This window comes from Glycine soja, chromosome 7, assembly GCF_004193775.1.
Source record: "Glycine soja cultivar W05 chromosome 7, ASM419377v2, whole genome shotgun sequence".
Taxonomy (NCBI): domain Eukaryota; kingdom Viridiplantae; phylum Streptophyta; class Magnoliopsida; order Fabales; family Fabaceae; genus Glycine; species Glycine soja.
The window spans coordinates 36,283,366-36,355,454 of NC_041008.1; the positions used below are offsets into that span (position 1 = coordinate 36,283,366).

Genomic DNA, 72,089 nt, shown 5'->3' on the forward strand with positions numbered 1-72,089 from the left:
ATGTATACGAAGGGTTTTGGATGTGCAGTTGCAGCTACAAAGGAGTCCTTGTGGTTCGGTTGATGGGGATGTTAAGGAATCGGGTCATACTGAACCAATGGAGCTAGCTGCCATTTGTGGAATAATACCAATGACAGTGGTGTTGAAAGACGACGCGGAAATGGTGAAAGAATTGAATGTAGTTAACATGGCTGGAGAGGGTGTACGTCACTCTTGGAGGCAATCTAGGCAGCACTTTGGTTTTATAATATCTTGGAGGGGATCACGTGGTGATTATCTTGGGAGGATACAGGTTTCTTATGGATAGATCCTTATTAGCTTAAGTGCCATTTGTGGGTTTCTTATGCAGGGGGGCATGGGATACACGTTACTGTATAATTGTGAATGGTAATGTGTTATGGGAACGGTTTGGTGCATATATATATGCACCCTTGTTTTTTTGTGTAACGTGCTACTAACCTGTACACTTCTTGTGTAACAGCTAGCTCTTAATAAAATTAATTTTGCCTATAAAAAAAGATTAATTAGAGATATTAATTATCATAGACACTGATTCAATTATTCTGATTAAGTCGATTCTATCGATCCTCTCTTGCGCAAAACAATGTTCATCATGTCCTTTCTCAAGGCACCATTTATCCAAACTGTTGAAATATCTTTATTCAAAACCTTTCCGTGAGGATTAATGAAGTGGTTAACAAAATACACTTGGGTATCTCATCATGATATATAGTCACATTTGTTTAACAGGTCTTGTTAAAAAAAAAAACAAGCTGCAACCTCAACGTGCTTGTTCTCCTTATGAGCTTTCATCAATATATTAGATTAATTGCATTACAACACTAAAAAGTAGTATCATTAAATTGATCAAAATCAATCAATCTGAAACTACAGCTTTATTTGCCAAAATCTTCAGACAAAACATAAGAAAAACAAAAATATAACAAGCTGTAAGAGGGTGGGTGCAATTTTCTCAAGGCCACTGCCAGAAGGGACGAATCATTGGCATCACAGCGAACTTCATGGTGCCGTTGTTGCAATGGAAGCCGTTTCGCTCACCACAGGCAAAGTAGTGAGGCTTCCACCTCTTCAACACAAACTTGAAGCCCTCTCCTGTACCTTGCATGGGATTTGCTAGCATTTTAGCCTTTTCAATGTCACACTTCAAGAAGCTCCCAAAACTTTTGAACATGTACACACTGTGTGGGAAACTGGTGGCATTTGGAGCATCATATTTGAAAACTGCATCACAAATTCAATCAATTCATGCCCCTGTGTTAGCATATATACTTCAAGGGCAACTAATCAACATGACATAGAACTCAATTAGCGTGACATACTTCAATGAAACTAATTATTGTTTTTATACTTAATTACAAAACATATTTACATGTATTTTCTTTTTATGGGGAGGAATTGAAGACAGATAACTTCTAAAAAATTTATAATGACTCATATCCTGTTCAACTAACTGATCTAAATATCTTGATATTTGCATACAATTTAAGTGTTTATGTAAATATAATGGATTCTTCCCAACTTAATTTTACAATACTAATTAACTATATATTATTGATATTGAAGGTATTATACTCATGTTTTACTGGAAAACTCACCTAGAGTATCATTGAGGTAAAATGGGGCACTCTTGAATGCCCAATCGGTGTAGTTGAATCCGTAGTGCCAATGCTCAGAACCACCCACGACAATTTGCTTGGGTTGTTGCTGTGTTTTGTTCTGAGGATGATTTCCGAATCTAGACCACCAATCAGTGTAGTTGAAACCAAAGGACCAATCCTTGTTGGCCATGCTCACTGAAAACATTGAAGCACTTATAATAACTAGTATCATCACGCCATGTCCTAACTTCAGAGCCATAGTAATGGTATATGTTCCTATATACTCTCACAGGTGTGTGGTTAAATAAGAGATGCGCAAATGTAAAGTATGATTTGGTTGTTGTTGTGTCGGTCCAATTGCTGGGGTTAATGGGTGTTTATATCGGGAGAGGGAAGAGGAAAAAAAGTGTCAAAATATTATATATGGATTTGACTACAATGTCATATGGTGGTGCAAAATGGCCAAATCAATTATTTTTATTGTTGGTTGCACTGTGACTTGGTATACAACAAATTGAAAATAGTTGGAATCTGAACAGTTGTATATACATGTGTGTTTTTCCCCAACTCTTTGTTTCGATCGTCAACTGTTCTTCCACACCTAGCCTCTTTCACCTAACCTGTGTTTGACCTGAATAAATAATTAATAGTATAATTTCTTTGATGGATAAAGGAAAATGCGCATTTAGCTAGCTGAGACCACGCAAAATCTAAATTAAATTTTGTTTAGAACATCTCTTGGCTCCTATAATATAATATCGAAATCAGATTCAGTGTATTTATTTTAACATAATCATTTTTCTTTTAACTGAGTAGCTTTTATTAATATAACTTACTCATCCTTTGCTGTTAAAAAAAAATATTCATCATTTATGTTTTTATTTAAAATATTTTTCTTTTAAAAAATAAAAATATATTTATATTCATATTTCTCACATATGACTTGATTTAATGACATAAATCGCACAAATGTAAATTCTCTAGGTTATGATCACTGGTGGATCCATAAAATTTTCTTAATGAAGGTAAAAAAAATTTATAATATGTTTAAAAAAAATATCACGAGCTTTTACAAAATATAATATTGATATAAAAGAAATCCAAAATACTTTAAATGAGGATGTATCATATGAGAATTATCATTTTTATGTGATTATAAGAATGACTAATTTCAACAATTAGATTAAAATGAAAGATCAAAATTAAAATATTTTAAATTTAAATTAAATATTCATTTATCAAACAAATTAAATATCTTAAAAGATTTAATTTATCATATCCTAAAATATCTCAAAACCTATCATTACCATGACCACTATTTTCTTTATAATTATTTCTATCACAACTATCGTGATTGTTATCACAACCATTATCATGATCGTCAACCATCATCACCATCATAATTGTTATTGTCATTACTATCACCATCACCATCACTATGATCTCTGGCATGACAATCATCATTTACGATAGTGGCGACGACAACACCAGTGATTATGTTGATAACGACGGTGATCATGACGAAGATCACGATGATGATGGTAGTGATTATGGTGACGACGTAAATCAAATCTTTTATTTCGTTCCAATTTTAACTCACATTAATTAATTTATAATTAGAATTTTGAAGATAAAAATTTAATGAAGTTAAGAAAATATTAAATATAAAAAGATATAATTTAATATTAAATTCAACCATTTAGTTAATATAACATATAACTAACACTAAAAGACAATGATCTAACTTATAGGCCTTGCAGGTTTAATTAGTGTGAAAATTTTCAAATTATATTAGATAATATGACAATAATTAATTATTATATTAAGTAATTTATTTTCATACCTACATTCATTAAAAAAAACTCTTAAATATTTTTCATGTAAAATTTTCAATTTAAATAATCATAAAAGTTATACGACATACTTAGTTGAATATCATAAAAAATTAAATAGAATAAAAACATAACCAAATGATTTATTTATATTAAAGATATTTATAATTTATTGATATATTTTTTGTTCCTTTCTTCTTTATGAAGAATATATTAAATATTTTATTACGACATACTTAGGTAAAGTGTGATCAACGACATCAAAGTCAGTGTGTAATGATGATGATAATTTTATTACAATTGCAAAATTAACGGAAACTAGTGGAGTAGAAATGTGGAATTAAGTCCACAAATTGGTACTTGGTTTCATACGTACCAAGTGTAAATGAGATACATCGCAGCTTGAGCGATGCCATGATGACAGATTAATGGCGTATCATTACAACATATTATTTCAAAAATTAAAATGAAATTACAATTTTATTTTTATTTTAAGTGTGTATACCTAGTGTTTGATTTATCTAATATCTAATATTATATAATTTAATTTGGAAATTAGTTTTCTTTCGCTAAATTATGATTTCCATCCCCTTTAATTCCTGATCTATGATATTGATCCAACTTTTCTTTTGCAGTTTTAGTGTTTTAAATTTAAAAAAAATTTACATTTTTTTCTAATCGTGAATTTTACATATATATTATTTCCTTTGTTTTGTCGTAAGTGAAGCATAGATCTAATAAATTCATTTAAGGTGCCATCAAGAAATAATTTAACTAATTAAAAATGAAAATAAAGAAATAAACATATGTGAACTTAAAAATTAGTTTTATGATATTAAAATGTACATTAAAAATTAATAAAAATCCCTTATTAAAAATTAGCTTTATGATATATAATATACATAATTAGCCTTAATAATATTACTAGACATTTTAATATATATAATAAAAATCCCTTATTTATATATAATATCTAGTAATAATATTAAGGCTAACCATGTATATTATATATCATTGTTAATAAATAAATAAATAAATAATTTTTTTAAAAATTGTTTAGTTATATATTTATACTCAAGTTTATTATTTTTTTATTTTAAAATATGCTTTATGAATTATAATAATTAAAAATAATCCATTTGATGAATAATAATTAAAAAAAATAATTATATAGTTAAATTTAAATTAATTTTATAATAGTGACCTAAAATACTCATTGAAAATATAAACTAAGAGAAATACATTACGTTAATAAACATTTTATTTTTACATTCAAATAAGTTTTTTAAATTAATTTTTAAGTCTATTAATATATATATATATATATATATATATATATGTATGTATATATGTATATATATATATATATATATTAAATTTTTTAATAACTATTTTTATTTAACAATATAATTTTAGTATTTAATAAACACTTAAAAAAATTAAAAGAGTTACTTAAATTAAATAAAAGGTTATATATGCGATCAACCTTGAGCCACCTTCCGCATGTAAAGAAAATGAACTAATTATATTTATTATTTAAAAATAAGAGTTTATCATATATAATTTTAATTATTGTAGTATTAAATATGATATATTTATTAAAATTCATGAAGAAAGTATATATTTATTAATGTGTGGCTTTTTTATAAATTTACATATATTGAAAACATATTATTAATTAAAAGTAACTATTACTAAATTTAATGCCTATATATAAATTTAATAAATATAGGCATTCAATATTATTAATGATAAATTATTTTTTAATTATTGGAAAAAATGTTAACTTTAACTGAAAACACCAAAGTCTCGGTAAACACCAAAAGACGAACTTCAAGTGCATTTCTACTTTTTAGACCTCCTACTTCCTGTATGTAATAAGGTAAACGGAAAGCAATGTGAGATCTTCCGGCTAATCTCTCTGCAGCACCTCTAGAGCAACTTCCTCAAGCATCAAATACATCTCACAACTTATAGCAGCGCATAATAGAAGCGCATGGCAACAATGTTTATCGATGAATCACATGCAGCAGCTACTTGTCACTCCCAAGTATTTGAGTAAGAATAATGTAGTTCAATGTAGAGTTTGTAGGCCTTGGATCTTCTTCATCAATAGAGTCTTTTACTTCTTGAAGATCAATGGCAGCAAAATGAAGAAGGAGAAAAGGTGATTAGAGATGTCACTTCAAGGAAAAGATGAGTCAAGAACAAGTTCACCACCATAAAAAGTCATGGGTAAGAGCTTAAAGGTAGGAGAAGGTGAGTGGAGGAAGAAGGAGAGAAGGGAATGACATTTTCAGAGAGAGAAGAGGGAGAATGAGATATGAACTTTAAAGTCTAATTTCTCAAATCATCAAAGTTACAAAATGCACACACAAAACCTTTATTTATAGTCTAAGTGTCACACAAAATTGGAGGGAAATTTGAATTTCTATTCAAATTTCACTTGAATTTGAATTTGAATTTGTGGAGCCAAATTTGGAGCCAAAATTTCACTAATTATGATTAGTGAATTTCAGCTATGGTTCAACCCACTAATCCAAGATCAAATCCAAGATTCTCCCCTAAGTGTGCTTAGGTGTCATGAGATATGTAAAGCATGAAGGACATGCACAAAGTGAAACTATATGATGTGACAATGGGATATAACAAGAAAATGCTCACCTCCCCCATAGTCTGGTCCAAAATTTAATTGGATTGGACTTCTCACAATTCAATTAAATTTCTCTCCCCACACATCAAATAGCGCACTTAATGCATGTGAAATTATAAAACTATCCTTAATACAAAAACTAGTTTACGTGTCCTAAATTACAAGGGCTGAAAAATCCTACATTACTATAGTATCCTCCATACACTATAGAGCCCTAAATACAAGGTCTAAAAATAATGAAGCCCTTATTTAATATGTACAAAAATAAGTGGGCTCATACTTAGCCCATAGGCCCAAAATCTATCATAAGGCTCATGAGAACCCTAGGGCCTTCTCTTGCATCTCTAGTCCAATCTTCTTGGAGTCTTCTATCCAACGCCCTTGGGGTGTAGGATTGCATCAAAGAGTTACTGAGTAAGTACCACATATTATTGTTAATAAAGATCTTACCATATAGTAATAATATATAAAAATCATGTTTAAAATAAGGCATAAGTGATAAGTCTATACAAAATAACAATATAAAAATAATAAAAAGATCCTACTGGTGTTAATAATAATTAGAATCATATATAAATTATGTTTATCAGGTCTAGGCATTCATAGTTTAAAACATCAAGTTTAAAAATAACAAGCATAAAAACAATTAAATGGTAACATGATATTCTTTCTTATATGATCTAATAATCAGAATCATCTGGAGAGTTTTGTTGTTGTTGTTGGTCTTGTTTTTGTTATTGTTGTTGATAATCTTGTTGTTGCTCCTAGTGGTCATTTTGTTGCTCCTGGTGGTTGTTTTGTTGCTGGTGTTGTTGAAATATGTTTTATGCATCATGTGGTAGAAATTGTAGGACAACATCAACAAATGATTGAAACTGACGACTCAACCACTCATTGTTCTTTCTCGTTCGTTGAATCACCTCCTCACTAGCAGACAATCATTGTCTTAGCTAGTTAATCTCATCTGAATAAAGTGAGCTACTACTGCATGTTTTCCTTTTATGCATAAGTTTGTTGTCCCCACCTTGATAACCATGAATGAGCTCTCCAACCCCATAAATTCATCCCATGTGCATGCCACAAGCATCCAAAGCAAGGTTAAGAGGGTTGTTCTTTGATTCAGCAACATATGATGCAACCTTAGACCTAACCTGAGAATGTCTAATCTAAAAATCATCCTATTATTCAAACAAAGGCCTTATTTCATTAAATAGTGAACATTAATAAAATGAAAAGAAAAAAAAAACATTCAATAGACTCATGTGCTCTCCTATATCTTTCATTGACAAATTGACCAATATCCTTTCACATATGTCTATTGAAAGACCTCATCAATATATAATGACCGATCAAGCTCCTTTGCATACAAAAAATAGCATTAATTGAAAATAAATAAACATTTAATATAAAATTATTAAGTTTTAAACTAATACCAAAAAAGTATAATGTATACACCATGTACATGGCATGATCATGTGTCCTAATGGAGCCACCTGTGTGTAGGGTCCCACCCTTTTTGGAAGCCCGACTTTTAAAGGCTTATGCACACTTTGAGTGGTAAGAAGGTATTGACATAAATTGTTTCCCTTGAGCCACATCTACACCTTTGCTTGAAGCACCCATACAATTATCTTCAACATGTTCATGTGGCATATTTTTATCGTGATCATTCCAAATCCAATAATTAGGTTTGAACCCAACTTTATAAAGGTGAACCTTCACAATTTCATCCTTCAAATTATTTGTACAATCGCATTTAAGGCATGGACATCTAATTTCCCCATTAGGTATATAATATTTCACCACTAGAAAATTTACTTTTAACATCATTAGAATAATATCGGTTTTATAGAAAATCGATGTCAACGAAAACACGGTGACGTAATCGTAAATAACGTGACTTCGTTAACATTGGTTCTCTAAAAAATTGATGTTAACATGACCTTGTTAACATCGGTTTTTCAGAAACCAATGTTAATGTGAGTTGGTTAACATTGCTTTTTTAGAAAATGGATATTAACAAAGTCACGTTAATATCGGCTTTTGGAAAAAATCGACGTTATATTATCCTATTTAAATTATTTTTTCGTGCTTCTGGCACTTCAACTCTACTCTCACTCTTACTCGTTCGGCCTCGCGATGGTCCTCTCCCTCACAACTCTAACTCATTGCCATCCCCCGAGTTCTGCTGCAACGCCATCACCACCTCAACTCGCATTTTGATGCGATGCCATCGTTGTTTCATCTTCTTAATACCTCGTGACAAAGAAGTCGTATTTGGTTTCGTGGCCTGTTCCCTTGTGACTTCCTCCCCAGGTTAGCTCAATCTGAGCAACGCCTTTGCTTTTTTTCTGAAAATGTGCTCTTTGAACTTCATAATGGTGCAAAATGCTACCAAACCCTCGTGAGGTAAATTTGCGATTCTCTAATGAAGCTTTTGTTTGTAAGCTATGGTAGTGTTTTTGTTTTTTTTTTATTTTTATTTTTGCTTCGCTTATGGTTATGCACATAGAAGTTCAATTATACGTGTTTTTAAGCTATGGTAGTGCATCCTTTTGTATATAGTTGTGGTCTCGTGGGTTATGCATATGGTAGTAGCTTCATGTACACACTACTAGAAAATAAACTTTGGTGGCACAGTTCTATATTTGGTTCTGGTTCTAGTAAAATATCAGAGGAAATATGAGAGGAAATTTTGCATGGTTCTGGTTCCTCCATAACAAGAGCATTTAGCAATTTTTAGTGAAATCATTGTCTATTTTGTTTGTTTTGTAGATTTATTGGTGTTTTGGTTTTTTGCATGATTCTGGTTTTGGTTGTTTTCGACAATGTAGGCCTCGTTATGGTTTGTTTACATGGTTCTAGTTCCTAGATAAGCATGGTTTTGGTTCCTCATTATTGTTTGACAAAGTGTACTTAATGTCATGTTTATATTGTAAATGAAGTTTAGAAACGATGGATGAACATCAATAGAACTGGATGGAAATTACTAACGCAATGATAAAGATTAACAAAAAAGCAGAGGAAATGTTCAACATTGTTCATGTTATGGATCAGGTTAGAAATTTCAACACTATTCTCAAATAAAAATGACATGATATAACACTTTTGCTTATATTACTTTGTTTGTTAAATGTAGTCTTACGGTGAAGTCAGTAGGTCATTTTCTATAAGATAGAATGATGAACTAGAGCCTACTTGGCATCTGCTACACTCTAGTGGCAACATGCACTCTGTCACATATCACCAAGATCTGGTGAGCCTAGCTGTACTTGCTGGATGGACAAAACTTAGAGAATTCTATGGGCTCACTAAAATCATCAGGTGACCTTGACCCACTATGGACAGAGTGTTTTCCTCCTCATCATTTTCAAAAGCACCTTTGAACCAAAAGTTTACCCTAAATGACACTTCTTGTACCACCAAGTTCCTAATTCAAACCCTTTTAAAGTCCTCATGAATGAGTACAAAGTGACTTGCAACAGTTTGGTGAGCAACTAAGCACTCATCTTTATGTCAAATTTTCAAATCATATAGATATCTAATATGAATTTCATGTTAATTTTAGGATGTGTCGAGCACCATGTACTCATTTATGAAAGCTGCAAGATTCACCATCTGAACTTGGAAGGGACTACAGAGAGCAGGATAGTTTATAATCATCATAGAAAGACTACAAAAATTGAAAATGGATGGAGGAATTTTGTACAATCACAGAATTTTCTTTCTGGAACTCAAATATAACTTATAACTTTGTTTTATTTTGGCTTTGTTTGTAATTAAAGCACATTACTACTCTAATATTATCAATTTGTAAATTTTTGTTTATAAGTTATTTTGTGAGAAATATTGAAACATGTTGAACACACTTATGGTATATATATTTTTTTTATAAATGTTTATAACTACTCTTGGTGCATGATATATTGATATACTTTGTTTATAACTTTTGGTGCATGCATGGCTAATTTTATGTGTTTTTTATAACTTTGAATGATAAGATGTGATATGAATCAATTACAGATTGTTAATTAGAAAAACAAATAAGATATCAAAAAAATCATAAAACAACATCGGTTTTATGAAAAAATTGATGTTGTCACTAAACAGCAACCTCGATTTTATGAAAAGTCGATGTTGTCAGTAAATAATGACATCGATTTTTTGAAAACCCAACATTATTTTTTGCTAAAATAATATTTATTTTTAAACAACCGATGTTAACGTTGATACTTTAACGTCAATAGTTTTAATATCAATTAATAACCGATATTAAAAATCCTTAAAAACTGATATGAAAAACTTATTTTCTAATAGTATTAGGTCTGTCACCGATTGAGAATTTAAAATTCACTTGTAATCAGACATAAAAGATGAATTGTTCCTGTCATATATACAATTGAATAGAAATTAAAAAAAAATAGATGAGATGAAGAGTAAATTAAAGATTTTTCTTAAATGTATTTCTGATACTACTTATGTAACTAGTAATTAAAAATAAATCTCTCAACATATATATATATATATATATATATATATATATATATATATATATATATATATATATATATATATGTATATGTATGTATGTAATCTTCTTAATCACTTGTATTTTTTTTCTTTATCTTTAAACAAGAAACGAAATTATCAATAATTAAAAATAAACTTATATTATAATTTAAACTATTCATCACAAATCTAAAATATAATTTATATATTTAAAAAATATTTATTCATTATGAATTAAATATATAAGAATAATCATTTATCATGTGCAATCTAGCGACTAAAATACTAGTGATCATGAAAAAGAGATGCATGTGTGAGATCTATATCATTAATCCAAGTCATGGACTAATTATGAATATTACTATATTTTGAAAAGAAAAATATTTTAAACAGAAAACTTAAGGGATAAATAAGTTAAATTAATACTAAAAAATAAAACGAGTTAAAAGAAAAATGATTAACTATATATCTTAAAACAAATTATACTGAATCTGATTCCCACATTTATTGTATAGAAGCCAAGACATATGTTATAAGCATAATTTAGTTTAGATGTTGATAATTACGTAGTTCCTCTCTTATGATCACCATTCAAAATACATGAAAAACATACACTAACACATCTCCATGCATTTTCCTTATATATTAACAAAAAACAATATTAGTTATTTATTCAGGTGAAATACATGTTCCATAAAAGAGACCAAGGGTGGAAGAAAAGTTGACGGCCAGGGGTCACACACACAACTATTCAGATTCCAACTATTTCCAATAGTACACCAATTGAAAGTGAACTTTCAACCAACAAAATATTAAAAGTTGATTTGGCCATTTTGCACCACCATATCACATTGGAGTCAAACCCATAATAATTCACGTGTCTCTCTTTTTCCCTTCACTCTCCCTATATAAACACCCATTAACCCCAGCAATTGGACCAACAACACCAACCAAATCTTACTTTACATTTTTCACATTAGTTTTCTTATTTTGTTTAGCCACACCTCTGAGACCATGGGTGCGAAGTTTGGACATGGAGTGATGATACTATTTGTTATAAGTGCTTCAATGTTTTCGATGAGCATGGCCAACAAGGACTGGTCCTTTGGTTTCAACTACACTGATTGGTGGTCTAGATTCGGGAATCATGCTCAGAACAAAACACAACAACCACCCAGGCAGATACTTGTGGGTGGTTCTGAGCATTGGCACTACGGTTTCAACTACACCGATTGGGCCTTCAAGAATGCACCATTTTACCTCAATGATACTCTAGGTGAGTTTTCTAGTAAAACATGAGTATACTACCTTCAATATCAATACTATTTAATTAGTATTGCAAAATTAAGTTGGGAAGAATTCATTATATTTACATATACATTTAGAGTGCATGTAAATACTAAGAATCCATTTGATTAGTTAGTCAAGCAAGATGTCTGAGTTGTTATAAATCCAACGATATTTGTTATAGATTCATACAAATAAAAAAAATACAAGTAAATATGCTTTGTCAGCTTAAAAAGAATAATTAGTTGCCATTAAAGTATGTCACGTTAATTAGTTGAGTTATATATGCCATGGTGATTAGTTGCCATTGAAGTATATATGCTAGCACATGGACATGAATTGATTGAATTTGTGATGTAGTTTTCAAATATGATGCTCCAAATGCCACCAGTTTCCCACACAGTGTGTACATGATCAAAAGTTTTGGGAGCTTCATGAAGTGTGACATTGAAAAGGCTAAAATGTTAGCAAATCCCACGCAAGGTACAGGAGAGAGCTTCAAGTTTGTGTTGAAGAGGTGGCAGCCTCACTACTTTGCCTGTGGTGAGCGAAACGGCTTCCATTGCAACAACGGCACCATGAAGTTCGCTGTGATGCCAATGCTTCGTCCCTTCTGGCGGTGGCCATGATAAAAAAAAATGCACCACCGCAATTAGTTATTATGTTTTTTTCCTTATATATTATGTATTCAGATTTTGGCAAATAAAAGTATAAAACTGTAGTTCTATACTGATTTTATTTTTTTTATCAATTTAATGATATTAGTTTTCAGTGTTGTATTGCAATTAATTCAATATATTATCAACAACGGTTGACACAAGTGATTGTTGCTTATGTTCGTTATCCAAATGGTTTAGGATTTGAATCCTCACCTTAGGTATGGAATTGGATTTGAATCCTGACGAATGTTAGTTAGTGCACTTTCGACCGGAGCTATTTCATACCAATTAGGATGGTTAGAAAAAAAATCCACTAAATTGATGAAAACTCAAGAGGAGAACAAGCAAGAAGGAGTTGCTTGTTTTTGCTTAGACCTTTTAAACAAATTAGATTAACATGAAATAGTTTTTATTGAAGCGACAGATATTCCCGTCGGTAACATATCCGTAGGTAAGCATGCACGTTAATCTGTATATAAGTTAACTTTTAATGTTAGACACAAAATAGTTGGCAACCACAAAGACTAAAATTCGTAGGTTTTCAATTCATACCTCTGTCGTCATTCGCTATTTTTCAGGTTCATATCTTCTTTTCTTCTGCCATCTCCACTTTCTTGTTCGACTCTTTTCTTCATTATATTATATCGTTGTTAATTAGGGTTTCCTTTTTTCTTTTTGGTTGTTGGTGTGAGTGAGCTTCATTTATGAGTTGGGGTGTTGTGTTGCGGCTTCGAGCGAGTCATTGTGCTGCTGTTAGTGTTTTTTTTCGTTTGCGAATAACAAAGCCCCATACACACTATTAGAAAATATGCTTTCTACATCGGTTATTTATGACTTTAAACATCGGTTTTTGAACCGATGTTAAAAGTACCGACGTTGATAGTATTATCGTTAACATCGGTATTTTAAAAACCGATGTTAACGTAAAATTACCAACATCGGTTATATAAATAACCGATGCTGCTAATATGAATTACACCCAAAAAAATGTATATTAATGTTGAAAGTTAACATCGATTTTTACAAAAAACCGATGTTAACGAATGTGTTACTATTGACAGTTAACATCGATTTTTTAAAAAACCGATGTTAACGAATTTGTTAATGTTGACAGTTAACATCGGTTGTTTGTAAAAAACCGATGTTAACGAATGTGTTATTATTGACATTTAACATCGGTTTTTTAAAAAACCGATGTTAACGAATTTGTTAATGTTGACAGTTAACATCGGTTGTTTGTAAAAAACCGATGTTAACGAATGTGTTACTATTGACAGTTAACATCGGTTTTTTGAAAAAACCGATGTTAAGAAATGTGCTACTATTGACAGTTAACATCGGTTTTTTGTTAACGAATGTGCTACTATTGACAATTAACATCGGTTTTTTTAAAAAACCGATGTTAACAGTTAACATCGATTTTCTGTAAAAAAAAAACCAATGTTAACGAATGTGTTATTATTGACAGTTAACATCGGTTTTCTATAAAAAAAACCGATGTTGTTTTCAGGAATTTTTTTTAAAATAATGTCTCTGTTTTTACAAAAAAACCAAAATTTAACCTGTAAATTGAAAATCAGACCACACAGCACACAACATATATCATTTGCATTCTATTTTCAAATAGGTTTTAGCAAAAAACTAGCTATCAACAAAGGTTATTCAATGTTAAGATGAAACAACAATTATAGAAAATGTAATGCAAAGTATGTAAACTAATTAAGTAACCTAAAGTTACATAGTTGTCTAACATCCTATGTTTGATTTCTAACTTTTAGATAATATTGTGCCCACTAGATGCGAAACGCCTTGAATCTCTCTGCTTCCAATGGTCTAACTTCATTAAAATACTGCATAATCAAATAAAAAAATACATTAATAATGTAATAACAATTATAAGAAAACCAACTTTGTTTGAAATAAACAATTACCGTCTCACAATTATTCCTGAAAGATCCTAAGATTATCGTGGACATCCAGTGCATCACGTAGTAGCCACATTCAGGGATTCCTTTTTGTCTATTACAGTAAATACATAATGAAATTTGGATATTAATTAAACGTTAACTACAATTAGTGTACACACACATAAAATATATATAAGTAGAACTTTTATTTAAATCACTTACCTTAACAACAATCCACCTAGCAGCAGCCTTGGATTTCGGTTGTGGAGTATCATCAAGTCCTTTCAAAGCACTAGTGTTGAATATGAGAAACATTAAAATATTGATGTTGTTGAGTTATGCCAATGAAAATGTATTGAAAACAATACTGACCTGTTAATTATTCCCTTAAGGTAGTTGTCTGGCCTGTTATGTAAAGAACAAAATTAGACAACTAGGTTTTCCTTAGGGAGAATGACAACCATTTGCTAGTGTCCATTGCAGTAGAGACGAATATGGGTTATTGTAGTAGTATAGATTATTTAAATTCAATTATTGTGTTTGACTTACCCATTCAGGTAATCTCCAAGGTAAACATCTCGTTTTGAACTCTGTATCCAACTCTTGATGTAACTTTCGGATTCAAATTATGATTGCCCAGATCTCTGAATGGACTGTGGCTCGAGGAATCCATACACATCAGAATTCCCCGCTCGCACACTTGTCTCAGTCAGATGATTGTGTTGTTAAGTGAAAGTTAATTCTGTATGAATTTAAAACAATTACTTTGGTAATTAATAGTAATCTAAAATGACTTACAAAATCCACAACTGTATAACAGATATGCTGACACATTGACCACCGTGTGCAATTTCAGAGAGATCTTCATGCTTTATATAAAACGGGAAGTTTTGATTAAACACCCCGAATATGGTAGCATCCCACATAACCTGGAGAGGCTTCAAAAACAGTTGTGGGATGGTGAATGTCATCAGGTACAAGGGATTATCGACCTCTTCATCCGGGCTTTCTGGAGGTTTTGTTGGAGACACAGCTGTCTGTTGATAAAACATAGTTAATTAGCAAGTTTTGATTACAGTGAACAAATTAATTGAAATAAATAAACATATAATCAGAGCAAAATACATGTTCTGATAAATGCTTCACAAGATGTGTTGGCCAAGCAAGGAAGGTGTTAAGTGTCTGCCCCACTAAGGTAACCTCGTCAGTGGGTACAGGAACGAGAGCCTCTGCATCTTTAACCTCCTCAACACCAACCTTGACTTGGCCATGCAACAAAGGGATGTTGTGAACTGTTGTGGATCCCTCATAAAGTCTTCCTAGGGCAACTAGGCGGGAAGGATTTTCTTCAATGTATAGCCCGCATTTGTCTGAGTCACCCGTTCCTGGATCGTTCCCTAAGGGAGCAACACAACTCTCCTTTGTGCTGGCACGAGGACCTGAGGGACCAACCTCTGGCTATGGAGGTAGTGCAAGCCCCTGTGATTGCATCTGAGACTGAAACTGAGACTGCATCTGGCTGAAGGATGCCATCATCTTTCGAGTCACTTTTTCTGTGATTGACTCCTCCAGTTGGTTAGCTGTTCTAGGTCTTCAGGAGGCATGGAGAAAGAACTGCGAGACGTTCGTGAAGCCGATCCAAAGTATTGTTTTATGGTGACACCGGCTCCAATAGCACGAACACGGCCAGGGTGCTCTGGTCGCCCAATGGCAGCAGTCAGGATATCCTGACGTCCATGGGGGACGAACGATCCCTATGACGCCTGCTCGTCCAAAGAATCCTGTACCGAACACATATTTGTCCAAGGAATTCACAGAATACACAAAGATAATTACAATTATTAATTAAAAATGACTTACAATCCTGTCATCTATTTCCTTTGTTGCCTCGGACGTCATCTATCCAGTTTTCTTCGTGCGAGCCATCTTCCATTTCACGTGGCGTCTGATGCGAGATGGAGGGTCAATGATGCCCTCAGTGCTTCCAGACTGGGCAGCTTCTTCTAGTCTTTTCTTTGTCTTCTCAGCCATGAGCCTTTCTTCTAAATATTCATAACCCCCACGAGACAATACATGGGGGGCAGTGTTTTGCTTCTGGGAGGCCTGTGCCTTTTTTCGCACATCCTGCAAAAGTTTAACATTAATGAAAATGATTATTACAATAAATTATAAGAAGTGATTTTGTTGTGGAAAACAACTAAAATGACAAAGTACATACCTCCCATGAGGGGTTTCTACGGGTCTGACAAAACTGGGTCTATTTCTCCTTGCTAATGCCATATTTTTCACAGACAATGTCGTCCACACCGTCCTTGTCAACTACAAGTGCCCATTTCCTAGTCAAGTCAGATTTAAACTACCTCTAGCGCTCGCCGACAATCTAAAGAATTTTCTTCTTTGTCCAACTGTCAGAAGCTTCAGGAATTTCAAATTCCGCCTAACAAACAATAAATTAGGTTTTATTGTAATTAAATAACAAATTTAGACTATTAAAGAAAATCAACGAAGAAAACTCAATTACCTGAATATCCTCCTATATCAAATCCTTCTGAGCAGTAAGGACTTCCTTCCAGGTGTCATATGTCACGTCGACCTTATCACGAGCGACAATCCCCAAATATGTTCTTAATTTCTTCTTGTGGGGACAGTCGGCCTTGCCGGTAGTAGGATCGACGTTGACCACAGGTCTTTCTGCCCCAGGTGGTCTAGTGGCCAATGATCATAGCCGTGTCGCCTTGCGTGTCCGCTTCAACGTAGATGGAGACGCTGATGCGTCTGCAGGAGGAGGAGGAAGAGGAGGAGGAGGCGAGGCCGGTGGAGTAGCCATGGTCCTTTAAAGAGAAAAAGTTGAGTTAGTTAATATCATCAAAAAACACTGTATGAGTTATGCAAATGAATGTACCGAAATGAAATACTATATTAGAAAATTACGTTAGACGATGTTATTTAATTCTCCTTCATCATGATCATTACGATTAGCATGAACGTCGTCAGCTTCTTCTTCTCCGACGCTGTTAGAAGTCATTTGTGTAGACAAAGGACTAACATAAGTGTCCATGTATGAATCATCATCTTCTACATTAACACCAATTGTTTTCCCGTGTAGAACCACAGACCACCTTTCTTCACAAGGGTCTTGCACATAAAATACTTGCTTAGCTTGTTCTGCCATGATGAAAGGGTCATTCTGGAAAGCTAGTTTCTTTAGGTCTACCAACATAAATCCTACATCATCAGGCCGCACACCGATGTTGTTGTCAACCCACTTACATTTGAAAACAGAAACAGTAAATTTGACATGGTTAAGCTCTTATATTTCATCAATGAATCCAAAGTAAGGGATTGAAGCTACACAGGGATTGTCATCATGTACAGTTGCAAAGTGTTGAGATTCAACCCTTAGGGTGACCCCGCTGTTTTGCATTGTACTTTTGTCGTCTTGTGCTTTTGTGTAAAAGGAATACTTGTTTATGTCGTATCCTTGCCAAGTTATAACATTTCTTTTAGGCCCATGAGCTAGCTTTCTTAATGTTTCAAAAGCATTTTCGTCAGCAAAGATTGTATCTTTAAACCAATCAGAGAAAGTCTTGTTATGATTTTTCAAGACCCAGTTCTTTGACATTTTTGGATTACTTTGTTTGACTAAACGTTCATGCTGAACTATGTATGGCAAAACTTCATTACTGTTGTTCAACACATACAAGTGAGCTTGTAATAAATCTTCTACACTTTGAGTGATAACATGCAGTCCTCTTGAACCCTTACCGCCTACTCTGTCGTCATGGAGAGACTCAGGAAGGCTAACAGGTTTAGCCTTTTCAATGTACTCTGAACAAAATTCAACGTCTTCTTCTGCGATGTACCTTTCAACAATAGATGCTTCTGGGCGATGTAGATTCTTGGTATACCCTTTTAAGATCTTCATGTAGCACTCAACCGGGTACATCCAGCACAGATAAACAGAACCATAACATTTGATTTCTCTGACCAGATGAACAATTAAGTGGACCATGATGTCAAAGAAAGCAGGAGAAAAATACATCTCCAACTGGCACAGTATAATTGCAGCCTCGTTTTCTAGGTCATTAAACTTGACCGGATCAAGGACTTTGCTGCATATGGCATTGAAAAAAAAGCATAGGCGAGTTATGGATAACCTGACTTTGTTAGGAAAAATGTCTCGTATGGCCACGGCTAACAATTGTTGCATCAACACATGACAATCATGAGACTTTAATCCCACCAGCTTAAGCTCCTTGAACTGCACAAGGCTTTTAATATTTGAATAGTATCCTTGTGGGACTTTAACCCGGCACAGACACTGGCACAAACTGATCTTCTCCTTTCTGGATAAAGTATGACAAGCTGGAGGCAAGTATATTTTTTTACCATCAGACCTTGGATGCAACTGTGATCGTATGCCCATGTCAGCTAGATCTTGACGGGTATTTAGACCATCTTTCGTCTTGCCCTGAATGTTAAGGAGTGTCCCAATCACACTGTCACATACATTTTTCTCTACATGCATAACATCAATACAATGTCTAACATCTAGATCAGACCAGTACGGAAGATCAAAGAAAATTGACCTCTTCTTCCATATGCAACTCTTACTTTTATCCTTCTTTTGGGTCTTTCCAAATACAGTATGTCATACCCTAATTTCGTCCGGGGACCTGTGCTTGGTGGCATGCAACTTGTGTTTGGTCATTTTGAGGTGCTTGGCACCCATCATTAGGCAATTTGTGAAATTCCGTGACGTGCCGGAAATCAAAAGAAAATATTGATGCACAATCCGTAAGGTTCCGTGACACACCGGAAATCAAAAGGAAGCATCGTTGCACAATTAGTGAGGTTCTGTAACATTCCGTAAGTCAAAAAGGGGATGATTATGTAATCCGCAAGGTTCCGTAACATTACGGAAAGAAAACAAGTATCGTTACGAAATTCGTAAGTTTCCGTAACTTTACGAAAAAAGAATCACCAAAAAAGGCAGGGGGTGTATTTAGTAAAAATGGGGGTGCAAATAGCAACCAGGCCCACTTGGGCCCTTCAGAAGATTCCTCCAGAAGGCTGTTGTTTCTGGAGGAAGCAACCTTGCTCGCCTAGGTGAGCTGAGCTCGCTTGGGCGAGCTGGGTGGCAAGCTTCTCCCCCAATTTTCTATAAATAGGGGGAGAAGTGAAGTAGAAAAGGGTTCAGCCCCTTAGGCACTTCTCTCTTTCTCGAAATAGCTGAGGAAAATTAGTTCCGTGAAGAAAATCCAAGCCGAGGCGCTTCCGTAACATTTCCGTAACGTTTTCGTGAGTAATTTACGCGAAGATTCTCGACCGTTCTTCAAGATTCATCGTTCGTTCTTCGCTTTCTTCAGTCTTCAACGGGTAAGTACCTCAAACCAAGATTTTCAATTCATTCTATGTACCCGTGGTGGTCCACATTTTGTTTCATGTATTTTTATTCTCGTTTACATCTACTTTCTGTACATCCTTTTGACGTGCTTAAGCCATTTATTTAAGTCATTTCTCGCTTAATCTAAAAATAAAATAAATTTCCACCGATCGTTTGAATTGTATCATCCGTTAAATTCAGTTAAAATGAATTTCGACCGTTCAGTCGTGCCGTAACCACATTGGAAATCAAAAAAAGAGGTAAAATAATAATAAAAAAAATGTACCTTTTAGTAAAATAAAGCGAAAAATCAATCGGACGTTTTCTCTTTGGGATTTCTCATTCTTAAATGAATTGACTAATAACTAAAGTGAAACTAAGGCTAAAATCAACTCGCCTAGTCAAGCTCGTCCACAAAAATAGGATTTTGAAAGTTTATCATTTCTGTTTCTTACTGAGTAAAATGGATCATTTTTAAGGTCCAACGCCTTAAAATGATCACCTTTCAAGTAAAAAAGAATCACTTGATTCACGCATAAGAAAGAACTACGTAGGTCTGATTTCCTCATCCCAAATTGAGGAATACGTAGGAGCAAAGGGAAACACCCTTGTCGACCACAAAAAGAGGAAAAATATAAAAAGGGTATAAAAGATATAAGAACGTAAAAGGGAACGTAAAAATCTAAGTCATGTTTGCACATTTGATTAAAGGCTGCCGTCTCTTATGACGGACGTGTGGGGTGCTAATACCTTCCCCGTGCGTAAATACAACTCCCGAGCCTTTCACTTAAAAGTTCGTAGATCGCGTCTTTTCCGGTTTTTCCGACGTTTTCCTCAAATAAACGTTGGTGGCGACTCCGCGTGTATTCCTTTTGTGGAACACGCATCCCGCGAGTCTCGCGTCGCCCTCCCGCCGAAGGGTAGGTTGCGACAGTTGGCGACTCCACTGGGGACGATTTTTAGAGAGTTAGGCCATTTAATCTTGTGCAATGTTTTATCATGACTTTCTCCTTTGTTGGTTTCCCTTTATTTGTCTTATGTTCTTGTGTATATAAACTCTTTGTTGCTTTTAGTGCGTTTTAAAATGTATGCATGAGGTAAATATTTATTCATTTAATGCACACAAACACCAACACTATTTGCACACACTGTGAGTTGAAAAAGGGCCCTATACCCGGGTTCGTGGGAACATAAGGAGTGGAGGTGAATCTGTGATCATGCTAGGTCTCCGACTTGCTTGATTACAGTGAACCCTCATCTAGAGTTTTTCTCTTTGAAAACATATTGTTGCTAGTAGTCCCTACTGCTGCAGTATGTTCTTCGAAGGGGATGATACCTCTAGAAACCATCAAGAGAGATATGTCTACCTTGGGGGTTATCACTAAAAGCCTAGTTAGCTCTCTCCCTTATAGGTCCCTTGAATAGGGGGACGGAGCGGACACGCTGCGTGCCATTTTTCACACTCCCATGCATAAGTGTCACGTACCCTTTTGCTTATATTTTGTGAATATTGTCATACTGTACATTCCCGTGTTGCGCCTTTCGCATATGCATCACGCACATTGGAAAACCAACGGACGGTCCGAGTCACCTTCTTTAATACATACGTCGGGCACTTTGCTACCCCAAGATGTTGTATCTAAGAAGGAGACAATTTCCCGGGCTCCTGTGTTAACAAATTGCATTTGTGTCATATTTCCTCATGCATTCATCCATTCCACCCATGATAGATGTTGGAGTTTTGATTCGAGCCGATTTTTGTTCACTTTAGTAAAACATGGGATCAAGTCAAATGCCTTCGCTTAAAAAGAGGTTCTATTAAGTTAAGGTCAAGAGCCTAGGGACCACCAGTCTAAAGGAGTTAGGGCAGTTAATGGGTCAGCTCCAGCGGCAAGTTTTTCGCAAAGATTACAGTAAAATCTGGGACTTAGCCATGGTAGAAGTCTCTACATATTGCCTCCCTTGCCTAGTATTATGATCAGCCGATGAGGTGCTTCACCTTTGGGAACTTCCAGCTATCACCCATGGTAGAAGAATTTGAAGAGATCCTAGGGTGTCCTCTAGGGGGGAGGAAACCATACCTCTTCACAAGGATCTATCCCTCATTAGCTAGAATTTCCAAGATAGTCCAAATCTCGGCGCAGGAATTAGACCACAGGAAGCAAGTCGAAAATGGGGTGGTTGGAATACCGAGAAAATATTTGGAGGCAAAAGCAAGAATCTTGGCAGGTAAAGGCGAGTGGGTCCCGTTCATAGATATTCTCGCACTGTTGATTTTCGGAGGAGTCCTCTTTCCGAATGTGGATGGGTTAGTGGACTTGGCAGCGATCGACGTTTTTCTCGCCTATCATAACCACAAGGAAAGCCCGGTTGTCGCTCTGCTAGCCGACCTATATGACACCTTCGACCGAAGATGTGAAGAGAGCAATGCAAGGATTGTTTGTTGTACTCCAGCTCTTTATGTAGGGTTAGTTTCACACCTTTTTCGCCAAGAGGTGAGGCATGCTTGCCCGCTAGAAAGTCACCGTTCATGCACAGAGAAAGGAGGGGCAAATTGGGACCAACTCTTAGCAAGCAAAGAAGGAGCATCTATCAACTGGTTCCCTCGATGGAAGGAAGGAAGAACCAGAGTTCTTATTTCATGCGGAGGATTTCCAAATGTTCCCTTGATGGGGACGAGGGGTTGCATCAGCTACAATCCCGTTCTTGCAATAAGACAACTTGGCTACCCTATGAGAGGGGCGCCACTAGAGGATGAGCTCGCGCCTGTCATTTCATGAGGCTTTAATAAGACCAACGTGGAGACACTTCAGAAGGTCCGCAAGGCATGGGGGGTGGTACAAAAGAAGGACAAAGAGCTCAGAGGCAGTGGGCCCATTGGTGGCTACCGTGAGTGGTTGAAAGCCCACGTGCAAGGTTTGGATTGGCTCCCAAGTTTGAGAACCGCTAAAAGGGAGGAAGTTGAGGCACCGGAGGAAGACGAAGAGGTGCAGGCTCTTAGGACAGAACTCGAGCAAGCTCAAACAGTCAAAGAAAGGTTCAAATCAGTAGCTCTTAAAATCCGAAAGGAGAATACCGAACTGAGAGATATAAATATAGCTACCACCAAGGCTTTGGAACAAGAGACCAAGAGGGCTCGTAGGGAAGAGCACGGCCGGAACAAGTTCCGAGGGGCTCTGTGGGGTAGTAACAACGAGCTTAAACTCTGGAGGGAGGAAAGGGACCAATCGCGGGTAGACAGGATGAGTTGAAGGCTTGCTCGAGGTCCAAGAGAAGTTTGTCTTAGCGTTTATGCGAGACAGAGACCAACATGTTAGCCATCATCACCAAGTACCAAGAGGAACTAAGTCTAGCCACGGCCCACGAGCATAGAGTGGCGGACGAGTATGCCCAAGTGTACGCGGAAAAGGAGGCTAGAGGAAGGGTGATCGACTCGTTACACCAAGAGGCAACCATGTGGATGGACCGATTTGCTTTTACCTAGGACGGGAGTCAAGAACTTCCTCGATTGCTAGCCAAGGCCAAAGCAATGGCGAACACCTACTTCGCTCCCGAGGAGATCCACAGACTTCTCAGCTATTGCCAGCATAGGATAGACTTAATGGCCCATATGATTAGAAACCGCCAGGAAGTTTGTATTGTCGCTCAAATCTTGACTAGTTATAAACTTTCTGAATAAAATGAGTTTATCGCGCGTTTTACTCCAAAGATCAGTGCGAATCAAATCACTCCCGCATTTTATCTCTAGCATGCATAAGCATCTCTTCATGGCATCATAATGAACATATTGTTCCTGCATTTGTCCGTTATCATATTCCAGCATCACATTTTGCATGAGTCATTGCATCATCATGCATATGCGTTCAACATACCTTTTGTTCTACAAACTGCATACCTTTTGTTTTCATGTTTGCTCATGCGTGAGCCTTGCATTTTCCTCTACAAAACAAAAACAAAAAAAGAAGCATGAAAATTCATGATGCATTCTTGGTTGCATATATTCGGTACCATGAGCCAACCATGTTGGGATCATAAACCCGTTTCACTTAAAAACAAAATGAGTGAACATGGTACCTAATGCATAGTTAACTAAGAAAAGTTGTTTCTTCGGGCATCTCAATTTGATAATTACATTCTCCATGCATAGTATGCGTATTCCCGAGTCTTTCATCCCTATGAAATGTTGTTGAAGTATTGGCGATCAAAATTGCCATTCCCTGGGTTATGGGGTTGAACCAAGCTCATGCTTTTTCGAAAAAAGTTCATCAAGTCAGGTTGAAGTATGGAAGTAACTATCTTGCAAAAATTGGGGCAAAAGATGAATCGAGTTACATCACTGCTTCATTTACTGCCAAACACATTTAGGACTGTTGATGTCCTTGTTACTTCCAGTTTCACCTTGATTCAACCCCATGTCCTGCGTAAAAATTCGCAATACTTCATCTGTGTATCATTCACATACATCCATGCTTTTCATTAGTTGCATTGCTCATTGCATTCTTTCCTTGAAAAAGAAAATATAAATAAATAAATAAATAAATAAAATAAAAATGAACTTAATCGTTATTATCAAAAAGAAAAAAACACGCTTTACGGCACCCTTATCGAACCTGTGCTAGAGCTAGAGTAATGGATGAAATAGAGAAGGTGCAAGAGCAGATGAAGGCCGACCCGGAGGCCTTGAAAGAGAAAATGGCCACAATGGTAGAGGCCATGATAAGCATAAAGGAGATAGTGGAGGTCAGTGCGGCTTACCAAACCCGTGCTAGAGCTAAAATAATGGGTGAAGTAGAGAAGGTGCAAGAGCAGATGAAGGCCGACATGGAGGCCATGAAAGAGCAAATGATAGGCAAAGATTTGGGAAGTGCGGGCGGCCCCCCATTATGCGCAAATTCAAAACAAGCATGCCTTCCCACCATATGGCTGGCCTCCTAACTATACACCACCCAATGTGGCATACATTCCCAGTGAGGATGTCAATAACTCCGCTCCCATACTCATTGAAATGTCTCTCAACCCATGGGGGAGGCACATGAAATTCCCCACCACAATCTAGCCGACTTCGAGCCCTGCCTCGGATATGCCACTGAAGGGCAAGCAGTTGGTGGTATACCCATGCCAAACACTTTGGAGGGCCCTCAGTTTCGCCCACAACCATAACCCTTGCATTTTGCGGTGGGAAGAGCCCCTCCTGCTATGGCTGAAAAGGGAAAGGTGGATCATCTAAAGGAAAGGCTCAGGGCCATTAAAGCAGGCTGAGATTATGCCTTTGCTAACCTAGAAGAGTTGTTCCCAATACCCAATATCATCACCCCTCTCAAGTTCAAGGTGCTGGACTTTGACAAGTACAAGGGGATTACTTGCCCCAAGAACCATCTAAAGATGTATTGTCGGAAGATGGGGGCATACGCAAAAGATGAGGAATTGTTGATACATTCCTTCCAAGAAAGTCTTACTGGGGTAGTTGTTACCTGGTACACTAACTTGGAACCTTCCCGAGTCCATTCCTGGGAGGACCTAATGGTTGCCTTCGTTAGGCAGTGTCGGTATAATGGCTTCGGATAGGATGCAACTACAAAATATGTGCAAAAAAAGGGGCACGGATCTTTCAAAGAATACACCCAAAGGTGGAGAACCTGACAGCTCAAGTGGCACCTCAATGACGAAAAAACGATGACAATGATAGTAGACACATTACCAGTATTCTACTAGGGAAAATGGTGGGCTACGCACCTTCAAAGCTTTGCGGATTTGGTCTTTGCCAGTGAAAGGATCGATGTGGGTCTGAAAAAAGGCAAATTTAGTCATCCTGCTTGGACAAATGAGAAAACTGGGGCAAATGAAGAGGGTGAGAATGAGGGACAAGCCCATGCTGTGACTGCCATTCCTATACAGCCAAGTTTCCCACCAACCCAACAATGTCATTACTCAGCCAATAACAAACCTTCTCCTTACCCACCGCCCAGTTATCCACATAGGCAATCCCTAAATCAACCACAAAGTCTGTCTACCGCACAACCAATGCTAAACACCACCTTTAGCACAAACCAAAAACACCAACCAAGAAATGAATTTTGCAGCGAGAAAGCCTGTAGAATTCACCTCAATTCCAGTGTCCTATGCTGACTTGCTCCCATATCTACTTGATAATTCAATGGTAGCCATAACCCTAGCCAAGGTTCATCAACCTCCATTTCTCCAAGAATACGACTCGAACGCAACGTGTGCTTGTCACGGAGAAGCCCCAGGGCGTTCCATTGAGCATTGTAGGGCTCTGAAGCGTAAGGTGCAAGGTCTAATTGATGCGGGCTGGCTGAAATTTGGGGAGAATCGCGTGTAAATACTGACATTGACAAGAGATGCCACACATGGGGCAATTTTGAAGGGTGTTGTTAGGTGTCTCTAATGACTCATCAGGATTTCCAAGTTTATGCCATTATTGTAAACCACAGTTACAATGTTAAATGAAATGGATAAAGTTGATATCTTTGTCCCTCATCCTCTCACAAACGCATGTTTGCTTATTCAACTTTCACCGGAATGTGGGTGCAAGCCATTGGTCTGTTTGCTCAAGCGACCTGCGCTCCTGAGTGTTGACTTCCAAGACTGTTCAATCAAAGATTACTCGTCTTGCACGTTGGTGGGGGTGCCGTAAAACAACCAGTAAAGTTCAAAACAAATAAGTTTCAAAATAAAAAAATAAGTTTCAAAATAAAAAATAAAAAAAAGGCATTTGATTGACTGTGTTTTAAAGTAAAAATATAGGCGTTCATGTGACCTCATTTTGTCTTTTTAGAGAGAAGTGAGTTATCAAGAATAGGATGTTGGACAAATGGTCTCAGTTACCTTAAGAAAAATGGGGGTTGAATTAAGATACAAAGACTATTCCCCAATTAAACTTTCACTCTCTCTTTTCGGATTAACAATGCACCCTTAACATGAATTACTCAAAAGACAATTCAAAATAAACTTCTTTGAAGAAAAAGATAAATAGCAATAAATAAAAGAAGTTTAAGGGAAGAGATGAATGCAAACTTGATTTATACTGGTTCGGCCACTTCCCGTGCCTACGTCCAGTCCTCAAGCAACCCACTTGAGATTTTTCACTCTCTTTGTAAAACTCCTTTTACAAATTTTGAACCACACAGGGACAACCCTTCCCTTGTGTTCAAGAATCCTCTACAACAAGAGACTCTCAGTCTCTTAATCCCTTTTCAGAAGTAAGAAGAAGAGAAGAAGAAATCTCTCTTAAAAGGGATAGATTGTACAATGAAGACCAATCAAAATTCCTTATTGAATATGCAAGTGGTTGACCAAGGAATCTTTTTGAGAGGATAAGACAGTTCAGTTCAGAAAAACTCTTAATCTTTTGAGAGGATAAACTTTTTGGGCAATGAAAACTCTCTTTAAATTTGTGCTTCCAAGCCACCTTTGATGGCCATTCATAAACCATTTGAATAGATGTGACTCTTGGAAATTATTTTTCGAAAATCCCCTCTGGTAATCGGTTACAAGACTTGTGTAAACGATTACAGGTTTTGAAATTTGAATTAAAACGTTAAAAAAGCTGCGGGTAATCAATTACCATCCATGTGTAATCGATTACACATTATAAATTTTGAATTCAAATTTCTAGTGACTGTTATAAACATTTTCAGCTGCTGGTAATCGATTACCAGAGAGCAAATCTCAATTTGAAATGATAGAATTCTTTGGTCAAACCTTTTGTTTTTCAATTTGGAAACTTCTTCCTAAGATTCTAGAGATCAACTTGATCATATATCTTGATTTTCTTGGATTCTTGTCTCGAATAAAACTTAGAAGCACTTGATCCTTCGGCATCATCAAAACATCAAAACATCTTGCTTCTACATAGGAGTCATTTGACTTAATCCATCAATTGAAAAAAATTCTTCAACTATTTCTCGTCCTTGGAAAATTCTTTTTGCAAAAATCAACTGCTTCTTTCATTCTCCCTTGCTACAAGGTTGTGAAAACAAAACAACGATGGATACCTTAGAGCCCTACACTGGGGCAATGAAAGGCACTATGCATAAACCTCAAACGAACCTTGGGGCAGATTAGAAGTTCTCACCCAATAGGTTCCTTGCTACAAGGTCATGACGAAAGATAACAATTGGTACCTCAAAGCCTTACACTGGGGCAATGAGGGGCATCGTGTATGAGCCTCAAGTGAACCTAGGGGCAAATCAAAAGTTCTCACCCATCGATGTTTTTTTTTTTAAAAAAATAATAATAATAAAAAAAAGGGGGACAAACCCTGGAATTTCAATGGATTGGTTAAACATCAAATGGCTCCATTGCCATCACTCCAAAATGGTCAAGTGACTAAATCAAAAAGAACATACACTCTGAGGGAGTTCTCGGAGAGATTTGCAAAAAGATAGGATGAGGTTGCATGAATTATCACCTCTTTCAAAAGGACAGTCAATCTGTGTTTTCCAAAAAATTAAATCAAAATCAAAATCACAAAATAGGGAAAGAATGTCATGAACGTTGTACAACTTTCCATTACATTGCATTGTTTCATATGAAGTCTGCATTTACCGCATTTTAAGACAAAGGTTGCATGCATCTGCATCCCTAAAAATCATGTCAACTGCATAGATTTCCTACATCTAATATCCAGTCGTGTGGATTTGGGATGACCGACCCTCTCGATGAGTCGATCTCTTGCTTTCTCATAAGGGTGAACCCTTGGGTACTAGTACCCTCACCTCTAGAGGACTACATGTCCTCGCCTTCAGAGGACTACACGTCCTCGCCTTCAGAGGACTACACGTCCTCGCCTTCAGAGGACTACACGTCCTCGCCTTCAGAGGACTACACGTCCTCGCCTTCAGAGGACTTCACGTCCTCACCTTTAGAGGACTACACGTCCTCACCTTCAGAGGACTACACGTCCTCACCTTCAAAGGGTCATGTACCTTCACCTTCATAGGACTACACGTCCTCGCCTTCAAAGGGTCATGTACCTTCAACTTTAGAGGACTACACGTCCTCGCCGTCAAAGGGTCATGTACCTTCACCTTTGTAGGGCTACACGCCCTCACCTTCAGAGGACTACACGTCCTCGCCTTTAGAGGGCTACACGCCCTCACCTTCAAAGGACTACACGTCCTCGCCTTTAGAGGACTACACGTCCTTGCCATCATAGGACTACACTCCCTCGCCTTCAAAAGGCGACACGTCCTGAACTTCAGAGGGCTACACGCCCTCGCCTTTAGAGGGCTACGCGTTCTCACTTTCAGTGGGCTCCATATCCACACCTTAAGATAATTTAAGGTCCTCTGCCCTTAAATGCTTAACCGAGACTCGCGCTCCCTGTTAAGGGGCCAGTAGCTTCCTTTTATCAGTTTCTGGGCCACCCCCTAATATTGGAGGGCGACCAACTGTGCAAGCACAACCAGAGAGGTAGGCCATCACGCAGCTACTATGCATACCAGGGCAAGATTTCACCCATGCTGCTGCAAAGAGACGAGTGTGGGTCATGCGCACCAACATGACCACTCTTACACAGATATAAATGACGTTGTTACTTAGCAACATTCTGCCCAGCGACCGTAATTCCGATCTTCCCCTGCAGAAGTATCAGTTGGTCTGTGCCATCCCGACATAGGTAGGTATGCATTATTTCCAACTAATTTCTAATGCCATCTACTATTTGCAGGGATCGCGCCCACAAGACACCCAGTGGACCCGGAAAAGTCCAACAGGGCCCTGGGGTTTCCAGCTCTGGTTACGGGCCTCTATCAGTCCTACAGGGTGCCCGTACCCCCCTAGCAAGGTCGTGCCATCCCGACATAGGTAAGTATGCATATGGTTCAAACTGATTTATGATGTCATCTATTGTTTGCAGGGATCGCGCCCGCAAGACATCCAGTGGACCCGAAGAAGTCCAACAGGGTCCTAGGGTTTCCAGCTCTAATTACGGGCCTCTGTCATTTCTACGGAGTTCTCGTCGACCCCAGCAAGTTCATCAGGCCCCTATTAATTGGGCTTTCATCAAGAAGTACTGTGCCCCCAGGCAGGCGCAGGGCGAAACACCACAGTAGCATTGGGATGGCCGGTAGCGGGCAATAGACGCACCGCCACCACCTCTAGAGTTCACCTCTGCTCATCCACAAAAAGGTTTGAGTATTGCCTACACCACATGGCCGACCAATAGGTGACCAAGTCCAAAGCCATAAGGCATCCAGCTCAAGACGTTAAAGAAGCGCTACTAGGAGGCAACCTAGTAACTTTTAAATTTTTGCTTGTTATTTGATCACCGTTTGTTTCTCAAGTCATAGTAGGACACACCTAGTTGCTCATGATCCTAGGAATTTAAATAAATCAAGCACAAGCTCGAAAGGTAGTCATACCTCACAAAATATATATATGTATGTTTAGGTAGAAAGATACCTTAGATATGCATGTATGTAAACAAAAAAGAAACACACTTCACAATATATATATATATATATATATATATATATATATATATATATATATATATATATATATATATATATATATATATATATATATATATATATATATATATATGTATGTATGTTTAGATAGCAAGATACCTTGGATATGCATGTATATAGCAAAAATACATCACAAAAATATACACATGTTTAGGTAGCAAAATACCTCATGAAAAAAAAAAGAAAAAAAAACAAGAAAAAGAAATAAACAAATGATAAAAAAGGAAGAAAGAAAAAATAGAAAATAATTTATCTAGCTAAAAAACCAACATGCTTTTGAAAGAGATAACTTCCAACTTTTCTTTGAAAAAATTCACTGATCATAACTAGTTTTTTTTAAAAAAAATGTGTATACACCTGAAGGGTGAATGCTGTGAAAATTTTCCCAGACGCCCGAAATGGACTTGGATGAATGCACAAACGGATAAAAGAACATATTTTGGAAACATTGGGTTGACTAAAATAGAGGAAATGAATCCTGAGCCCTAGCATCACATGACCATAAAAATTTGACACTTGAGTGTCCACATAGGTGCATGCATGACCAGTTTTGCATAAAATTTCCAAATCATCATTTTTGCATTTGTGTCATGGAAATAATGTGGGGCATCCCTTTTATCCTTGAACCAAACCCAAACCCTGACATGTATCATGTCTAGTCATTCTACAAGCCTTGAGCCAAAATCCTAACTCACCATAAACCTTGACCCAGGGTGAGAATGTCAATCCTTACCCTCGGAAGCAAAAAAGAAAAAAAGAAGGAAAATTCCCAATCAAAGAGTGGGAGAAAGCAAAAAAGAAAAGAATGAAAATTCCCAATCGAAGAGTGGGAGAAAGCAAAAAAGGAAAAGAAGGAAAATTCCCAATCAAAGAGTGGGAGAAAGCAAAAAAAGAAGGAAAGCAAGCTCCCGATCAAGGATCGAAAGAAAACAGAAGAAATGTGCAGAAAGGTCGTTGGACCAGACAATATCTGAACAATACAGAATTGTCACCAAATAAACAAAAAAAAGGAAGGGAAACCACAACCTGAAGTGGTCTTCCCCCTTTGATCGCCAACCAAAATCCTGTGCGTCGATGACTTGCTCGCCTCGCGTCAAACAAAAACAGAAAAGGAAAAAGCCAAAAAAAAATCAAAAGCTGAAAAACCCACCAAAAGAACCCATTTCCAAGGGAAGTCCTATTGATCCATGATCACGCATGTAATCTTTGATTTGATAGGAAATGATTTGCAAAGTCAAGTCGTGACATATCTATGGTTCAGAATTAGGATGAAACACTTACCTGTGCGAGGTTGATACACTCTGAGTGATTTTCTTCTATTTTTTGTTGAACCCAGTGTTTCCTCTAAATAGTCATTTAGAAACGAAATGCTAACATCCAAAATCTCATTTATGGTTATGGGGGGGTTTCATCAGCAGACTCTCCTTCCCCGGTAGACGCATTGTTTTTCACTCAAAAAAGCATATGTTGCTCTAATTAGTTGGAATATTTGTCTCTTTACTAAAGCATGTTTGCATTTTAGTGGAGAAAACACCGAGACTTTTTCAAGTCTCACAAGTTATCCAGAACTACGTAGGTTTGAGTTCCTCATTTGAGGATACGTAGGAGCAAAAGCTTTGCTTTTGTCGACCACACCGCTTTTTGTTACCATGACCCAAGAGCTGGTAGCCCGCGGAGACACCTTACGGTTATCCGCACCACGTCATTCAGTGACCCCAAGTGTGATTGATGAGCAGAGGCCAATGTGGTCATCTGCGCCCTTTCCGGAGATGTCAGCATCTTCCGGTGGAGACTTTTTCTAGTCTCACAAGTTATCGAGAACTACGTAGGTCTGAGTTCCTCATTGGAGAATACGTAGGAGCAAGAGCCTCGCTTTTGTCGGCCACCCTCACAAGTTCTGTCATGCTGGCACTGGAGTCACGTGCCATGCGGAGATACCCAAGTGGTTGTCCGCACTTTCAAAACTTTTTTTTGCTGTCTGTAAGACGAAAAGCCTGATAGCATGCAGAGACTAACGTCGTCTTCTGCGCCCTTCGTCAATCGCGGCTGACAAGCCCGTTGACACGCGGAGATTTACGTCATCTTCTGCGCTCACAAGTTCTGTCATGCTGGCACTGGAGTCACGTGACATGCGGAGATACCCAAGTGGTTATCCGTATAAACATTCTTTTTTGCTGTCTGTAAGACGAAAAGCCTGATAGAACGCAGAGACTAACGTCGTCTTCTGCACCCTTCGTCAATCGCGGCCGACAAGCCCGTTGACACGCGGAGATTTACGTCATCTTCCACGCTCACAAGATTTGTCATACTGACATTTGAGTCACGCTGACGGGCGAAAATACCCGAGTGGTTATCCGTATAAACATTCTTTTTTGCTGTCTGTAAGACGAAAAGCCTGATAGCACGCAGAGACTAACGTCGTCTTCTGCGCCCTTCGTCAATCGCAGCCGACAAGCCCGTTGACACGCGGAGATTTACGTCATCTTCCGCGCTCACAAGATCTGTCATACTGACATTTGAGTCACGCTGACGGGCGGAGATACCCGAGTGGTTATCCGTATAAACATTCTTTTTTGCTGTCTGTAAGACGAAAAGCCTGATAGCACGCAGAGACTAACGTCGTCTTCTGCGCCCTTCGTCAATCGCAGCCGACAAGCCCGTTGACACGCGGAGATTTACGTCATCTTCCGCGCTCACAAGATCTGTCATACTGACATTTGAGTCACGCTGACGGGCGGAAATACCCGAGTGGTTATCCGTATAAACATTCTTCTTGCTATCTGTAAGACGAAAAGCCTGATAGCATGCGGAGACTGACATCGTCTTCTGCACCCTTTGTTCCCCCGGGAACAACAAGTCATTTGCATGCAGAGCTTTTATGGTCACCCGCGACTCTCGTCAACCGAGAGGAACAAAATTAGTGTCTTATCTTTACTTCCCTTTTATCTCCAATAAAAGACAAGTAAAGAGGGACAACTGTCATACCCTAATTTCGTCTGGGGACCTGTGCTTGGTGGCATGCAACTTGTGTTTGATCATTTTGAGGTGTTTGACACCCATCATTAGGCAATTTGTGAAATTCCGTGACATGCCGGAAATCAAAAGAAAATATTGATGCACAATCCGTAAGGTTCCGTGACATACCGGAAATCAAAAGGAGGCATCGTTGCACAATTAGTGAGGTTCCGTAACATTCCGTAAGTCAAAAAGGGGATGATTATGTAATCCGCAAGGTTCCGTAACATTACGGAAAGAAAACAAGTATCGTTACGAAATTCGTAAGTTTCCGTAACTTTACGAAAAAAGAATCACCAAAAAAGGCAAGGGGGTGTATTTAGTAAAAATGGGGGTGCAAATAGCAACCAGGCCCACTTGGGCCCTTCAAAAGATTCCTCCATAAGGTTGTTGCTTCTGGAGGAAGCAACCTTGCTCGCTTGGGCGAGCTGAGCTCGCCTGGGCGAGCTGGGTGGCAAGCTTCTCCCCCAATTTTCTATAAATAGGGGGAGAAGTGAAGTAGAAAAAGGTTCAGCCCCTTAGGCACTTCTCTCTCTCTCGAAATAGCTGAGGAAACTTAGTTCCGTGAAGAAAATCCAAGTCGAGGCGCTTCCGTAACGTTTCCGTGAGTAATTTACGCGAAGATTCTTAACCGTTCTTCAAGATTCATCGTTCGTTCTTCGCTTTCTTCAGTCTTCAACGGGTAAGTACCTCAAACCAAGTTTTTCAATTCATTCTATGTACCCGTGGTGGTCCACATTTTGTTTCATGTATTTTTATTCTCGTTTTCATCTACTTTCTGTACCCCCTTTTGACGTGCTTAAGCCATTTATTTAAGTCATTTCTCGCTTAATCTAAAAATAAAATAAATTTCCATCGATCGTTTGAATTGTATCATCCGTTAAATTCAGTTATAATGAATTCCGACCGTTCGGTCGTGCCGTAACCACATTGGAAATCAAAAAAAGAGGTAAAATAATAATAATAATAATAATAAAAATATACCTTTTAGTAAAATAAAGCGAAAAATCAATCGGACGTTTTCCCTTTGGGATTTCTCATTCTTAAATGAATTGACTAATAACTAAAGTGAAACTAAGGCTAAAATCAACTCGCCTAGTCAAGCTCGTCCACAAAAATAGAATTTTGAAAGTTTATCATTTTTGTTTCTTACTGAGTAAAATGGATCATTTTTAAGGTCCAACGCCTTAAAATGATCACCTTTCAAGTAAAAAAGAATCACTTGATTCACGCATAAGAAAGAACTACGTAGGTCTGATTTCCTCATCCCAAATTGAGGAATACGTAGGAGCAAAGGGAAACACCCTTGTTGACCACAAAAAGAGGAAAAATATAAAAAGGGTATAAAAGATATAAGAACGTAAAAGGGAACGTAAAAATCTAAGTCATGTTTGCACATTTGATTAAAGGCTGTCGTCTCTTATGACGGACGTGTGGGGTGCTAATACCTTCCCCGTGCGTAAATACAACTCCCGAGCCTTTCACTCAAAAGTTCGTAGATCGCGTCTTTTCCGGTTTTTCCGACGTTTTCCTCAAATAAATGTTGGTGGCGACTCCGCGCGTATTCCTTTCGTGGAACACGCATCCCGCGAGTCTCGCGTCGCCCTCCCGCCGAAGGGTAGGTTGCGACACAGTATTAAGGTGTTCAACCCGCTGGAAGACCTGCTCACTAGTTAATGGTATCCGCGCAGTTTCGTGCTCTTGACTTCCATTAAAAGCTTTTTTCAATCTTCTGTAAGGGTGATCAGCTTTTAGAAAACGACGATGTCTAGTGTACACTGTTTTTCTACCATGTTTCAGTTGTATGTAGCTTGTGTCTTCTTCACAGATGGGGCATGCATGATGACCCTTAACACTGTAACCGCTGAGATTCCCATATGCTGGAAAGTCATTAATGGTACAAAAAAACATTGCACGCATTTGAAAAGTCTCCTTGTGAAACCCATCAAACACTAAAACCCCCTCATCCCACAACTTTCTCAAGTCTTCAATCAACGGACTTAGATAAACATCAATGTCATTTCCTGGTTGTCTTGGGCCCGATATCATCATAAACAGCATCATGTATTTTTGCTTCATGCACAACCAAGGCGGAAAATTGTAAATTACTAGTAGAACTGGCCATGAACTATGTTGAGTGCTTAAATTGCCATATGGATTCATTCCATCACTGGCTAGTCCAAGTCTAAGATTTCTTGCCTCTTTGCCGAAATCCAGATACAAACTATCAATCTTCTTCCACTGGGAGCAATCAGCTGGATGACGGACTATTCCATCAGATTTTCTCTCATTTGCATGCCAGGTAAGATCTTTTGCATCGTCCTCATTAGCAAATAAACACTTAAACCTTGGAATAATGGGAAGATACCATAACACCTTCGCTGGAGGGCCCTTCTTTGAGTTTTCATCAAAACTGCAGTCCTCATCATCCTTCACCTTGTACCGTGACGCCCCACACCTAGGGCATTTCGACATTTCTTCAAATTCATGTCTGTACAGTATGCAATCATTAGGGCAAGCATGAATCTTCTGATACTTCATACCCATCAGACACAATATCTTCTTGGCCTGATAGTAGCTTTTAGGCAATGTGTTATCATGTGGAAGCAGATCGTGCACTATTTGAAGCAATGAAGTAAAGCTTTTGTCACTCCATCCATATCTGGCCTTGACATTAACCAGACTTAACATCGCCGACAATAGCGTCAAGGAATTGTTGCACTCCGGATACAAAGGCTTCTTTGAGTCACTTTGCAATCTTTCATACACAGAGGCATGTGCTTGCTGCAAAGACTCTTGTCCAAGGTCATGAATCATATCCTCCAAGCGATCTCCCATTTCTACATCAAATAGTTCGGATTGTTGCTCACTCTGCATGTTCGTCATTTCACCATGACATATCCACGTCGTATAATTTCTCTTAATTCCATCACACAACAAATGCTCTCGTATGTCATCCAGTATTTGTCGTCTTCCGTTCAAAAAATTGATGCAAGGACAATAATATTTTCCATCTTCATCTGGTTGACCTCTTTCTGAAGCAAATTGTAAGAATTGTTCGACGCCTTCCTCATATTCTGGGCTGATATGACTTTCATTCATCTAACTTCGATCCATCTAAGTAATAACTCGGTCATACTCTCAAAGTTATTTGATGCATGATCACTTTTTTATTAAAGGTGTGGCCCTATCCCATTCGGGAAGACCGTCTTTTATGGTAGCTTCATAAATCAGGGTTAATTCTATTTTGTTAAATTTGACAAAATTTTGACAGCATTTCACATTGGTCTCCAAGTACACGACATGAAATCGGTGAAATTAATTTCTCGATAATCAAGTATGCACTCAGAGAACAACTAGAAATGCATTACCGAAATTTCATCAAATTAAACAAAATAATTTTAACCTTAACACATGAATCTACCATAAAAATATCAGTCTCCCCAAACTGTCCAAACGGACAATTCAAGATTGAATACAATGATTAATGCAAACTGTCTGCAAGAATCATTGCATCCAATCTCAAACGGGAATCTAAGGTTCAGTCATCATGAACACAATTTGTATAACATATATCAATTGTCATTAATGGCAGTGAACACGTAATAAAAATATTCATTGGTAACAAACATTTGTACCTGTGATGATGAGCAGCACGGTCCAAAATGAAAGCAAGAATCAAAGAAATAACTTAATGAACACCTACATCAATCATCATTCCGAAAAACAAATATCAATATGAATGCTACACTCAGAAGCAAAACTCTATAGTATCGACTCATGTAATTGCTACTCAAAGTTAGTTTAATTGCCACTCAGAAAAAAATTCCCTCTCTATTTGAGTAGAAAGTGCTCCATCCAAATTGCCAATTATGGCCACATTGAATGATGGAGATCCTATGCTATGAAGTATCATCAAAAAGTCACATTTGGTTGTATCACAATAATGCCACCTCCTGCAATCTCCCCATCCCCATCCAGGCTATTATTTCCAAATTCAAATGCCACTAACTTCACATGGAAAATCAATTAATATCTCCATAAATGGTCTTCTAGTTGTCTGTTTGCGATGACAATGCCATGACTACAAGACTTATCCTTCATGCATGTATTTGGTTCGTGCCATATGTTTTAGAAAGGTAAAAAAAAAATCCAATCCAATTGGATATTAAATTAACACCTAACATGTGACACACATATATCTAATATCGTTAATATCATTAAATGAGAGAGATCAAAGGATAAAATAACTAAAACTTAAGGTTTAAAAAAAATTACTATTAATTTTTATAAAACAAAAAAGATTACATAAACTAACAAAAATGACTAACATAATTTTTTTTTAAAATGTCTTAAAAATTACTTTAGACTTCAATAACCATTGAGTCACCTTTGTGCTAAACCATAAACCTTAAATACTGTACCTGAATATACGAAGGAGTTGTCGCAGCTTGGAATCACCTAGAAAGAGTGGTTGTTTGGTGACAAGTTCAGCTACAATTGAGATGCAATTAGTATTATTAGAAAAGCCTCTACAACTCTTCCTAATATACAAACCAGAAGATCCTTGAATCCTCATGTTCTTACCAAATATGCAGCCAACGGACCACTTGTTGACTGTTGAGTAATGGGTAGCTCCCAAGAGGACTTCAGGAGCTCTATACCACAGGGTTAGTATCAGAAAATAGATACATATATTGGCATACAAAGGTTTAATATTAACCAAGGTAGAGAAAAATAGACACAAAAAAAAATTCTCTTTTTACCTCGTGTATATTAATTGCTTGATTGGCACTGCTTAATGACATTGACCTCCATATTTGTATCTAAAAAATTATTATACATTTATTAAAGTTTTTAAGAAAGAGTTACTAAAAGAAAATAAAAAGCTTTTGAGGGAGGGGGCTAAAGCCCTGCTTGTCCTCTTTATCCATCCCTGTCGGTGCTATGAATTTGTCAAGAAGCTATAAATTGCCTTAGGTTATATATAGGAAGGGAAGGTTTAAAATTATCCACTAATACAAATAGAAATTGAGTGCAATAAAAAAAACAAATAGAAAGTGAGTGTTACATTTGAAAAAAAAAAGACAAGACATATTAAGTGAGTAAAGATAAATTTGCATTCCATGTCCTACAATATACGGATGAGGCTTAGCAATAAAATACATTATCTTAAGAATAGGGTACTGAACTTTCATGCCCTTTCATACGCTTTCATCAAATTTTCAAATCAGCCTATTAAATTTATCAAAAGAAAAAAAACTCATTTATAATACATTGTCGAAAAAAAATCAGCCTATTGAATAGGTGCTCCCACCCAAATTAAACCAAAGCCTAACCAGAAAAAAGTATATACAAAATTATATACAAAATCAGCCTATCGATGACGCTAGTAATTAAATTGACTAATGTACAGCAAAGTCAAGGAATAAATTGATTGATGCACAGTTGCACAATAAATTTAAGAACCCAAAATAACTAATAGTAGTTGTTAAAGCCTATGATTAAAATGATTTAGAAACTAAAATAAATAATAATTTAAGGATTAATTTCTTTATTTTTACAATTTTTAGGATTAAAAATTATTTTTTATTATAATTTCAAGGATTGGTATAATGGTTTACTCAATAATAAAGACAAACTTATTTTGTTCAGAATTTTAAACATGATAAATAGTTTAAGGAGCTGTACTCATTACAAGATTCACGAAAATGTTGAGTCCATTACAAGCTACATAGAGAAGAGAAGGGATGTGAATCATATGATGCTACTATATGTCTAACTTGAGGCATTTTTTTCACGGAGTGACTATTTGCTCTGTAGTGTAGATGGGAGCTCCACTAGTGATATGTATGTGATGTAAAGATGGCATAGGATGATAATGCGTTGAAAGAAAAATGAAAAGCATTGGCACACCTGGCTATGGAAATAGTAAGGAAGTCAAGGGAGAATTTACAAGTGTTAGTGATGATTGATGGTAGAGTCGGTAGACAGTAGTAGACACTGGATTCTGACAGAGATGAGACTTACATATATGGAGCACACACAGGGACAGAGGACTAGAACGCTATAGAATCACACATTCCAATACCAAACTTTAATAAATTAAATTGAATGTTTATTATTGTTTTTAATGTTATCATTTTGTTGGAAGACAAATCAACAGGTAATATATATATATATATATATATATATATATATATATATATATATATATATATATATATATATATATATATATATATATATTCATAAGAGTGAGTTGAAAATTACATGGAGTGAAATTCAACCAGCTCAGAAAAGATAAGTACATAATACAGGGACAAAATCAGTATTCAATGTCAAGAAAACGGAATATATAAACAAAAATTTGTCTAAACATATATATATACATAAATTTTTATATAAAATCTTGATAATATAATGTTTCAAAACATTAATTACACAAATTATCTATCAAAATATGAGACGTCTTTTTTTCTCAGCATAAATTTAATGTTCAATCACAAAAATTAGGCAATTAAATTATTAATTATTAAATTAAAATAAATTTACTTCAAAGTAGTTTAATAATTTATCTAATTCTCAGTAAAAAAAGTTACATTTTTATTTTTATCATTTTAATCATTAATGTAACTTTTTGCTTATTGGGTGACATGGGTACCTCTTGTTTATAGTTTTCATCTCAATTTTTTTAAGGAGATTTTCATATGAATTTAAAAACAGGGCTGGTAGTAGCTGTCAATTAGAAAATGAAAGAGCAATATGAGGCAACAATGAGACCTTATCCATGAAAGTGGTGTGCCGTGAGACACATGTCAAGAGGGGGAAATGGTAGAGGAATAACAAATATAATTTTCTTTACATAAAAAAAGGCAGTGAGTCAGAGTGCACACTGAAAAATTCAAACACAACAGACAGAGATAACACTGAGGAAAAGGGATAGGGATTTTCAAGTTGTTGAATGGATTAAGCTGAAGTCTTTTACACTTTGCACTCCGTTTCTTACGTTTCCATTTTTTTTTCTCCAATTATTTATTTATTTATTTTTCTTCTAATAATTAATCACAAGGTTTTCGTTCTTTTTTCATTTTCCATCTTGGAACTAGGATAATTTGCCGAGTAGCACGCACTGCTTTTTGAAGGAAAGCTAAAAAAAAGAAGAATGAATATTATTGAAATTTTTGAATGTCCACTCTTGATACATGAAAGTGGATATCGAAACCTCCACCACAATGGAAGAGGTGGTTGCCATGCCAACATTGCTTAGGCATGGAATGAAAATACTGCTTTATTACTATATCTATATATACTTGCAACGTGAATCTGGGAGCTATTTTTAACTAATTGATATACAAGGAACAAAAGTTGTCAATTTCCTAATGCTTGTGTGTGTGCCTTGTGGTTACATTTCTATGGTGTTACATTTCTATGGTGTGCATGTCAAGGTGCTTCCCATCCAATTAAGTTATTTCGGGGTCAAATCAATGAACTGGCTTGCATAACTTTGACATTGGTTTACCTGTATATGGATATTGACCCAAATTACGGCAAATTTCTCAAACTAGGTTACTTTTAGAAACTAATTCCTAAAAGGGGGCTGTTTTGAAATTTTTTTCAGGGGGGGTCTGTTTTTGAAGGGGACTCGCCAGTGGGGTTGGCGAGTTGGACACGTGGCGGCGCCTGGTGGACTTGCCAGTGGAGTTGGCGAGTTGCTGTCCACGTGGCGGGTCCCGCCACTCGTACGGACGAAATGCTTTTTACGGAAAAAAAAAATTAACTTCAAACGCGTATAACTTTTGATAGGAATGTCCGTTTGAGGCCCATAATATGTCAAAATGCTCGAAATTGAATGAAGAATCTCTTGGAAAATGCCCGATGGGAATTTGGTCAACTCATTTTCCCAAAAAATGCCTCTAAGTAGCTCAAAAATAGGATTTAAGATTAAAAAAATGGGTGGTTGAATCTTAAATCCATTTTTTGGGAAAATGAGTTGACCAAATCCCCTTCGGGAATTTGCCAAGAGATTTGGACCCGATGGGAATGTCCGTTTGGATGTCTCATGAAATGTTGTTTCTAGTTATGATGTTAAAGAAATATGAATTTGGACCCTTTTTCAAAGGAAAAAAAAGAGGAAAGATTTAAAATAATTTTATATCTCTTTATCTTTATAAAAATAAAAATTATCTCATCTTATTTTAAGAAATTGCCTGATATAAAACAAAGATAATTCACAATTAGTCACATGACTAATTACGATAATTAATCACATTCCTAATATGTAACAATAGAATATTATTCTTATTTTATGGACGACTTTCATATTTATAAAATAATACTCCCTTTTTTATATTAATTATATTATTGGTGTTAGTGAAAAATATAATAATATTTCACTAAAATATTTATTTGATTAAATTTAATTGTCAAATATTTTTTTTGCAAAGATTGAAACACTCGTTTGTATGTTACCTCGTAGGTTCAATACTAAATCAATAATAAATTAATTGTAATTAATTTACTAACAAGGTAAGTATTTAGTAACACTACTTAACGTCAGCCGGATAGCATAAAATAACATCATTTACCTTCAAGAACCACCAATAGAAGAATAATGTAATATTTTTTTTCATCATTTGTAGTTCAAGGTTAACTCTAGAGTATAATATTATTGTCAAATTCTAATAAACTAACACATTTAATCGACGAATGACAAACTCTTTTCTTCTTTCATTCAACTGCCATGTCCAAGGTCTTAATTCTATTAGAGAGCTCAAAGTCATTTACCTAGAGTTGATAGATTCCTTATTGATTAATCATTAATTCTACAAGTATTTAATTATATTCAATATTCATTCAATTAATGTCCTAAGATATTACGTGTCTAAAATTAAAATATAGCAAATAACTTGTTAATTACAAATAATCTGAAGTCAAATAAACTATTATATTTCTTCTTGAGAACTTCTTATCGACATATCTAGGTAATAACTATTAGAAATTTTCAATTAAGTTAGTTTAATGATGGCATCCACATATATCATCTATACATGTAATTTAATAAATGAGATCTATTAATCTTTATCTAATATAGATCATTACATATATATTGATTTATTTGAATTATTGATATTCTATTCACAAAAATCCTACGATAAAAAACAATTTAAATTAAAATTATAAAGCACTTGTTTCTCATTATCATAATGATAACAATCCTCTAATTCTAATCAAGGACTTATCAAATTAATAATTTAATAAAATAATAAATATGATAATAAAATAAAAAATAATTTTTTATTAAAATTAATAATATAATGAATTGAATCTTGGACATACATATTTATCCCCAATAGTGTGGGCCTAACCAAGCGATTTCACCAAAAGGTCACTCTTCATTTTCTTCCCATTTCCTATCTTCCCTTTCTTTGTTCTTTTTCTATTTTAATTTTGTTTCTACTTATTTTTTTTTATATTTTTTTTTTTTGGTTTTTGTTGCAAGTTTTGTATATAAGACAAAGAACTGCTCTGAGATTGAAGGGATCTATCTGCATCTTGGTACCCAAGATTTTCTTTCTCTCTTCATCTGTACATACTGCCTGTATGCATTTTATTTTATTTTTTTCTTGTTCTCCTAATTTTCTCTATTTTTATCTTTCACAATCACAACTCAATTAACTTTTTCCCATGTCTTTGATGATTCTTATAAACCACCACCATTTACTCTACTCAACTGAACACAACCCTATAAATAATTGTTGAGTTCTAACTAGAACAGACCATATATCCAAGTGAATAATAAGTTTGTGAAGAAAGTTTGTAAGCATTATTAATTGCCAATAAGCTTTTAAATATCAAATTTTCGCAATTTTTTTTTACTTTTAACAAAACTGATTAAAAAGTTCTTTAACTATTTCCTTAAAGCAATTATTAACAAAACTGAAATACTTTTTTTCCAATTATTCATTTCCAAATTAAGCACAACGAGCTGTATTTACAAATTTATTATTTTTTTATAAAATTAGTAAATATTAAGTTATGATAGTAGATCTAAATTTTTTTGGATAAATAGTCATTTTTGTCTCTTAATAGGTATAGTGCAGACAAATTCGTTTACAAAAACTGAAAGGTCAAATTTTAGTCCCTGAAAGTGTAATAGTGTAACAAATGTATTCATCCGTTACCATTAATGAAAGAGTCTACGTGACATATTTAGGGACAAATTTGTCAACGCTCTATACATTCAAGGATGAAAATGACTATTTACCAAAAATATAATTTAATCTTCATCTTCTCCCTTTTTTTAATCATTGTAAGCATAACATTACAATAAACACTTAAAAAAAACAAGCCTAAGTTAGAACAAACATAATAATAAGAATAATATTGATTAATGAGCATAATCTATTTATTGCTCTGAAATTTCTAATGTCACAGTAGCTTATCCAAAAAATGAGACTCAAACAAAAAAATACACAATCATTAAGTTAATCCTTAAAAAAAATGAGATTCAACTTAATTTTGCCACTACCTAATGTTGTCACAATAGAAATTTCAGAGTAACTGACAAATTATGCTTATTAATCAATATTATACTTATTATTATGTTTATTATAATTTATGCTTGCTTTCTTTTTTTATGCGTTTATTGTAATGTTAAGCTTGTAACGATTAAAAAAGGAAGAAAGATGAAGATTAAATTATATTGTGGGTAAATAGTCATTTTCATCCTTGAATGTGTAAGGCACTGACAAATTCATTCTTGAAAGTGTCACGTAAGTTCTTTCATTAACGGACGAGAGTTAACGGATAAATGAATTTGTCACACTTTTTTCACTTTCGGAAACTAAAATTTGAATTTTCATCTTTGAGAAACAAATTCCCAAATTCTTGTTGAGTGAACTAGCAGACATCGTGATTGGCAGAGGATGGCTATTTAATCGGACCATGTATGCATGTAACAGAAAAATGGATTAAATTTTGAGTTCATTCTTTTAATAGATATTAAATAGGTCTACTTATTAGTTAATGTTCTCCATGTTGATATATCTGAACTATTTTTTTTCTTGGTTCTAGACTTCCAATTTGGCAACTAGCCATTTTTTAATATTATTATTCTACTTTTTTTATGCGATTTTAACCTTTTTCACATTCACTCATGACAACATTCTTTATAATGAAGTAGTCCACTTTGTTTGAAAACTTCATTATCTGTCCTATGTGACCAATTTTTAATTTTGATGCTCTTTGTGGAATTCCATTGGCAATATTTTGCCAAGTGAATTGGCATGTGACGATGTTCGGGATGTAGCTTTGTGGATTAATATGTATATGTCTAAATGGTTTTAATTATACATTTTAGATTTTGCCTATATTAACAGCCCCTCTGATTACCCCCTTATTGCTGAAGACGTACAATTACTAATTAACCTCGGCCTATCCAGTTATTCCATTTAATCAGTCAAACTCACATTGACTCAAACATGCACTACTTTTGTTTGCATTTGTTCAAAGGAAGCACTACCTTACCTCAACAACAAACTATTCTGAGTTTGAATCCAACCATCTGAGTGTGTGATTGGTAAGTTAAAATAATGTGTTCAATTCATTAATCAAATACTTGTTAATTAATTGAAATAAATCAAATAATGTGGTTGATTCAATAACATGGATTCATGTGTCTCTAAAATTTCTTTTGCATTTCCATGAAGTGAAGTAGAGAGGTTTTTGTCATATTGACGTTCATGAATATATTTAATACATGCCGTATTTTATTCATTCAATCTGTTTCAATATTGAGTGTTTTGGATCAGTATTTGCCTTGGTAGTTTCTTTTATACTTTTTTTTCCACATACAATAGCTTACAAGGACCTAATATAACTATATAATGTTTACACAAGCATTTGGTATCTTCTGGTTATTCTTTCTTTGAGTATCTAATGTGGTTTTGTTGTTGCATCAACTGTTGTACCTTTGGAGACAAAAAAATCACTTCTTGTAAAGATTGCTTGTCCACCAGAGTCTAGAGTCAGTTGATTCTTCAAAAAACAAAAAACTAGTTAGTCAATTATTTTTGTTGATTTTTATATTCACACATGCATCAGTACGGGTGGGTAAGCGGGCCGACCCGTCCCGCGTAAGGCCCGCCTGTATTGACAGCGGATCGGGCCAGTCCATCCCGCTTCTTACACAGACCAAATAAATTGGTCTGCCCCCGCCCCGCGGACCTCACGGGTCAAACGGGCCGGTCTGCGGGCCTAGTTTTAAAAGAATTTCAGTTTTAATAAAAATACAATACAATCAAATTAAGTTCAATACAGATGTAAATAAAATCTCAATAATTAGTCAATTACATCAATAAAATAAATAATGTCTTAACAAAAGAAAATCCAAGCAATAAATCTAAAATATGAAATTTAAACATCTCCAACAACAAATGATTCCATATTTGAAGTAGCTTGAGTCTTCTTCATCTTCACATTTAAGAGTACAACAACAATGAATCAGTCCCAACAAAAATAGGATAAAAACAAATTCTAGATAGAGAAGAGATGTATTTTGCGTGGTGGCGCGGTGGTGGGTCGAGGTTGTGCCGCTGTGGTGTGTCGCGTGACTGTGTGAATGTGAGTCGCGTTTTGTTTTCCTTGTAAGGGAAAGAGTCGTATGACTTGCGCGCGTGTGTGACTGCGTGGTGGAGAAAGATCGTGAGGAGAAAAAGTATTCTTAGCCTACTACAATGATAACTGCTAAATATAATGTGAGCTATTTTTTATAATAAAAATATATTGAAATATCTTTAAAAATATTTATTTAACAATTATTTTTAGCTTAAATGATAAGAATTGATATTTTTATTATTTATGGTTTGCAGATATAAAAAGGATATATTAAAAGAAAATAAAGATCGAGAAAATATCAAAAAGGAAGATTTTTAACATGTTATTACTTATTTTTTTATCTTAATCTTTTATTTCTATTATCTTTTATTTTTCCTATCTTATCCTTTTTTTATCTTTATCATCTTTTAATTTAAATATTTTATTTTTATCTTTAAATTTTTATCTTATCTAATATATTTCTTTATCTGTTATTTTAAAAGAAAAGTTTAAAGTGAAAAAGAGAAAAAACAAACCTAATATAATTGGGTCAGGGTCACACAAATCAAACATAACACGGGCTGCGGGTAACCCGCGGACCCCACGGGCCAAACCCGCATAGTCCGCGGGTTAAGCGAGACGGGCCCAAAAATATGACATAACCATGGATCGTTTAAAAAAATTGGTCCGTATCCCGCGCGGACAACGGGTCCCACAGGCCAGTCCATGGACCTGGACCCATTTACCACCCCTATGCATCAATACATATATATGCTTGACCTCTATATGTTTTTCAGTCTGTTTGCGTGTTCTAAAAATGGTGGACCTTTATTTTATTTTTCTATCAAAAATTAATTTGAAAACTGGACTAATATTTATTTTATATTAAAAATATAAAATAAAACTTTAAATCTTAATTGCAAAAATAAAATAAAAATTACGAAAGCAAAAGATTTACAAAAACCAAAAACAAATCTTTTTTATTCTATTTTTTCATTATTTGTTATAACAAAAAAAATTACTCGAGTGAGTAATCATTGGTTGCCGCATTATATTAATAAATTATCCATTTAATGTATGACCATCAAAATAAAAATAGAAGATTCATTCGAATAATATCGAGTGAATAGGCAATTTAGTCCCTGAGATTGTAACCAGTTTGCATATTAGTCTCTGACTTAAATTTTAATTCATAATAGTCCCTAACTTTACCTCCGTTATGCAAATAAGTCCCTGTTGTTAAAATCTAATTTCCTCCGTTAGTCAAATGTCTATTTGACAAACCTCAGTCCACATAAGCATCCCAATGTGGCAAGTTTGAATCCAAGTCAGCAATCCTATGTGGCAAGGTAAGGACTGAATTGAAAAATTAGGTTAAAAAGAAATCAAAAATGAAGTAAACCCATTTTCTCTTTCACTGTCTTACTGCTTGTAGGGTTTTTTAACTGTTTGCGGTTTGGTTTGCTCTTCCCTCCCCTGCATTCTCGTGATTGTGAGGGTTCGCGCTCTTTGTCAGGTTGGTGCTGGTGAGCATGTTGGTGCTGGAGAGCAGAGAGATGCTGGTGAGCAGGGGGATGCTGATGCTGGTGAGCAAAGAGATGGTGGTGAGCAGAGGGATACTGATGCTGCTGGTGAGCAAAGAGATGGTAGTGAGCAGAGGGATGTTGATGCTGGTGAGCAGAGAGATGCTGGTGGTGAAGAGAGAGATGTTGCTGATAGTGAGGAGGAAAAGGAAGTTGACAGTGATGAGTGGTTTATAAATTTCTCTTGTATGATGAATGAAGTTGAAGCTGAAGTTGAGACAGATGGTTATCATTAAGAGGAGCTTAATATCCCCATTAGTAGTGATGATGAAGATGAGGATGTTGAAGTTTATCCTCAATATAGTCAAAGTAGAGGAGTTGGTGAACAAAAGTTGGAATTAGAGATGGAGTTTGATACTCTAGATGAATTTAAATCTGCCTTGAGGGAGTATAGCATATTGATGGGCAGGGAGTTCAAGTGGAAGAAGAATGATAAACAGAGGGCTAGAGCAAAATGCAAGAAGGCATTTTGTGATTGGGAAATCTACTGTGCAAAGAATGAAGTTAGAAACTCTTTTAAGATAAAGACATTTAAGCATAACCATAATTGCTGTAGAGAAGTGAACAACAAACAAGCAAATAGACAGTGGGTGGTCAGTAAACTTGAGGGCAAACTCAGAATGCAGCCAACCCTTAAATGTGTTGAAGCTTTGGAATATTTCAAGCAAGAGTTTGGAGTGCACATTGAAGTTACAAAGATGTGGAGAGCTATGAAAGAAGCAAAGCAACTAGTGGAAGGGAATGAGAGGAAACAATATGCCAAAGTATTTGATTATGCACATGAATTATTAAGGAGCAATCCTGGATCAACAGTTAAGATCAACACAGTGCCAAGTCCAGAAGGTCCACCACAATTGCAGAGGCTATATATTTGTCTTGCTGGCTGTAAGAAGGGGTTTGTTGCTGGATGTAGACCATTCATAGGTCTAGATGGATGTTTTCTAAAGAGTGCATTTGGAGGAAACTTTCTCTCTGATGTTGGGCTTGATGGAAATAACCACATCTTTGTTATTGCTTATGTTGTTGTGGACATTGAGAACAAAGACAATTGGAAATGGTTTTTAACTTTGTTGCATGAAGATCTTGAGGATTACATACAGAATGGGTGAAATTCATGTCAGACATGCAAAAGGTATGACATGGTGTGATTTGCAATTGTTATCATAAGTTAGGTATTTAATTGAAGTTAATGACATAAGTTAGGGACTAGTCCAGAAGTATTTACTACTTTGCTGCAAGTTTTCAGGGACTTATTCCAGCTTTACAGGAAGTCATGCCTGGTGCACCTCATAGATTCTGTGTCTTGCATCTTTGGAAAAATTTTACAAAGCAATGAAAAAGAAAGGAACTTAAAGGAATTGTGTAGCAATGTGCAAAATCCACTACTGTTGCTAAGTTTGAAGGCCATATGGCCCATTTGAAGACAATCAACTGCCAGGCTTGGGAGTATTTGAATAAATGGCCCAAACAAGCATGGACAAAAGCCCACTTCAGTACAATACCCAAGGTGGACAATATATGCAACAACACTTGTGAGGTATTCAATTCCAGAATTCTGCAGTATAGATGCAAGCCTATTATCACAATGCTTGAAGAAATTAGATGTTATATCATGAGAACCATGGCTGCCCGCAAGGTTAAACTTTCTGGAAAGCCTGGACCATTATGTCCAGTGCAGTATAAAAGACTAGAAAAAGAATTTCATTTTGCTAATCAATGGACTCCCATTTGGTGTGGTGATAACATGGGCTTGAGATATGAGGTCCACATGTGGGGGAATAAGGTTGAGGTCAATTTAGCTGAATGGACATGCACTTGTGGAGTATGGCAACTAACAGGTTGTGTTCTTTATAGTTTTTTTTTTCATTCCTAACCTACATGTGTGCTGATTTTACAACTTTGATATAGGGATGCCATGCCGACATGCCATTGCAACAATAACTCACAAAGGAGGGAAGCCTGAGGACATGTGTCATGAGTGGCTGTCAATAGAAGCTTATAATAAGACATACCAGCATTTTATTGAACCAGTCCAAGGACCACAATATTGGGCCCAGACACTGTATACACACCCTGTTCCACCATATAAAAGGGTCCAAAGAGGAAGGCCAAAGAAAAATAGAAGGAGATCTGTAGACGAGGACAATGTCACAGGACATAAGCTAAAGAGGAAATTGGCTGAGTTTACATGTGGAAGGTGTGGCCAAACCAATCATAACATTAGAAGCTGTAAAAATATTGGAGTTCCTGTTAGGCCAAAGAAATATGTTGCACCATAAACTTCAAATGAGGATGACCACCTATTATCTCAAGATGAACAAGCTTTGAATGAGGCTGAAGAAGCTGCTGCTCATGTTCAACAAGATCTGGTGGAGATTAATTTATCTCAGCCTCATTTGTCACAAGATAGTGACATGGAGTTGATGGTAAATATTCGTCACAACAAAGTAATTTTATCTCAACCTAATTTGTTGCAGCACTCCATTTTTATATATTACAATTATTCATGTTTGGCATTTGCATGTAGGTCCCTGCAACTATTGTTCCACCAATAGCAAGGAATAAGCTAACCATAACAAGAGCCAAACAAAGGAAGGCTGCTGATAAAGATGATGCAGTATAAAGAAAACTGAAGACCCATTTTTTGTTGCATTTTGAAGGTTGCTGATGAAGAAAACTGAAGAAGAATTTTTTGTTGCATTTTGATATTAGGATGTGTAGTTGTATATTTTGAAGGTCATATAATCGGGCCCATACTCTTTAGCAATTCTTGCTCTCTTACCTCTTCGAGGCTTTATATCTGATTCTGGTTGTGCAAGATTTTCACTACTAATAGCAAGAAGATAACTGGATGAAGTACCCCCACTATTCCTTAATTTAAAAGAAAATCAGAAATCAGATTCTTTCTCATCTCTGGAGTATGCATCACATCTTTGAGAATCAAAGTTTTTCCAGAGGTAAACTTCAGTTCAACATCTCCAGTTCTAGTAACCGTAGAGGTTTGGGAATCACCCAACAACACTTTCTTATTCGTGTATGTTTTAAACATAGCACGATCATAGCAGACATAGCGGGAGGCGCCAGTGTCTACCCACCATCCATCTGATCCTCCAATCATATTGATCTCAGTTATCACAGCTATGTATGACTCTTGAGCAATTTTCTGTATCTCATGGGATTGAGACTCTACTGATTTATCATCAGTCATTTGATACTTGAGGTAGCGGCTAACAACATACTTTTTAGTCCCAGCTTCCTCAGTATCATACTTCTCTTCCAGAGTCAGCCAAACTAATTTGACAGACTTATATGGGCTATAATCATAGAGATCATCAGCTAACCCATTCAGAATGAAATTCTTGCATAGGTAATCATTTTCATTCAAAATAGCTAAGTCCATAGTCATTTTATCCTTCACTTCCTTCTCAGCATCTTTAGGCATCACTGGAATATCAGTGTTCAAAACATAGGCAACTTTTCTCATAGTTAAAGAAAACATCATCTTTTGTTGCCAAAGTTTGAAATGATACCCTTCAAACCTAAAAGGTTTGTTGAGGTCATTGTTGTTCGAGCCAGTAATATCTACGGTAGCCATAGCAGAGCCGAAACCGTCTTAAAATTGTTGTAATAATAGTTTATGGCAAACCGAAAAAATTACTGGCTGAGTCGCGGACAATGTCGCTTTCTTTAAGACGTTTCGTGACACTGCCAAAAAATGTGCAAGCAGATTATCAACCACGAAGTCCCCAGGATAAAACAGCCCAGATCACTGTATAAGATTCCCACTGCACTGAGGGAACCTTTTTCTAGAATTACACCCTCTTGTATGACTTGAAAAGTCACTCTAAAGCCACCCAAAAATATGATTTGAAAAGTCACTCTAACAGCCAACCGAAAATATGACTTGAAAAGTCACTCTAATAGCCAAAAGAAAAGTATGACTTGAAAAGTCACTATTATAGTCAATCGAAAATATGACTTAAAAAGTCACTCTTATAGCCAACCGAAATTATGACTTAAAAAGTCACTCTTATAGAATAACCTTCATGGGTTCCTCCTTGTTCTTGCAGTTCGAATAGCTGCACGTCTTCCATGGTGGCATTGCCGAATGAAACTACCAGAAAATGCATAACAACTGTCACTTGCAGACATGGAGAAATCAAGTGAACAAGTAGCAGCGACTGAGCCTCAGAGTAGAAGAAGAAGAAGCGACTCAGCGTGGGAAACCAACAGCTTCGTAAACCCTAATTTATTTGGAGAAGAAGAAGAAGCAACCTTGCGTGAGAGAGAATTTATAGATGCATACCTCAATGCCACGTTGGACAGTCTACGTGGCACTGAATTGCCACCTATACACCTCACTAACGCCGTCACCTGAGAATTTAACGACAGGGACTATTTTGCAAAACTTATGTAAAGTTAGGGACTATTATGAATTAAAATTTAAGTCAGGGACTAATATGCAAACTGGTTACAATCTCAGGGACTAAATTGCCTATTCGCTCAAATAATATCTATATCAGAGAATGTGAATATACATCCAAATTAAAATGTTCTAAATAGAGATAAAATATATCCAAATCAATTATAATTAATAAATACGTTATAATATTCTTTTATCATGTGATGTTAATTTACCATTTTAATTACTTATGTGATAACCTAAACTGAGCATATAAAATTATGATTTATTTTAATTTTAAAGTATATAAAAAGATATAATAATAATAATAATAATAATAATAATAATAATAATAATAATAATAAATAATGTAATTATATCAGCTGGACACACATAATTAACATAAATTGAACATAAAATAATGTTAGATTTCATTTGTCACGTGAGTAATCATGTTATAGTAAATTTATTGGAATGATTAATATTTTTTATAATTATAATTTTTTTATGTATAAAGACTTTTAAATATTTATATTTAAATTTAATTTATACAAATGAATGATGTTTATTTTTTTTATATTCAAACACCCTTCTTTTATTAATTTAAAAGTATAAAATTACATTTTTAAATTATTATATATTCTATTTATGTTGTGTAAATCCATATTTATATCTATTTGTTGTAGGATAACCATATTAGGAAAAATATATTTGAGTACTTTTTTATATAATTGTTGAGTTTTTTCTTTATGTCAAGGGACACTTAATTATTTATATTTAAATGTAGTGTATACAAATTATTTTATGAATAATGTTTATATTTATTTTTATATGAAAGCATCCTTAATTTTTTAATAGAAAATATAAAACTTTATATTTTTTTAAAAAACTATATATTTTTTTTATATTGCGCTAATTTATGTTTATATTCATCTATCACTAGATAACATATAGAAAAAAGTCTATTGGGACGCTTAATTTTTTTAATGTCAATAACCTCGTGGATATTTATATTTAAATTTAATTTATATAAGATTTATATTAATGGTGTTTAATTTTTTTTATATTCAAATATCCTTAGATCCTTTTTTAATTTAAAAGTACAAATTATATTTTTAAACTATTACAAATTTTATTTATATTGCATTAATCTATATTTATATCTATCTATCACTAGGGGGAATTCATTGAGATGATTAATTTTTGTTTACAATCATTGTTTTTTTTTTATGTTAATAGACTTTTAGATATTTATATTTAAATTTAATGTATTCAACTTTATATGAATGATGCTTAATTTTTTTTATATCAAAATATTATTCCTTTGTTTATTTTAAAAGTATAAAAATTATATATTTTAAAATATTTTATGTTATATTTATATTGCGGTAACTCATATTTATATTCACCTATCGTAACTAAGATAAATTTATTTTGGAAATTTTTTTGTTAGTATTTATTTTTTATGTCAAAAGATTCTTAGATATTGATATTTTAATTGATATATTCAACTTTATATGAATTACATAAATATCTCTTTTTATATTAAAATATTCTTTATTTTTTTAATTTGAAAGTATAAAAATTATATATTTTAAAAAATTATGTATTTTATTTATTTTGCTTTAATTCATATTTATATTCATTTGTCATGAAGAGGTGATCATACTAGGGCGAATACTTTTAAATGATTTTCTTTTTATAATTATTGACTTATTTATGCTAAGAGACTCATAGATATTAATATTTAAATTTAATACATACAACTTTTGTATATGAATGATCGATGTTTATATTTTTTATATTAAAATATCTTTCATATATTTTTTAATTTGAAACTATAAAAATTATATTTTTTTTTCAATAGTTAAAATTCATATTTATATTCACATGTCATATATGGATGATTATACTAGGACAAATCCTTTGAAATTATTTTTTTATAATTGTTGGTTTTTTTATGTCAAAATACTCTTAGATATTAATATTTAGAATTAATATATACAGTTTTTTTATGAATGATGTTTAAAAAAATTTATATCAAAATATCCTTATTTTTTAATTTTAAGGTATAAAAAATTATTTTGTAAGCTATTTTATATTTTATTTATGTTGCACTAATCTATATTTATATCATTCTATTATACGAGTAATCATACAAGGGAAAATCCATTGAGATGATTAATATTTTTTTTCTAACCAAAGTTTTTTTAATGTTAAGAGATTTTTAGATATTTATATTTAAATTTAATGTATAAAAATTTATGCGAATGGTGTTAAAATTTCTTTTATATCAAAATAGCATTCATTTGTTTATTTTGAAAGTATAAAAATTATATTTTTAAAACTATTATATGTTCTATTTATATTAATTTGTCGCACTATATATTATTCACATTAGGATAAATTTATTTTGGTGATTTTTCTTATAATTATTAGTTTTTTATGTAGAGAATTTCTTAGATATTTATATTTAAGTATACAATTTTTATATGAATGATGTCTATATTTCTTTTTTTAAAATCAAAATATATTCTATTTTTTGTTAATGCATATTAATATTAATCCGTATCACGAGTATTTATATTAGGAAAAATTTATTTAAGCATTTTTTTAATCATTGTTTTTTATGTCAAGAGACTCTTAGATATTTATATTTAAATTTAATGTATATAACTTTTGTATGAATGATGTTTAAATTTTTTTATATAAAAATATTCTTATTTTTTTAATTTGACAATATAAAAAGTTATATTTTTTAAAACTATTATATATTTTATTTATATTACAGTAATTCATATTTAGATTTATGCATTGCGCCTATTTTTATACATGAAAAATAAAAAGTAAGAAAATAATAAATTAATTAAAATATATTGGTATTGTAAGTATTGTTTATAATATTATTTAACTATAGATTAGCTTAAATAAGATTGATGACTTTTGTAAAAATTATATTTAAAATATTTTGTAATTAATTTATATATAGAATCAAAATCTTAACATTAATAACGTATAAAATTAATTTTTTTACTATTACTTTTTATTTTTTTTAAACCATCGAAAGATAGTTAATTTGTTGTAATAATTACGCCATCAAGTCGTCATAGTAACATCACTCATGTAATTGCCATGTATTTCATTTGCACTAATTTGTGGAATTTAATTCTAGTATTCTACCCCAGTACACTTTCCGTTAATGTTGCATTAATTAGTAGTAATATTTTGTTACACGCTGATGACTTTGATCTCGTCATAGACTCAGTTCAGAAACTTCTACGAGGACACACTCGATATCTACCTATCTGTTCATATGTTGAAGAATTTATGTATCTTTCCAGTGTTATCAACCCACTGACATTGCCTCTCCCCGCGAAAGGATCAAAGTCGTTGAAAGAAATGTTTTTTTTTTTTTGTAATGAAATTGATTGGGTTCGGATCTCTTAACTCTTAACCAAGTTAGTCTCAAATTCAAATATTATAGATAAAAAAAAAATTCTATAGATGTTTTCCAGTAAGAACATAATGACCAAAAGTCATTTGTAAACAAAAGGTAAACATTTTACAAGAGTGAAGAGATGTGAGCATAAATGTGTGTATAACGTTATTTTGTCCCATCACCCCAATTGCAACAACAGAGTAAAAAACAAAATTTGATAATAGAGTGAGAAATTTGGAATAGTGTGTTTAAATATATAAAAATAAGGAATAAAATATAAAAGCTCTACATATATTGTTATAATTTTCTCAAAATGAGGGTGTGCAACCAGCTTTAATTTATCTTACATTACTATAAAGTTTACTTTTAACATCATTATAAATAACATCGGTTTTATATAAAATCGATATCAACAAAAACGCGGTAACATAATTATAAATAACGTGACTTTGTTAACATTGGTTCTGTGAAAATCCGATGCTAACGTGACTTTGTTAACATCGATTTTTCAGAAATCGATATTAACGTAAGTTGGTTAACATCGATTCTTTAGAAAATCGATGTTAACTTGAGTGACGTGATTTTGTTAACATTGATTTTTTTTAAAAACCAATGTTAACAAAGTCACGTTAATATCGGTTTTTGAAAAAAATGACATTGTATTATCCTATTTAAATCATCTTTTCACTTCTGGCGCTTCAACTCTACTCTCACTCTTACCCGTTCGGCCTCGCGACGGTCATCTCCCTCACGACTCTAACTTTCTGCCATCTCCCGCATTCTGCTGCGATGCCGTCACCACCTCACCCGCGTTCTACTGCGACGTCATCACCACCTCAACCCGCGCTTTGCTGCAACGCCATCGTTGTTTCGTCTTCTCAATACCTTGCAACAAAGAAGTCATATTTGGTTTCGTGGTTTGTTCCCTCGCGACTTCTTCCCCAAGTTAGCCCTATCTGAGCAACGCCTTTGCTTTCTGTCTGAAAATGTGTTCTCTGAAATTGATAATGGTGCTAAATGCTACTAAACCCTCGTGAGGTAAATTTGCAATTCTCGAATGAAGCTTGTGTTCGTAAGCTATGGTAGTGTTGTTGTTGTTTTATTTTTTTTATTTTTGCTTCGTTTGTGGTTATGCACATGGAAGTTAAATTATACTTGTGTTTTTAAGCTACGGTAGTACATCCTTTCGTATATAGTTGTGGCCTCGTGGGTTATGCATATGGTAGTAGCTTCGTGTACACACTACTAGAAAATAGGCTTTGGTGGCACAGTTCTATTTTTTGTTCTGGTTCTAGTTTTGGTAAAATATCAGAGGAAATATGAAAGGAAATGTTGCATGGTTTTGGTTCCTCCATAACAAGAGCATTTAGAAATTTTTAGTGAAATCATTGTCTATTCTATTTGTTTTGCAGATTTATTGGTGTTTTGGTTGTTTGCATAGTTTTGGTTTTGGTTGTTTTCGATAGTGTAGGCCTCATTATTATTTGTTTGCATGGGTCTGGTTCCTAGATAAGCATGGGTCTGGTTCCTCATTATTGTTTGACAAAATGTACTTAGTCATGTTTATATTGTAAATGGAGTTTAGAAACGATGGATGAGCATCAACAGAACTGGAAGGAAATAGCTAACACAATGATGAAGATTAACAAAAAAGCAGAGGAAATGTTCAATACTGTTCATGTTATGGATCAGGTTTGAAATTTCAACACTATTCTCAAATAAACATGATACGATATAACACTTTTACTTATATTTCTTTGCTTGTTAAATGTAACCTTATGGTGAAGTCAATAGGTCATTTACTGTAAAATGGAAGGATGAACTAGAGCCTATTTGGCATTTGCTACACTCTAGTGGCAACATGCACTTTGTCACAAATAACCAAGATCTGGTGAGCCTAACTCTACTTGTTGGATGGACAGAACTTAGAGAGTTCTATGGGCTCACTAGAAATCATCAGGTGACCTTGACCCATTATGGACAGAGTGTTTTCCTCCTCACCATCTTCAAAAGAATCTCTGAACCAAAAGCTTACCCTAAATGACACTTGTACCACCAAGTTCCTAACTCAGTCACTTTTAAAGTCCTTCCGATTGAGTACAAAGTGACTTGTAGTAGTTTGGTGAGTAATTAAGCACGCCTCTGTATGTCAAATTTTAAAATCATATAAATATCTAACGTGAATTTCATATTAATTTCAGGATATGCTGAGTATCATGCACTCATTTATGAAAGCTACAAGATTCATTCATGTAAACTTGGAAGGGACTAAAGAGTATAAGATAGTTTATAATCATCATAAGAAGATTGTAAAAATTGAAAATGAATGGAGGAATTTCACATAATCACAAAATTGACTTGATGGAACTCAAATTTGTTAGTGCTTGGCTTTACTTAGTTTTAAAAGATTGGCTAAAATTTTGTTAAAACATAAGCACTTAGACAATGAAGGAAAGCTGGAGTTGCTGCACATGATGTCTAACATTATGTCAAGGAATCAGATTGGGCTGCACAATGCACAAGGCAAGATAAAATGTCAAATGAAGAATTGAAGCTGCAGGATCCACGATGTCGGATACAATGTCCAGGACATCCTGCCCGAAAATACTGGACACATAAATCTGTTATATCTTTAACAGATTAATGTGCAGTCAGCAACAGATTAGGAGCTCTATCTTTAGGAACGAATTAAAAGATAATTAAAGATTGAATTACAAACTTGAATAGTTTCGTTCAGGGATTAGAGATTGAAGATAAAAACTAAAAGATAAAACTTTATCTTTTAGATCTTTAAGTGCAGATTTTTCAGGAGAATGATAGAGCTTATCCAGCGCAAGTTGTTGCAGCCCAGATACGTACACTGCTATATAAACATGAAGGCTGCACGGGTTTTTAATCAAGTCAGAGATTGAAGAGTTATTTTGTGAGTTTTGTGACTTGAGTGTTTTGTGAGCCACCTTGATGCTACCCTAACATCAAGTGTTGGACCTGAGTGTGTAGAGTTGATCTCTATTGTTCAGAGAGCAATCTCTGGTGTGTCTTTGATTTGTTTGTAAACACGGGTGAGTGATTGAGAGGGAGTGAGAGGGGTTCTCATATCTAAGAGTGGCTCTTAGGTAGAAGTTGCATGGGTAGTGGTTAGGTGAGAAGGTTGTATACAGTGGCTGTTAGATCTTCGAACTAATACTATTTTAGTGGATTTCCTCCCTGGCTTGGTAGCCCCCAGATGTAGGTGACGTTGCACCGAACTGGGTTAACAATTCTCTTGTGTTATTTACTTGTTTAATCTGTTCATACTGTCATATACAATCTGCATGTTCTGAAGCGCGATGTCGTGACATCCTGTACGACATCTGTCCTCAGTATCAGAATTTCAATTGGTATCAGAGCAGGCACTCTAAATCACTGAGTGAGATCTAGGGAGATAAATTCTGATGAACATGGAGAAAGAAGGAGGACCAGTGAACAGACCACCAATTCTGGATGGAACCAACTATGAATACTGGAAAGCAAGGATGGTGGCCTTCCTCAAATCACTGGATAGCAGAACCTGGAAAGCTGTCATCAAAGGCTGGGAACATCCCAAGATGCTGGACGCAGAAGGAAAGCCCACTGATGAATTGAAGCCAGAAGAAGACTGGACAAAAGAAGAAGACGAATTGGCACTTGGAAACTCCAAAGCCTTGAATGCCCTATTCAATGGAGTTGACAAGAATATCTTCAGATTGATCAACACATGCACAGTTGCCAAGGATGCATGGGAGATTCTGAAAACCACTCATGAAGGAACCTCCAAAGTGAAGATGTCCAGATTGCAACTATTGGCTACAAAATTCGAAAATCTGAAGATGAAGGAGGAAGAATGCATTCATGACTTCCACATGAACATTCTTGAAATTGCCAATGCTTGCACTGCCTTGGGAGAAAGGATGACAGATGAAAAGCTGGTGAGAAAGATCCTCAGATCTTTGCCTAAGAGATTTGACATGAAAGTCACTGCAATAGAGGAGGCCCAAGACATTTGCAACATGAGAGTAGATGAACTCATTGGTTCCCTTCAAACCTTTGAGCTAGGACTCTCGGATAGGACTGAAAAGAAGAGCAAGAACCTGGCGTTCGTGTCCAATGATGAAGGAGAAGAAGATGAGTATGACCTGGATACTGATGAAGGTCTGACTAACGCAGTTGTGCTCCTTGGAAAACAGTTCAACAAAGTGCTGAAAAGAATGGACAGGAGGCAGAAACCACATGTCCGGAACATCCCTTTCGACATCAGGAAAGGTAGTGAATACCAGAAGAAGTCAGATGAAAAGCCCAGTCACAGCAAAGGAATTCAATGCCATGGGTGTGAAGGCTATGGACACATCAAAGCTGAATGTCCCACCCATCTCAAGAAGCAGAGGAAAGGACTTTCTGTATGTTGGTCTGATGATACAGAGAGTGAACAAGAAAGTGATTCTGACAGAGATGTGAATGCACTCACTGGGAGATTTGAATCTGATGAAGATTCAAGTGATATTGATATTGAAATCACTTTTGATGAGCTTGCTATATCCTATAGAGAACTATGCATCAAAAGTGAGAAGATTCTTCAGCAAGAAGCTCAACTGAAGAAGATCATTGCAAATCTGGAGGCTGAGAAGGAGGCACATGAAGAGGAGATCTCTGAGCTTAAAGGAGAAATTGGTTTTCTGAACTCTAAACTGGAAAACATGACAAAATCAATAAAGATGCTGAATAAAGGCTCAGATATGCTTGATGAGGTGCTACAGCTTGGGAAGAATGTTGGAAACCAGAGAGGACTTGGATTTAATCATAAATCTGCTGGCAGAACAACCATGACAGAATTTGTTCCTGCCAAAAACAGCACTGGAGCCACGAGGTCACAACATCGGTCTCGACATCATGGAACGCAGCAGAAAAAGAGCAAAAGAAAGAAGTGGAGGTGTCACTACTGTGGCAAGTATGGTCACATAAAGCCCTTTTGCTATCATCTACATGGCCATCCACATCATGGAACTCAAAGGAGCAGCAGCGGAAGGAAGATGATGTGGGTTCCAAAACACAAGATTGTTAGTCTTGTTGTTCATACTTCACTTAGAGCATCAGCTAAGGAAGATTGGTACCTAGATAGCGGCTGTTCCAGACACATGACAGGAGTTAAAGAATTCCTGGTGAACATTGAACCTTGCTCCACTAGCTATGTGACATTTGGAGATGGCTCTAAAGGAAAGATCACTGGAATGGGAAAGCTAGTCCATGATGGACTTCCTAGTCTGAACAAAGTACTGCTGGTGAAGGGACTGACTGCAAACTTGATCAGCATCAGTCAGTTGTGTGATGAAGGATTCAATGTAAACTTCACAAAGTCAGAATGCTTGGTGACAAATGAGAAGAGTGAAGTTCTAATGAAGGGCAGCAGATCAAAGGACAACTGTTACCTATGGACACCTCAAGAAACCAGTTACTCCTCCACATGTCTATCCTCCAAAGAAGATGAAGTCAAAATATGGCATCAAAGATTTGGACATCTGCACTTAAGAGGCATGAAGAAAATCATTGACAAAGGTGTTGTTCGAGGCATTCCCAATCTGAAAATAGAAGAAGGCAGAATCTGTGGTGAATGTCAGATTGGAAAGCAAGTCAAGATGTCCCACCAGAAGCTTCAACATCAGACCACTTCCAGGGTGCTGGAACTACTTAACATGGACTTGATGGGGCCTATGCAAGTTGAAAGCCTTGGAGGAAAGAGGTATGCCTATGTTGTTGTGGATGATTTCTCCAGATTTACCTGGGTCAACTTTATCAGAGAGAAATCAGACACCTTTGAAGTATTCAAAGAGTTGAGTCTAAGACTTCAAAGAGAAAAAGACTGTGTCATCAAGAGAATTAGGAGTGACCATGGTAGAGAGTTTGAAAACAGCAAGTTTACTGAATTCTGCACATCTGAAGGCATCACTCATGAGTTCTCTGCAGCCATCACACCACAACAAAATGGCATAGTTGAAAGGAAAAACAGGACTTTGCAAGAAGCTGCTAGGGTCATGCTTCATGCCAAAGAACTTCCCTATAATCTCTGGGCTGAAGCCATGAACACAGCATGCTATATCCACAACAGAGTCACACTTAGAAGAGGGACTCCAACCACACTGTATGAAATCTGGAAAGGGAGGAAGCCAACTGTCAAGCACTTCCACATCTTTGGAAGTCCATGTTACATTTTGGCAGATAGAGAGCAAAGGAGAAAGATGGATCCCAAGAGTGATGCAGGAATATTCTTGGGATACTCTACAAACAGCAGAGCATATAGAGTATTCAATTCCAGAACCAGAACTGTGATGGAATCCATCAATGTGGTTGTTGATGATCTAACTCCAGCAAGAAAGAAGGATGTCGAAGACGATGTTAGAACATCGGGAGACAATGTAGCAGATACAGCTAAAAGTGCAGAAAATGCAGAAAATGCAGAAAACTCTGATTCTGCTACAGATGAACCAAACATCAATCAACCTAACAAGAGTCCCTCCATTAGAATCCAGAAGATGCACCCCAAGGAGCTGATTATAGGAGATCCAAACAGAGGAGTCACTACAAGATCAAGGGAGATTGAGATTGTCTCCAATTCATGCTTTGTCTCCAAAACTGAGCCAAAGAATGTGAAAGAGGCACTGACTGATGAGTTCTGGATCAATGCTATGCAAGAAGAATTGGAGCAATTCAAAAGGAATGAAGTTTAGGAGCTAGTTCCTAGACCCGAGGGAACTAATGTGATTGGCACCAAGTGGATCTTCAAGAACAAAACCAATGAAGAAGGTGTTATAACCAGAAACAAGGCCAGACTTGTTGCTCAAGGCTACACTCAGATTGAAGGTGTAGACTTTGATGAAACTTTCGCCCCTGTTGCTAGACTTGAGTCCATCAGATTGTTACTTGGTGTAGCTTGCATCCTCAAATTCAAGCTGTACCAGATGGATGTGAAGAGCGCGTTTCTGAATGGATACCTGAATGAAGAAGTCTAAGTGGAGCAGCCAAAGGGATTTGTAGATCCAACTCATCCAGATCATGTATACAGGCTCAAGAAGGCTCTCTATGGATTGAAGCAAGCTCCAAGAGCTTGGTATGAAAGGCTAACAGAGTTCCTTACTCAGCAAGGGTATAGGAAGGGAGGAATTGACAAGACTCTCTTTGTCAAACAAGATGCTGAAAACTTGATGATAGCACAGATATATGTTGATGACATTGTGTTTGGAGGGATGTCGAATGAGATGCTTCGACATTTTGTCCAACAGATGCAATCTGAATTTGAGATGAGTCTTGTTGGAGAGCTGACTTATTTTCTGGGACTCCAAGTGAAGCAGATGGAAGACTCCATATTCCTCTCACAAAGCAAGTATGCAAAGAACATTGCCAAGAAGTTTGGGATGGAAAATGCCAGCCATAAAAGAACACCTGCACTTACTCACTTGAAGCTGTCAAAGGATGAAGCTGGCACCAGTGTTGATCAAAGTCTGTACAGAAGCATGATTGGGAGCTTACTATATTTAACAGCAAGCAGACCTGACATCACCTTTGCAGTAGGTGTTTGTGCAAGATATCAAGCCAATCCCAAGATAAGTCACTTGAATCAAGTAAAGAGAATTCTGAAATATGTAAATGGCACCAGTGACTATGGGATTATGTACTGTCATGGTTCAGATTCAATGCTGGTTGGATATTGTGATGCTGATTGGGCTGGAAGTGCAGATGACAGAAAAAGCACTTCTGGTGGATGTTTCTATTTGGGAAACAATCTTATTTCATGGTTCAGCAAGAAGCAGAACTGTGTGTCCCTATCTACTGCAGAAGCAGAGTATATTGCAGCAGGAAGCAGCTGTTCACAACTAGTTTGGATGAAGCAGATGCTGAAGGAGTACAATGTCGAACAAGATGTCATGACATTGTACTGTGACAACATGAGTGCTATTAATATTTCTAAAAATCCTGTTCAACACAGCAGAACCAAGCACATTGACATTAGACATCACTATATTAGAGATCTTGTTGATGATAAAGTTATCACACTGGAGCATGTTGCCACTGAGGAACAAGTAGCAGATATTTTCACAAAAGCATTGGATGCAAATCAGTTTGAAAAACTGAGGGGCAAGCTGGGCATTTGTCTGCTAGAGGAGTTATAGCAGTTACTTCTATCTGAACGTGCTCAAACTTCTCACTCAACATTAATAGCACGTTCACTACTGGGCCAAAACAAATTCAACCTCCGTTTCACACGTTCTCCTACATTCCTCATTCAAACTTACATTTTCGTGGCAATCTCGTTTTCATCAGCATTCCCCAACACTTCTCAGATATTCACGAAACCACTCCCAAAGCTCTGCTTCTCCATGGCTACCTTACCAAAAGAAACCTCATCCCCTGTTTCACCCTCTGTACCATCATCTCCATCATCCTCCAAAACTTCATCAAACCAGGAACAACCTGCACTCAATATCCAATCCATACAAATGATTCCTGGTCCAGGCCCTGTTCCTGAGAAACTGGTCCCTAAAAGACAACAGGGAGTGAAGATTTCTGAAAACCCTAGCTTTGCAACAAGCCCTAGGGAAGAAGACACTGAGATGGATAAGAAGATCCGCAGTTTTGTGAATAGCATTTTGAAAAATGCTTCTGTCCCTGATGCTGATAAAGATGTCCCAACATCTTCCACCCCAAATGCTGAAGTCCTCTCTTCATCCAGTGAAGAGAAATCAACAGAGGAAGAGGATCAAGCCACAGAGGAGACCCCTGCACCAAGGGCACCAGAACCTGCTCCAGGCGACTTCATTGACCTAGAAGAAGTAGAATCTGATGAGGAACCCATTGCCAAAAAGTTGGCACCTGGCATTGCAGAAAGATTACAAAGCAGAAAGGGAAAAACCCCTATTACTAGGTCTGGACGAATCAAAACTACTGCACAGAAGAAGAGCACACTAATCACTCCTACCACATCCAGATGGAGCAAAGTTGCAATCCCTTCCAAGAAGAGGAAAGAAATTTCCTCATCTGATTCTGATGATGATGTCGAACTAGATGTTCCCGACATCAAGAGAGCCAAGAAATCAGGGAAAAAGGTGCCTGGAAATGTCCCTGATGCCCCATTGGACAACATTTCATTCCACTCCATTGGCAATGTTGAAAGGTGGAAATTTGTATATCAACGCAGACTTGCTTTTGAAAGAGAACTGGGAAGAGATGCCTTGGATTGCAAGGAGATCATGGACCTCATCAAGGCTGCTGGACTGCTGAAAACTGTCACCAAGTTGGGAGATTGTTATGAAAGTCTAGTCAGGGAATTCATTGTCAACATTCCCTCTGACATAACAAACAGAAAGAGTGATGAGTATCAGAAAGTGTTTGTCAGAGGAAAATGTATTAGATTCTCCCCTGCTGTAATCAACAAGTACCTGGGCAGACCAACTGAAGGAGTGGTGGATATTGCTGTTTCTGAGCATCAAATTGCCAAGGAAATCACTGCCAAGCAAGTCCAGCATTGGCCAAAGAAAGGGAAGCTTTCTGCAGGGAAGCTAAGTGTGAAGTATGCAATCCTGCATAGGATTGGCACTGCCAACTGGGTACCCACCAATCATACTTCCACTGTTGCCACAGGTTTGGGTAAATTTCTGTATGCTGTTGGAACCAAGTCCAAATTTAATTTTGGAAACTATATTTTTGATCAAACTATTAAGCATTCAGAATCTTTTGCTGTCAAATTACCCATTGCCTTCCCAACTGTATTGTGTGGCATTATGTTGAGTCAACATCCCAATATTTTAAACAACATTGACTCTGTGAAGAAGAGAGAATCCCCTCTATCCCTGCATTACAAACTGTTTGAGGGGACACATGTCCCAGACATTGTCTCGACATCAGGGAAAGCTGCTGCTTCAGGTGCTGTGTCCAAGGATGATTTGATTGCTGAACTCAAGGACACATGCAAGGTGCTGGAGGCAACCATCAAAGCCAACACAGAGAAGAAAATGGAGCTGGAACGCCTGATCAAAAGACTCTCAGACAATGGCGTTGATGATGGAGAAGCAGCTGAGGAAGAAGAAGATGCAGCAGAGGATACAGAATCAGATGATGATGATTCTGATGCCACCCCATGACCATCAGACCTTTATTTTTTTTTGCTTTTTACTCTTACTAGCTATTGGGGCATGTCCCTTTGAACAATTGATTGTTATTGGTCTGTAATATTTGCACATTAATTTCATGCATTCTACTCTTGCCAAATTCTGTCTAAAAAGGGGGAGTAGTAGGATATTATGCATGATCTATGATTTTGAGGGGGAGTAGTATTTATACTGCTGCTGCTGATGATGATTGATGTAAGCTACTGAAACTAGTAGCTGATAGAAGATGCTGCAGTGAACTGCTGCCTAGCAGAATATTCACTTCACAGCAGTAAGAGCATGGAGACAGGGGGAGCAGAAAGCTGATGTCACGTGAGATGTCTTGACATCCTGGAAAAGACTTGTAGATTTGCAACTTGCAGAATTTTGCTGTCACCACTACAGATACTGCTGTGCTTGATTACTCTGATAATGAAAGTTGTTGATCCCACTTGCATGACTGCTCGTACCTGCTCAGGAAGTGTCTAAGTATGTTTTAGACAAAATTTGCCAAAGGGGGAGATTGTTAGTGCTTGGCTTTACTTAGTTTTAAAAGATTGGCTAAAATTTTGTTAAAACATAAGCACTTAGACAATGAAGGAAAGCTGGAGTTGCTGCACATGATGTCTAACATTATGTCAAGGAATCAGATTGGGCTGCACAATGCACAAGGCAAGATAAAATGTCAAATGAAGAATTGAAGCTGCAGGATCCACGATGTCGGATACAATGTCCAGGACATCCTGCCCGAAAATACTGGACACATAAATCTGTTATATCTTTAACAGATTAATGTGCAGTCAGCAACAGATTAGGAGCTCTATCTTTAGGAACGAATTAAAAGATAATTAAAGATTGAATTACAAACTTGAATAGTTTCGTTCAGGGATTAGAGATTGAAGATAAAAACTAAAAGATAAAACTTTATCTTTTAGATCTTTAAGTGCAGATTTTTCAGGAGAATGATAGAGCTTATCCAGCGCAAGTTGTTGCAGCCCAGATACGTACACTGCTATATAAACATGAAGGCTGCACGGGTTTTTAATCAAGTCAGAGATTGAAGAGTTATTTTGTGAGTTTTGTGACTTGAGTGTTTTGTGAGCCACCTTGATGCTACCCTAACATCAAGTGTTGGACCTGAGTGTGTAGAGTTGATCTCTATTGTTCAGAGAGCAATCTCTGGTGTGTCTTTGATTTGTTTGTAAACACGGGTGAGTGATTGAGAGGGAGTGAGAGGGGTTCTCATATCTAAGAGTGGCTCTTAGGTAGAAGTTGCATGGGTAGTGGTTAGGTGAGAAGGTTGTATACAGTGGCTGTTAGATCTTCGAACTAATACTATTTTAGTGGATTTCCTCCCTGGCTTGGTAGCCCCCAGATGTAGGTGACGTTGCACCGAACTGGGTTAACAATTCTCTTGTGTTATTTACTTGTTTAATCTGTTCATACTGTCATATACAATCTGCATGTTCTGAAGCGCGATGTCGTGACATCCTGTACGACATCTGTCCTCAGTATCAGAATTTCAAAATTATTAATCACAATATTTGAGTTCCTAGTTCCTAGATGCAACTTCTAACTTTGTTTTATTTTGGCTTTGTTTGTAATTAAAGTACATTACTACTCTAATATTATCAATTTGTAAATTTTTGTTTATAAGTTATTTTGTGAGAAATATTGGAACTCTTTCAACCCTTTTACAAAAGACTCTTTCAAACCTCTTCTACCACTATGACATCTATGGTACACCCAACCATGATTCAAAGGAAAACCATTCATGTTCAGTATATTCAAAACAATTTGATATGTTGAAACATGAAAGGGAACAACAGCACCAAAACAATAAACAATTGAGTTGTATCACACACTTTGACCTTAATCCAATTAACATGTCCGCCCTTTTTACTAGAAAACATCTTGAATATGTATTAATTATAACAGATTACTCTCCATTCCGAAGACTAACTAAATACAATTATCGTTCCCTGTCAACTTTACTTGTGTCTCTGACATAATTTACCTACACTCTACTTTGATGATTAAGAACCAAGAGTAATCAAATAATAGTTAACCCTTATGTAATCAAATCTTGATGGTTAATTTATAATCTGTTATCTGTCAAGATCTTGGAAGATTATAGCAGCACATACACAAGTAACACAAAAGAGTAGCAAGTTTATTTGTGGATCATATTCTTTACTTTATAATTCATGCTTACAAGAATAACTAGTAGTTGTAATATATTCTCTCATTGAAAGCCATATATGTAGAATAAAGAGATAAAAAATCAGAATACTATCTCTGTATGATTCAAACATTTCATGTACCAACAATCAACTTTTATATCCGAATACCACATTCTGGTCAATAAATTCTCACATGAAAACAGGCTGTGTTCCAAACCAGTTTCTAAAAGCATGGGGAAATCATTAGCATCCCTTACATGCAAAAGCAGCAAGATCCTAAAAGGAAAAAAACTTTACTAACGCTTTAAATATAAAATAACTTTTGATTTTCGTAAAATTCTTTTTTATATTACGTTTTATATAAACAAAAATAATTTTTGTAAAATATAAAATTATAAATACAATTATAATATAAAAATACTTCTATAATTGCAATTTTATTTTAAAATAGAGTGGAAAATTTAAAATTATTATTTTAGTTTTAAAATTATGAGCAAAAAAATATTTCCTTTTTAGAATAAAAAATATATAAAATTACTCTTCCAGTCCTAAAATCAGTGGAGAGAAAAAAATATAATTACTCCCGCTTCTACTTTTATATATATAAAGATTTCTTCTTTACAGTGAAGATATAAAATATGTAAGAACTAAATAAATTAGAAATAATAACTAATATTATTTTAAAGATAAATAAAATCAGATTTTAAAGATAAGGACAACTCGTTATACAAGCAACTTCAACGAAGTTGATCGTATCATGGTGAGAGGCAATGTGAATGGGTTGGTAGTAGTGCCAAAATGAGTGATACAACGATGACGACTTGATGACGTATTATTATATGGAATGGCAACAAATTTACTTCCTTCTATGTTTTTTTTTTTTTTCCGTTGGTGCATTACTTTCTCTTAAAGCATCCTTACTGCTAGAACCTTTTGGGTTCTTAACACATTTTTTGGGTCTTTTATTGACACTTAAAATTTAAAAACTCTAACCATTTTCTACACTAACGGTAGAATCAATGAGTTTTGCGCTGCGTCCGAGAAAGAGGAACTTTTCCTCTATAATGACAGAATTCTTATACATAAATGATTCTCCAAGCTCATTCCTCTCTAATGGAAGACCTCATAAAAAGAAAATTCTTACTAATAAAAACTTAATGAGAACTTAGCAATAAAAATGCTCTTATGGTTTCAAAAATTAAAAGCTAATAGTAAGAGGTTTCATCTACATAATGGTGGAGGCTACGGTCAACCACCCTGGGCCACGGTGATATTCGCTTTGTGCAACGCGTGAGCAATGACATCAAAAATGTCTACTTGGTCACGTTAAAGGTTCTGAGAGGTGCTTCTTTGCGGCCAAGGTGATGGATTAGAAGGAACTCGTGGCGAGGAACAAAACGACGAGAGCAAATTAAGGTTGAGAGATATTAGAAGCTACACCTCTTTTTGCCTACTCTTTATGCATTGTTCAATTTCCCACACGGATTTTGTTAATGATCCTAAAATTTAAACTTTAGTTGTTTTATCATTGATTTTGTTAGTGGACTTAAAACTTAAATTTTAATTATTTTATCCTTGATTCGACCTTACAAAAGAGCTTGGGTGGCATCAACGAGATCATCAACACCAATAGAGACCGTAAAAAGAGATGGAGGTGGACACAAAGAAGTTGGGAAAGTAAATGGAAGGAAAAAGATCCTAAAGGGAGTTATATGATGTGTAGGGGGTATATGGTATCATTCTAAGCATTAAATGAATCTAAGGATTAATAAAAGTTGTTCACAATAAAATGGTCCACATTAGGCAAATTTCTCCATCTGGGGTAGTTTTACAAACTATTTCCCCAGATGGGGTTGTTTTCAAATATTTTCCGGGAGGGGGCAGTTTTATACGTAAAATGCATGGAGTTATAAGCAAACCGCCATTGTCAATGGCGAGTTCGCTGCGCAAAGCCCACGTGGCAGGGAAACTGCCACTTGTGTTGGCGAGTTGATGGCAGGTGGAACTCGTCACCTCTGCTGGCGAGTCTGGTCATGGTTTCGTAAACTGCCAGTCAAACTGGCGATTTTGCTTTGCAGGAAGTGCAGGCTTGCAGGTTTGCTTCTTTCAGGCGTAGGCACATTGATAGGGTTGCTTTTTCAGAGAAAGGGGAGTTGCAACTGCCATTGGCGATTTGAGTGCAAGTTGCAACTCCCACTGACGAGTTAGGGCAGAGAAAATAGTCATCTCTGTTGGCGATTTAGTGCCTATATATACGAAAAATTCTTTCAACTACACGCTCACAATCACAGCTTTGAGTTTTCTAAATGCACAAGTAGCTTTAAGTTTTCTGAGTGTTTAGGGATATCCGCGTAAGGTTTTAAATTTGTTTCTTGAGCTTAAATATTTGAATCAGGTTTGTAGTTTTGAAATTAATAATTTGTGGTATAATTTTTTTAACTAATTTTTAATAGCAGTTAGAAGGTATAGTTTTGATTAATTTTTTAATTAAATTAGTTTTATATTTTTATTTCGTAATTTCCAGTAAAATAATTTGTATTATAATTCTTTTTTAAGTAATTTTTTGTAGCAGTTTGAATGTATAGTTTTTATGAAATTTTTAATTAAATTAGTTTTATATTTTATATGATTGTTTGTGTGTAAAAAATAAAAAAAAAAATTGTCATCAAATTTTTAATTGGTTTGAAATTTGGTTCTTGAGGGTTAAATTTGTGAATGAGGTTCGTAAATTTCAGTAAAATAAATTATATTATAAAATATTTATGAAGCAATTGTTTAGAGCAGTTTGAATTTATAGTTTTTAATAATTTTTTAATTAAATTAGTTTTATATTTTATATGCTTGTTTGTGTGTATAAAATAGAAGAAATATGTGATGATATTTATTTAAAGAAAATATTTGAGTCCCGAAAAAATTTGATAAATATGAAATTTTGAGTATATTTTTAATTAGATTAAGTTGGTGTTGATAGTTTGTTAATGTGTTAAAAATTAATGAAGCATGTATTGTCAAAAGTGTATGAAAGTAAAAAAAATGTGTAACATCATAATTATTTGAAGTAAGTATTTTGAGTGTGGAAATTTATTTTAATATAAAGTTATATTAATTTTTTAATTAGATAAGGTTGATGTTCATGATTTGTTGGTGTGTCTTAAAAATTTATTTGCATTCAACTTGAACGGTATTTAAAATTAAATTTTTTTCTCATTATATTTATTTGAAGTACGTATTTTGAAGTTATTATTGTGAAAATTAATTATTTATAAATAATACTAACTTTGTTTATGGTTTATTTGGGCTTTAAAGTTACTACCTTGGAATCGTTTTTTTTTTTAAGTGTTTACCATCCAAAATATTTCAAGTTAATAAATTTTTTATAGAAGAAAGTTTTAATGTCAAATTGTGTTGAAGAAAATTTTTGTGATTACATTTTACTATTTTGAATTTATTATGATTAATTAATTAAAATATTATTTTTGTAGGTACACGATGAATTCGGTTATAGCAGTGTTGTATTTCAATGGAAGGGTATATGAAGATAATGATGGTGTAATATTTGAAGGCAGTAAAAAAGCAATTAAGATTAAACGTGGAATTAATTTCAATGCTTTGAAGAAAAAAATTGGAGACAAGGTAAAATTACAAAATAATGAAATTATTTATGCTATCAGTTGTAGATTTTTAGTGTCAGGAAAATATATTGCCTTGCAAATTTGCAATGACGAAGATGTTGAAACGATACTGGAAAGTTTTAAATAACAAGAAGAAATGTCAGTTCTAGAATTGTACATAGAAAAGGATGTGGCTAGTGGTTCAATGTTTCATTCTGCAAATTCGGTTACATCATGTGAAAATTATTTATCTAATGATGACACACAACCGCCAACAAATATGAGCAATTTACATCTTGACGAAGATGATGATGATGATCTTGTGTCTAACTCATACGTTGAAGAGTCTTTAGACGAAGATGACAGTGTTGACGGTATATCTGATACAAACAATGAAGTCACCGAGATGATTCCACCAGTAAGAATTGTTCACCTAGCAGAAGGTATAATTTCCTCTTAAAAAATACTTCAATACATTTATTATTTCACGACAATTGTATTTAATGCCAAATAAGTATGATTTGAATTTTTTTTGGACTATAAGGTGTACAAGGAATTCAGAATCCATTTTGGAATGATGCTTTGCATTATAATAATATCAACTAGAGTCATCTTGATGAAGAGGACATTTGTGGTTTGGAGATGCCATCCAGTTTTAATGTTGGCCAAGAATTATATGTTGGCATGGATTTTGATAGTAAAGATGCGGTCAAGAATGCAGTCAAACAATATGTTATGAAGGTGCATCAAAGTTTCAAAG

At 35.4% G+C, this 72,089-nt stretch overlaps 3 protein-coding genes across 3 annotated transcripts; 2 read left to right on the forward strand and 1 right to left on the reverse strand.

Moving 5' to 3' along the window:
* Nucleotides 1–694: 694 nt before the first annotated feature.
* LOC114419379 lies at nt 695–1,982 on the reverse strand. The gene is made up of 2 exons (XM_028385030.1): nt 1,617–1,982; nt 695–1,242 (listed from the first exon to the last, which is right to left on the reverse strand). Exons 1-2 carry the CDS (start codon nt 1,876–1,878, stop codon nt 974–976), a joined length of 531 nt encoding a protein of 176 aa, XP_028240831.1. The 5' UTR covers nt 1,879–1,982; the 3' UTR covers nt 695–973.
* A 9,576-nt stretch (nt 1,983–11,558) lies between these two features.
* On the forward strand, nt 11,559–12,689 carry LOC114417654. Its single transcript, XM_028382754.1, has 2 exons — nt 11,559–11,889; nt 12,261–12,689. The coding sequence occupies exons 1-2, from the start codon at nt 11,628–11,630 to the stop codon at nt 12,527–12,529; spliced, it is 531 nt and encodes a 176-aa protein (XP_028238555.1). The 5' UTR covers nt 11,559–11,627; the 3' UTR covers nt 12,530–12,689.
* A 35,198-nt stretch (nt 12,690–47,887) lies between these two features.
* On the forward strand, nt 47,888–48,652 carry LOC114420633. The gene has a single exon (XM_028386478.1). It carries the CDS (start codon nt 47,888–47,890, stop codon nt 48,650–48,652), a length of 765 nt encoding a protein of 254 aa, XP_028242279.1.
* Nucleotides 48,653–72,089: the final 23,437 nt, after the last annotated feature.

Bases quoted from the DNA above. Each gene is read 5' to 3' on its own strand.
- LOC114420633 (XM_028386478.1), top strand. From the start codon at position 47,888: ATGGAGTTTGATACTCTAGATGAATTTAAATCTGCCTTGAGGGAGTAT.
- LOC114419379 (XM_028385030.1), bottom strand. From the start codon at position 1,878: ATGGCTCTGAAGTTAGGACATGGCGTGATGATACTAGTTATTATAAGT. The intron at 1,243-1,616 runs GTGAGTTTTCCA...TTTGTGATGCAG, and splicing joins TTACCTCAATGATACTCTAG to TTTTCAAATATGATGCTCCA.
- LOC114417654 (XM_028382754.1), top strand. From the start codon at position 11,628: ATGGGTGCGAAGTTTGGACATGGAGTGATGATACTATTTGTTATAAGT. The intron at 11,890-12,260 runs GTGAGTTTTCTA...TTTGTGATGTAG, and splicing joins TTACCTCAATGATACTCTAG to TTTTCAAATATGATGCTCCA.